This window comes from Mobula birostris, chromosome 7, assembly GCF_030028105.1.
Source record: "Mobula birostris isolate sMobBir1 chromosome 7, sMobBir1.hap1, whole genome shotgun sequence".
Classification (NCBI taxonomy): domain Eukaryota; kingdom Metazoa; phylum Chordata; class Chondrichthyes; order Myliobatiformes; family Myliobatidae; genus Mobula; species Mobula birostris.
In genome coordinates, this window is record NC_092376.1 from 120,645,397 (window position 1) to 120,717,485 (window position 72,089).

Here is a 72,089-nt window from a genome sequence, read left to right on the forward strand (position 1 = left end):
AAATGCATAATTGAAGAACTGGATCCATTTCAGTACTGTAAAAAAAATGATGCAATCACATGGGTTAAACACGGATTAAGTCCACAGATGATTTTTGCATGTGAGAACAATGGTATGGAGAGCAGAAGGGGCTGAGCCAGACAACTAAAATTTAGGGAAACAAAGTTATCATTGTTGCCATGAGAAAGTATACGTTATCTTATTCTCTGTGAACTGGTTGCAAGCTGAAAGGGCAACATTTTAATGAAAAAATACAATAAAACCACATATGGTTTCAGTATATTCCATCACAAAGAAAGATGTAAAGCAGCCTAAATAATACTGCTTGCTGTCCTTTCCCATTCTGCCCTACATTTGGTGTCTCTTTCCCATGGTGAATTAGAAACTGAAAGGTCATCAATAGAAGCTGATTAATACACGACTGGTCTAAGGAGTAAACACACACAAATGTATTTTTTCTCTCTCTCTCTCTCCTCTGAATACAATCACTCATTGAATGCTGTTAGATAGACACTTGCAATTGTTAGAAACTTTCTATAATGTACATACCTTTAAACATTATCTTTTGTCGTGTTTGCACTCTGATAGCAGAGTCGGGTGGTGTGTCTAATTTTTAAAAAATGTAACGGGTTTTACACACATTCAGGTTTTCACCAGGAACTTAGAAAATCAATTAATCAATTAATAAGGATCGTCCTTATTTCTAGTGGTGGTGAAACAGTCCACAGAGGAGAGGTTGACACCCTGACACAGTGGTGTCAGGATAACAACCTCTCTCTCAATGTTCAAGAAACAAAAGAGCTGATCATGGATTACAGGAGGAACAGAGACAAGCTCACCCCGATCAACGTCAATGGGACTGTAGTTGAGAGGGTGAGTGGTTTCAAGTTCCTCGGTGTAAACATCATCGAAGATATCGCCTGGACTGTTCACACCAGCTGTGCGGCAGAATAAGCACAACAGCGACTCTTCTACCATAGGCAACCAAAGAAGTTCAGCATGAGCCCCCAAATCCTCAAGGGCACCATTGAGAGCATGCTGACTGGCTGACTGGCTCCTGGTACAGGAGCTGCACCAACCTTGATTGCTGGGCACTGTAGAGAGTAGTACAGACAGCCCAGTGCATCTGTGGGCATGAACTTCCCTCCATTGAGGATATATACAGCAGCAGGTGCAGAAAGTAGGCCTGGAAGATCGTCAGGACACCAGTCACCTCAACCATAAACTGTTTCAGCTGCTTCTGTCTGGTAAGTGATACCACAGCATTAAAGCCAGAGCCAATAGTCTACTGGACAGCTTCTCTCTACAAGCCATTAGACTTATAAATCCACATGTCTGTACATTGCAATAAAGTCATAACGCAACGATTTTTACTCCCTCACGTTGTGGGATGGATGTAAGATTTAAATAAATTCCATTCAAGAAATTCAAATTCAATACATTGCCTTGAAACATGTTTTATGTTTGGATTTCTGATGTGGAATCTATTTGTTAAAAATCTTCAACTGATAAAACCCGTATAACCACAGCAAGTCATATATATATATATATCAATCAAGGGTGTCTAAGACTTTTGCACAGAACTGTAGTAACTTTATGTATTACACTGTACTGCTGCCACAAAAATAAAAACAAATTTCATCACATATGTGAGTGATGATGAATCTGATTTTGATACGGGTCTCTATTGTGGACTGAGAGTGGGAAGGAGTCAGGGAGAATGGAATCATGGTTTCTAAAAGGGAAAGGGAGAGGTGAGGGAGTGGGAAGCACCAGAAAGACATTCTGCAATGATCAATAAAGCAATTGTTTGGAATCAAATTACCTTGCCTGGTGTTTCAGGGCTAAGTGTGTCTGCACCTGCACCACTCTCGCCCGCCCCTGGTACAACTTCTCTGCCACTTGTCAAACACTCTCCTCCCACAGCACTCCCCACTCACCATTCTAAACATCCTTTGCTCCTGCCAGATCTACAAAATTGCTCTCCGCTCCACGTTAACGAACGCAGTACTGTGCAAAAGTCTTAGGTACCCTAACTATATACATGCACCTAATCCTTTTGCACAATACTGTATCTGTTGAACAGAGGTGATGCATAACGGCTACCTGCATCAAACGGCATGTTTGACCAAAAAATAAATTTTCTTTAAATCAAACTTCTTTGAGAATGTACAAATTACAGTTCATAAATTTTCACAAGAATGTCCAAGGCATGGTTAATAATGCTGCAGATGATTCTAAAATAGGTGCTGTTGTAGAATTACAGGTGGGTACAGCTGAGTGATTGGGCTGGAGAATGGCAAATGAGGTTTAATGCAGATCATTGTGAAGTGTAACAGTTTTGGAAGACAAATTAGGGTAGGGCTTTCACATTGAATGGTTGTTTAGTGTTGTAGAACAGGGAGGCTTAGGAGTACAAATAGATGGTTCTCTGTCAAATCACATTGACGAAAACGGTGGCTGATGGTGATCGAGGCTGAGGTGAGGAAGGCCTAACCAGTGGTGGGATTAGAGTCGAGTTGTGACTGGAAAATGGCAGACAGTGAGAACATCAAGGAAAGATCCAAGCTGTTGAAGGAAATTTTTGGCGAGAATGGAAGTGAACTAGGAAGGAGGTTGGCGGGAAGGAGGAACGGAATGGAAAGAGGAAGAAAAGAAAGCAGAGGTACGGGATATCAAACTCTGAGGAATCAGCGGATGATCAAAACAGGACAGCAAAACAATGGAAAGAAGATGAGATTAAAGCAATTATAAAACTAAGTGAAGACGGGGCACCTTTTGGTGATTGGAACCCGATTCATTTGATGAAGATGCTCAACAAAATTATAGGTGAGATTAAAGGAGCAAAGATTTTACAAAATGGATCGCTATTAGTGATTTAGGATAGTGTTCAGCAAGGTAAAGTGATAAGATTATGTAAGATTATGTAAAATAGACAGCAAAAAAGTACAATGCTCAATACCCAACAATAGAAAGTGGACTAGAGGAGTTATTTCGGGGATATCAACAAAAGTTACTATGGATGAGATTAAACAGAACATAAAAAGAGCAAAAATTATTGAGGCCAAACGTTTGAAAGTTACAAGAAACGGGAAAAAGTGTGACTAACTTTGATGAAGAGAGATTGCCGACTAACGTTTACTTAGGGTATACGTGTTATGCAGTTAGAATATATATACCACTGCCCTTAAGATGCTATAAATGTCAGAAATTCGGGCACATTGAGGCAGTCTGCAGAGGAAAACAAAGATGTGGATGATGTGCTGGAGAACATGAATATGGGAAATGTGAAGCGGGAGCTGGGTTGAAATGCTGCAATTGTGGCAAGGAACACAGCGCAGCTTATCGAGAGTGCATTTATAGCAAAAAGGCAGCAGAGATACAATATGTAAAAGTAACTAAAGGAATCAGCTATGCAGAGGCAGTGAAAGAATTTGATGAAAAAAAGGCTGTCAAACAAACAAATACAGGGAATAATAAACTGGTGAATTGTGAGAGTTGTAATATGAAAAATAAGGTTACACTATTAATGAGTAGAAAGGATTTCGTACTTTTTATAGTGGATGCAATTGTTCGGCGCAAACAAGCAAAAGAACTGAGAAAATTAAAATTATCATCAAGTCTGCAGAAAAGTATCTTGGTATTAAAGGGATTAGGTAGGAAGAAGTCAAAGAAATGCTGAATGGAGGATCCAACAGTTCACAGGCAGGGGAGATGGAATCTTAATGGCAGTATATTTATCGCAAATGGTCAAGAATTCAAGAAATGTTTCAGAACTTAAGGAAAATCCTCAGATTTTATGGTTGAAGCCCAGGGTAAATGTGCAGAACTCCAACAACAAATAGAAGTACCGGACAAGAACAACGGTGAGTTGGAAAGAGATTGGAAAATGGAGGAAATTTTTACAAGGATACAAAAGGAAAAGGAATTTGTTGCAAAGTGAATTATCTACATTCAGATTATAAAATGAAAACGTGGAAGCAAATGAAGAAGAACTCTGAGGTCTCAGTAAACAGCTGCAGGCTACGATCCAAGAAAAGGAAAACCTGAAAAAGCAGATAGACTTGGAAAAACAGCAATTTTAAAAGTATAACGTGTGATGATTACTATTCTTTAACCAGACGATTTTAGTCTTACAAATGATGTAGATAAAATCAATGTAATTGAGGTAATGCAACTATACGAAAACGTGACAAAATTAGGGAAGAATAGCAGTTTGCGGCATTATCTAATGAGCGCAATAAGCATTCACGGGGAATTGCAACTACAGAGTGATGCTAATAGAGAACTGCAGGCTGAACTAGATTGTCTAAAGTAGAGAACTCCAGGACATATTTAGTTGGAACACAAGAAGTCTAGCAGGTGGCGGTAATGCACTGAAAACTGGTCGTCAACCGCCATAAAACAAAAAAGGAGAAGAAAAAATCACATTAACAGGGTGACAAAGAAGACTTTTTACAAAATGGCCTTCATTTGTCAGCATTCTGAGTATAAATTTTGAAATGCTGCAGTTGTATAAGACATTGGTGAGACTGCATTTAGAACATTGTGTTCATTTTTGATCACCCTGCTGAAGGAAAGATGCTATTATACTGGAAGGAGTGCGGAAAAGATTTGTGCAGATGTTGCCAGGATTTGAGGCACAGAGGTATATACAGAAGGTGAACAGGCTAGAACTTTATTGATTGAAGAGTAGAAGAATGAGGAGTCATTTCTTAGAGATGTATACAGTTATGACGGGCATGGATAAGGTGAGTACACAAAGTAATTTTCCCAGAACTGGGCAATCAAAACTAAAAGGCAGAAGTTTAAAATAAGTTGAAAATGATTTAATAGGAAACTGCGGGGCCTCGTTTTTTCACCCAGAAGGTCACGGGTATATGGAATGAGCTGCCAGTGGAAATGGCTCAGGTAGGTGCATTAGCAGCATTTAAAAGGCACATGGACAGGTACGTGGATAGGAAAGGTTCAGGGGGAAATTCAGTAGGGCAAATGCAGGGAAATGGGAATAGGTTTGATGGGTATCTCGGTTGGTATGGTGCGGTTAGTCCGAAGGCCTTGTTTCTATGCTATATGATTACAGGTGTCCCTGCTTTTCGAATGTTCGCTTTATGAAACCTCACTGTTACAAAAGACCTACATTAGTACCCTGTTTTCGCTAACAGAAGGTGTTTTCACTGTTATGAAAAAAATCAGCGTGCGATAAAAGGCAGCACGTGCCCTGAGCAGCCGCTCTCCCCCAGATTCTTGCCGGCATTGCTTTAACATGTACCTGTGAGCAGCCGTTTGCAAGCTGAGTTCTGAGGTATTGGAAAAGCCTGAAAGAGCTCATAAGGGTGTTACACTTAGCGGAAAACTAGACATAATTAAACGTTTTGATCGTGGTGAACGAAGTAAGGACAAAGTGAGTTTGGCTTGTGGAAGCTGACGAAGATGAAGTTGAAGAGGTTTTGGCATCCCATGACCAAGAACTGATAGATGAAGAGCTGATGCAAGTGGAAGAGGAAAGGATAACAATCGAAACCGAGTGCAGTAGTGAAATGAACGTGAAGCAACTGCGTGAGATTTTCGTTGCAATGATAAAGTATGACTTTAATTTTGAAAGGGTACGTAGGTTTAGGAGATATTTGCAATGTGGTTTGAGTCCTTACAAAGAACTGTATGATAGAAAAATGTGTGAGGCTCAGCAGTCAAGCAAGCTTTCCACATCAGCCACAGCAGACGACGAACCTCGACCTTCGACATTGAGGCGGGCAGTCATAGGAGAAGATGAGCTGCCTGCTCTAATGGAAACAGACGACAAGATGACACCCCAGTGTCCCACCACCCCAATCCCTGGGCCGCGGACAGATACCGATTTGCGGAGAATGCAGCAGTAGCCGGGAGGCATACAGCATATGTTTAAGAAAAAAGCCGAAATAAACATGCTAATTAATTAGGTGCCGCCCCGCACCTAAATGTCGGCTCAGGTCAGAGGCGATGCAATCGGCATTGGGCACTGACCTGAGCCGACAATTACGTGTTGGGCGGCACCTAATTAATTAGCATGTTTATTTCGGATTTTTTCTTAAAGATGTGCTGTGTGCCTCCCGGCTACCGCTGGATTCCTGCATGCTTCGCGATTCGGTATTGGTCGGCGGTCTGGAGGGTGGGGGCCACTGCACCACCCCAACCTGCGACGACTCAGTCTAACAGACCATCATCAGTGTGCTCTGCGCTGTCTTCCCAATTCCAGTAAGTGATACTACACTGTACATACATTATTTCTACTTTATATAGGCTGTGTATTTTTACATGTTATTTGGTATGATTTGGCAGCTTCATAGCTTAAAGGTTACTGGAGAGCGCTTGTGCTGTGTTTTTGCCAACAGCGCTTGTGTGAGATTTTCGCTACGGAGAACAGTGTTGGCAATGATTGTGGCAAAGTATTGCTACTTTATATAGGCTGTGTATTTATCATATCATTACTGCTTTTACTATATGTTACTGTTATTTTAGGTTTTATGTGTTATTTGGCATGATTTGGTAGGTTATTTTTGCATTTGCGAACACTCACAAAATTTTCCCATATAAATAACTGGTAGTTGCTCCTTTGCTTTATAACATTTCGGCTTATGAACCGTTTCATAGGAACGCTCTACCTTCGGATGGCGGGGGAAACCTGTCTATAATTCTAAACGGTATCCCGGAGTTTGAAAGTGAAGGTAGTATCAGCAGAGAGCAAAATATGCAATGTATGACTATAATAAAGTAATATTCCTGTTGGGGGTTGGGACGGAAGCATATGGAATGCTATAAGTCTTTTATACAATGAAATATGTTTTTCTTAATAATGCTGTGCAACTGGAAGATGACTTTGATCCAAGCACTTAAACAGCTGAAGACCAAAATAGGGGCAAGGACCCAGAAGCACTGTGAGAGAACTAATGACTACATTGTTTCATTAAAATGCCTTGGAAATGGGATGCAAGAATGTGAGAGGACTTTGTCCACTGGTAAAGCTGCAATCCTCAGTCAGAGGGCAGGGGCAAAGTCCAAGATGGTGAAACTGAGTGAGAGGCATAATGATGAGACCAGTACAGTCAATTAATATGATTGCAATGGACATCAGTCACCTCAGTAATGGCGATTCCAAACTGACGCATTTTTCAGTTGTAAACAAAAAGCTCATATTTTAACAGCCTGCAGGTTCAAGGCTAAGATGAGAAACAAAATCAATTTCACTTCAGTTCAAAATCAATTGAAAATGATAACAGGCAGATGGACTTTGGCATTTCATTCAGGCAAGGAAAAATAATGATAGTACACTATCTATGCCAAATCCATAACCTTAGTGAAAGAGCAGATTCTTGTGTAAAGATGCTGATGAACAATCAATGTTTTTGCCTGTGAAACAAATAGTGCTAATTATTTGATAACGTTATCAAGATGCTTATTAAAAGTCCGCATTAATAGGTTACACCCTGAAAATAATGTATATGACAGGCCTGAAGCATTGTTGAAGATCGCTACCACCATCCCACAATCTCCTTGACCCACTACCATCAGGCAGGAGGTACAGGAACATCAGGACACAGACTGCCAGACTGGGTAACAGCTTCTTCGCTCAGGCTGTGAGACCCTGTCACCATCTAGGTCTCATCACCAGAACTACTGTTCACTTGACTATTTACTGTTTATAGTTTACCTGTGCTGCACACCACCTGAACTTTGAATTATATTTTATTAACTAATTTGTGAGAATATTTTGTTTTATGTGCTGTGTGTGATATATGTTTTGTGGGTGTACCATGGTCCAGAGGAACGTTATTGCATTTGGTTGTATATGTACAGTCAGAGATAACAATACGTTTGAACTGGAACTTGGTCTGAGATCTATTGTGAGTGACAAAAATTTAGCCACAGGGAATTTTGAACTGGGAAATATAGAAGTCTTTATTCACAAAGCATGCCTCAAAGGGAGAGTGATTTCAGGGGGAGTCAAGCAAATCTCACTCTCCAGACACAATGTTTTGACTTCTTCAACAAAAAGTTAACAATAAATGATTAACTACAGTTTCATTTGCTGTAAGTTTCCGATAGTTGGGGAATCTAAGACTAGAGGACACAGCCTCAGAATAGAAGGATGTCCCCTTAGAATGGAGATGAGGAGGAATTTCCTTAGCTAGCGGGTAGTGAATCTGTGGAATACTTTGCTACAGATGGCTGTGGAGGTCAGGGTCGTTGGGTATATTTAAAGCAGAGTTTGACAGGTTCTTTATTAGTAATGTTGTCAAAGTTTATGGGGTTGAGAGGTTAATAAATCATCCATGATTAAATGAATGGCAGAGTATACTCACTTGCCAAATGGCCTAACTCTGCTCTTGTGTCTCATGGTTTTATGGTCACATAAAAAACCTATTCCTATTCTATGGTCTATTTCTGTGGTTTTATAATCAACCTATGCAATTATGATATTGTGGCCATTACAGAAACTTGGATGACTCAGGGGCAGGAGTGGCTGCTGACTGTGCCGGGCTTTAGATGTTTCAAAAAGGACAGGGAGGGAGGCAAAAGAGGTGGGGGAGTGGCACTGTTGATCAGGGATAGCATCACAGCTGCAGAAAAGTCATGGAGGGATTGTCTACTGAGTCATTGTGGGTGGAAGTCAGAAACTGGAAGGGGTATTAAATCTACTGGGGGTTTTTATGGACTGCCCAATAGTAACAAAGACATCGAGGAGCAGATAGGGAGACAGATTCTGGAACGATGCAATAATAATAGGGTTGTTGTGATAGGTGATTTTGACTTTCCTAATATTGACTGGCATCTGCTTAGAGCAAGGGGTTTACATGGGATGGAGTTTGTTAGATGTGCTTAGGGAGGTTTCCTGATGCAATATGTAGACAAGCCAACTAGAGGAGAGGGTGTACTTGATCCGGCATTGGGAAATGAACCTGGTCAGGTGTCAGATCTGTTGGTGGGAGAGCATTTTGGAGGTAGTGATCACAACTCCATCTCCTTTACCATAGTGCTGGAGATGGATAGGAGCAGAATATTTGGGAAAACATTTAATTGGGGTGGGGGGAAATATCATGCTATTAGGCAGAAACTTGGGTACATAAATTGGGAGCAGGTGTTCTCAGGGAAATGCAAGGCAGAAATGCCGCAAATGTTCAGGGAACATGTGATGGCGTTCTTCATAGGTATGTTCCATTGAGGTAGGGAGGGGATGCTAGGGTAAAGGATCATGTTGTATGAAGGATGTAGAAAATCTAGTTCAGAAGAAAATAAAAGCTTACAAAAGGTTAAAGATATTAGGTACTGTTAGAGCTCTAGAAAATTACAAGGATGCCAGGAAGGAGCTCAAGATTGAAATTAGGAGAGCTAGAAGGGCTATGAAAAGACCTTGGTGAGCAGGATTTAAGGAAAACCCCAAGTCATTCTACAAGTATGTGAAGAGCAAGATGATGAGCTGTATGAAAATAGGACAAATCAGGAGTGAGAGTGAAAACATGTGCGTGGAACTGGAGGAAGTAGCGGAGGTACTTAATGAATATTTTGCTTCAATATTCACCAGTGAAAAGGACCTTGTCAATTCTGGGAATGACTTAAAGTGGAGTGAAATGTTTGAGTGTATAGATATTAAGAAAGAATTTTTGAAAGGTATTAAGTTAGATAAGTCACCAGGACCGGATGAGATATACCCCACGCAACTCTGGGAAGTGAGGGAAGAGATTTGCTGAGCCTCTGGGGTTGGTCTTTGAATCATCAATAGGAACGGGAGAAGTACCAAAGGATTGGAAGGTTGCAAACGTTGTTCTCTTGTTCAAGAAAGTGAGTAGAGAAAACCCAGGAAATTATAGACCAGTGAGTCTTATTTCAGTAGTAGGCAAGTTGTTGGAGAAGATCCTGAGAGGCAGGATTTATGAGCATTTGGAGAGACATAATCTGATTAGGGATAGTCAACATGGCTTTGTCAAGGGCAGATCATGCCTTATGAACTTAATAGAATTCTTTGAGGATGTAACAAAACACATGATGAAGGTAGAGCAGTGGATGTAGTGGATATGGATTTCAGTAAGGCATTTGATAAGGTTCCCCATGTGAGGCTCATTCAGAAAGTAATGAGGCATGGGATCCAAGGAGACCATGCTTTGTGGATCCAGAACTGGCTTGACCACAGAAGGCAAGGGTAGTTGTGGATTGTTGGTATTCTGAATGAAGGATGATGATCAGTGGTGTTCCGCAGGGATCTGTTCTGGGACCCCAACTCTTTGTGATTTTTATAAGTGACCTGGATGAGGAAGTAGAAGGGTGGGTTAGTAAGTTTGCTGATGATACAAAAAGTTGGGGGTGTTGCCGATAGTCTGGAGGGTTGTCAGAGGTTACGGCGGAACATTGATAGGATGCAGAACTGGGCTGAGAAGTGGCAGATGGCGCTCAACCCAGATAAGTGTGAAGTGGTTCATTTCAGTAGGTCAAAATATAACATTAATGGTAAGACTCTTGGCAGTGTGGAGGATCAGCAAGATCTTAGGGTCCATGTCCATAGGACACTCAAAGCTGCTGCGCAGGTTGACAGTGTTGTTAACAAGGCGTATGGTGTGTTGGCCTTCATCAACTGTGGAATTGAGTTCAAGAGCCGTGAGGTAATGTTACAGCTATATAAGACCTTATTTACTTAGACCCCCCTTGGAGTTTTTTTTTCAGTTCTGGTCACCTCATTTCAGGAAGGATGTGAATGCTACAGAGAGAGTGCAGAGGAGATTTACAAGGATGTTGCCTGGATTGGGGAGCAAGCCTTATGAGAATAGGTTGTGTGAACTTGGCCTTTTCTCCTTGCAGCGATGGAGGATGAGAGGTGACCTGATAGAGGTGTATAAGGTGATGAGCAGCATTGATCGTGTGGATAGTCAGAGGCTTTTTCCCAGGGCTGAAATGGCTAACATGAGGGGGCATCACTTTAAGCTGCTTGGAAATAGGTACAAAGGCGATGCCAGAGGTAAGTTTTTCACACAGAGAGTGGTGGGTGTGTGGAATGCACTGGCGACAGCAGTGGTGAAAGCAGATGCAACAGGGTCTTTGAAGAGACTGTTAGATAGGTACACGGAGCTTAGAAAAATAGAGGGCTACGCAGGAGGGAAGTTCTAGACAGCTTCATGGTCGGTACAACATCATGGGCCAAAGAGTCGGTAATGTGTTGTAGATTTTCTACGTTCTATATTCTATTTCCATTCCAAAATCAGAAACAACAGCCAGAAAGGCCTGTTGTTGAAAATAGACTCTGAATAGACATTGAAAGATGGACAAAATACGTAGAGTGAGCAGATGAAGAACAGAGACTGTTCCATAATCATTGAAGTGAGTTGTCATGTGAGCAAGTGTGCATCATCTGGGTCTTAGACTGATAATACCTACAATTTTGAGGAAGAGAGATATTGGCAGAACTTTATACACATGAACAATCATTTTTTGGCTTAATTTGGATAGTAATCTCAAATTATTCATAACTAAATTGGCGAAGTTGCAGGAACAAGCCACTAAAGCCGTCTTTGCAGTCTGCAGTCATGACCTACTCATACTTTTCAGAGTGTGCACAGAATTTGTGATAGAAGGAATGAAATTTTTTACTGAAACACCATCGAAAATGTCTTGACCAGCTGTATCAACATCTGACAAGGCATCTAACCACCAGACTCTACAAATGACTGTGAGGACTGCTGAGAGAATTATCACAGTCTATCTTCCACCCATCCAGGATATCTATCAGGAGCACTGCATATGCAGGGCCCTTAGTGTTGTCAATGACTCCTCCCATCCATTCATCCATCAATTTTTTGACTCCCTACCATCAGGCAGGAGGTATCACAGCATTAAGACATGGACTGTTAGAATAGGAAACAGCTTCCTCCCCCGGACTGTGAGGTGACAAAACTCCCTGCCACAACCCAGTTCTCATCATGTATGAAGTGCCAGTAGTGTTATACTGTTTACTTTTATACTTCTGTTGTAAATGCACATTACTAGTTTCCTGTAATATTACCTTATGTGTTGTGTGTGAGTTATATATATTGCGGAGCATTGTTTCACTTGGCAGTATACATGTATATAGTCAGATAACAATAAATTTCCACTTGAACTTGAACATTTCTTAGAACTAGTCAAACATTGCCTAAAATAGATTAAATAGGTCTAATGCCACTATTGACAAGTTGAAATCTGTGGTTTAGTTTACTTGAAATTTTTGATAATTGTGTTTGACAATTGTCCTCTGTTTAACTTGCCCTGTGACCCTTATGTAAAGGAATGACACTGAACATACTCTCCTTCATTCGTATCATCTGCTTTAAATGGAGAGGTCAGTCAGTCAGGAAGAAGAGGCACAAGAGACTGGGAATTCAGTCCTGATGCAATGAATTGACTTGACAATTCTTTCCCCTGCCCCCCCACACAGGATAGTTTAAAAAAAAGAGAAGCCTAAGAGTGAACATAAATGAGCTGAACAAGCTTTCATCTAATGAGGAAAATTGACATTCTGCTAGTCTTGAAGCTTGAGTGATCTCCCCCTTTCTCTCTAAATCCCATTCCGTGGATTACTGTTCTGCTGGCATTGCCTTTCAGCAGGTACGAGACAAATGTCAGGCCTCCTTTCCTTCCTCCTTCCTGCATTTTATCAGGAAGGACAGAGCAGCAGACCTATTACTGTACGCACAGGTGAATCGTAAACTATAACATCTGCACTCTTCTCCCATAGGGACGCACCAGCCCATGAGAGTTAATGGAATCCACCCAATGGTCAGTTCTTAACATGATCCACAGATGTCGAATTAGCTGTCAGTTTAGCAGTTATTAATGGTTTGCTGAAAACCGTAGAATTCAACCACCATGTTGCAACAGAAATTTATTTATTTATTGAGGTACAGTGTGGAATAGGCCCTTCAAGTCACGCCACCCAGCAATCCCATGATTTAATCCTAACCTAATCACAGGACAATTTACAATGACCAACTAAACTACCAACCGGTTCGTCTTTGGACTGTGGGAGGAAACCAGAGCACCCGGAGGAAACCCACGCTATCATGGGGAGAACATACAAACTCCTTATGAGCAGCGACGGTAATTGAACCTGGGTTGTCTGCACTGTAGCATGTTGTGCTAATCACTATGCTATTGAGCCACCTCAATTAATATTAATTAATTAGTGAAGGTAGGTTTTTGAATAGAATTAGATTATTTATGAAACAAAAGAAATTCATATCCCCTTTAATAAATAAATATGAAGAAACAAAGCAATACAACTCAATTCAAATATCTCTAGGGACTTAGAACCATTGAGGGTTAGCACTTCATTGCTCTAATCAGTTATTCCTCATTAGAGTCCACAGGGAAAACAAAACACAAAATGTACTCTGGATATTCACCCCTATTACCAGATGACCCACAGGAAACAACAGAGAGACTTTCAAGGAAAAACAAATAAAACTACTCCCACTGACTTACAAGTTCTCACAGGACTGTGCAGTTGAGGTCGATTTGAACCTCCCCTAGTTATTAATAGATGTTGCAATTTCAGTAGTTAAAATCTTCCTACGCTTTAATGAAACCTTGAGAAAAGCACAATTTACCTGAAGAGTCTTGATTATAAGGGATACATTTTTCAGGTGGGATTGATGTATTTCCATCAATATCATGCACAGTTTTCAGAAGTATTAATACTGGATCAACTACTTAGTACAAATAGACATTTAATTTAAGCAGCAGCCAATCAGCAATCAGAAGCACGAGGAGATGCAGCTCACTCAGGTTTTCCCATTGAGTACATAAGGCATCGATTCACAGCAGATTGGTGTCTGAGTAGAGGCCAATCAGTGATCGGGATTGATGGCAAAAACAAGTAAAAGTAAGGCAGGGGCAAGTGGATCAGCCATTGCTGGGGTGGACATTGTTAGAATAGCTATTTGAAGCTTTAGCTCTTTGAGGCTTCAGTGCAGAGAGGCTTGAGTGAGAGAAGGTAAAATAGCTGTAGGTAGAAATTTGTTTCACTTTACTTATTGTTTCCTTCTTTACATTTGCGCAGTTGGATCAGTAGAGGTGCCTGGCAGGATTATTGAACGCTCCTCTTGCAGGATTTGGGAAGGCAGGGAGACCTCCGGTGTCCCTGACAACCTCACCCGTGAGAGGTGATCCAGTAGCAGCTTCTAACACTCCATGTTAAGGAGTTGGAACTGGATGAGCTCCGGATCATTCGGGAAGCTGAGGGGGTCATCAATAGGACATATAGAAAGGTATTTACACTCCAGGTGCAGGAAGCAGGTCACTGGGTGACAGTCAGGAAGGGGAAAGGGGTTAAATAGTCTGTGTGGACTCCCTCTTTGGCCACTCCCCTCATCGTTAGGTGGATCACTTTGGATACTGTTAAGGTGAGGGATGACCCAGCAGGGAATAGCGGACAGGTCTCTGGCACGGAGAAGGTATGGGGAGGGTGGGGGTGGGGGAGAAGAGGTGTGCTGTGGTGATAGGGGTTTCATTAGCTAGGGAAAACAGAAGAGAGGTTCTGTGAATGAGAACGAGATTCCTGGTTGGTTTGTTGCTCCCGGGTGATAGGTCTGGCACATCTCGGATCGAGACCTGAGCATCCTTACATGGGAGGGTGAGCAGCCAGAGGTCATGTTTCACGTCAGTACCAATATCGTGGGTAGGACAGGTGACAAAGTCCTGAAAAGTGAGTTTGGGGAGTTAAGTGGTAAGTTATCGGACAGGACCTCCAGGGATGTGATCTCAGGATTGCTACGCGTGCCACGTGCTAGTGAGGCCAGAGCTAGGAAGATCATACAGTTTAACACGTGACTAAAGAGCTGGTGTAGGAGAGAGAGATTTTTGGATCACTGGGCTCTCTTCCAGAGAAGGCGGGACATGTACAGAAGCGATGGTTTGCAACAGAACTGGAAGGGATCAACACTTAGAATGATGATATTGTAGCCAGTAGTGAGACTTGGTTGCAGGAGGGACAGGACTGGCAGCTTGTCAAATGTATTCAAGCAAGTTTCCTTAATCAGTATGTAGATTTCCCAATGAGAGAGCGTGTGATACTTGATCTCTTATTAGGGAATGAGACAGGGCAGGTGACAGAAATTTGTGTACAGGAACTTTTCTTCTCGTGATCATAACCCATTAGTTTCAAAGTAATTATAGAAGAGGATAGGTCTGGTCTGCGGGTTGAAATTCTAAATTGGAGAAAGCCAAATTTTGATGGTATCAGAAAGGATCTGGCAACTGTGGATTGAGACAGACTATTTTCTGTCAAAGGTGTACTTAATAAGTGGGAGGCCTTCAAAAATGAAGTGTTGAGAGTACAATGCTTGTGCCTGTCAGAATAAAAGCTAAAGATAACACGTCGGAACCTTGGTTTTCAAGAGATATTGAGGTCCTGGTTAAGAGAAATAAAAAGAGCTGCATAGCAGGTATCAGCAGGTAGGAAGAAATGAGGTACTTATGGAGTATAAGAAATGCAAGAGAACATTTAAGAAAGAAATCAGGAGGACCAAGAGAAGCTATGAGGTTGCCCTGGCAGACAAGGTGAAGGAGAATCATAAGGGATTTACAGGTATGTTAAGAACAAAAGGATTGCAAGGAACAAAATTGGTCCTCTGGAAAATCAAAATGGTAATCTATGTGTGAAGTCAAAGGAGATGGGGGAGATCTTAAATGGATTTTTTTGCATGTGTATGTACACAGGATCAGACACAGAACCTTTAGAAGTGAGTCAAGGCTGCAGCGAGGTCATGGACCCTCAACAGATTACAGAGGAGGAGGTGATTGCTGCCTTGTGACAAATTAGGGTGGATACATCCCCATGACTTAACAAAGTATTCCCTCTGATCATGTGGGTGGCAAATGCAGAAGTTGCAGGGGCCCTAGCACAGCTATTCGAATCATCCTTAGTGAGATGGTATCGGAGGATTAGAGGATAGCTAATGCTATTCCGCTATCTAAGAAAGGCTCTAAAACTAAACCAGGAAATTATAGCCCAGTGAGCCTGATATCAGTGTTTGGACAGACAGGGACTGACTAGGGATAGTCAGCATGACTTTGTGTATGATAGGTCATGTGTAACCAATCTTATAGAGTTTTTTGATGATGTTATCAGGAAAATTGATAAAGGCAAGGCAGTGGGTGGTGTCTACATGGACTTTTGCAAGATACTTGACAAGGTCACTCATGGGAGGTTGGTCAGGAAGGATCAGTCGTTTGGCATTCAATATGAGGTAGTAAATTGGATTAGATATTGACTTTGTGGGAGAAGCCAGAGAGTGGTAGTAGATGCTTGCCTCTGTGACTGGAATCCTGTGACTTGTAGAGTGATAGATATATACAAAATTAAGGGGGATATAGATAGGGTATATGCAAGCAGGGGTTTTTCTCTCCTGAGCTTGGATGGGACTACAACTAGAAGTCATGTGTTAAGGGTGAAGGGCGATAGGTTTAAGGGGAATATGAAGGGGAACTTCTTCACTCAGAGGGTCATGAGGGTGTGGAACGAGCTGCCAGCACCAGTGGTGCATGCAAGCTCAATTTCAACATTAAAGAGAAGTTTGGAAAAGGTACATGAATGGGAGGGATATGGAGGGCTATGATCTTGGTGCAGGTCAAATGAAACTAGGCAGTTTAAATGGTTCACCACAGATGGGCTGAAGGGCCTGTTTCTGTGCGTACTTTTCCATGATTCTATGATTCTCTTAATTCATGGACCTGACAATCCTACTCTAGGTTTCCAATACTCAGATGCTTTGAATATTTTTAAAATGCACCCAGTAGAGTAGATGCATGGTGTATCTAAGAAGTTATGGAAAGTTTGCTGTGTTTCATCAACTGCATTTTCCATTATTTTCTTTGCTTTCAGTTTTCCCTTGACTTTCAAAGTCTTCATGGTAGCTGTTATCATGTTTTCCCCTTGACTTTCATTCAGTAAGTATCCATGTAAATTGTGTTTGGAGCACGATGAGGTTGCTGGACTGAGATGTTTTATACCCAGTTCTTACATATGCAGATAGGGAGATGACAGTACACTGTTGTATGAAACAGTAATTACATGCTTAGAAGCAATACAGAAAAAGCTGGAGGAACTCAACGGGTCAGGCAGCACCAATGAGAGAAATGGACAGATGATGGTTCGGAATGAGACACTTCATCAGGACCAGAAAGCAAGAGGGGGGAAGAGAGGGGTGGAACAAGTGCTGGCAAGTGATAGGTGGATCTGAGTGAGAGAGAGTCACACTAAGGATTCTTTTCACCAAAGAGGTTGGAACAGAAGTGTTAATACCCAGCACGATTCTACTATCCATACCTGCGGACTGTATTGAATTGAGTTGAATTGTTAAATTGTCTTTATTACTTACACGTTTGTACATCCTTCATAGACACGAGGAGTAAAAATCTTTACATTACGTCTCCATTCAAATGTGCAATGTGCACTTATAGAAATTTATAATAAATATTATGTACAACAGGATCATCAATATAATAGAGATACAGTTGCGTCAGCATGAATTTAGCAGTCTGATGGCCTGCAAGAAGAAGCAGACAGAGAGAGATGCATTTGACCTGCAGTCAGGAATGAAAGTGAGTGTGAACAAAATTGCAACATCTAAACAGAAACCAGCCTGGCCAAACAAATTGTGTTACTTCTGTGGTGGAGGCTCATGTACAGCAGAACAATGCAGAAGTGTGAAACTTGCAGAAAATGCAACAAAGTAGGACACATACAAACTGCATGTCCAGCAGATAAAATAAATGGATTGCACAGAGAAGAGAAAAAGATGAAAAGTCAAGTTGCAGTTTCAAAAAGAGCACTAATCTGCATGCTGTTGATGAAAAATCTGAAAATGATTTGTGTGATGAAAGCTGTGGTCTGACTACAACAATTTTTGTAGGCAACATGTCTGAGAAAACATCCACTGTGTTAATCAGGCAAATAACTGTGAAATGTGACTTGGTTTTAAGCTGGAAGATAGTTCAAGATGAGGTAGTAAATTGGATTAGGCATTGGCTTTATGGGAGAAACCAAAGGAGCAGTAGTAGAGGGTTGCCTCTCTGACTGGAGTCCTGTGACTAGTGGTGAGCCACAGGGATCGGTGCTGAGTCCTTTGTTGTTTGTCACCTATAACAATGATCCAGTTGATATGTGGTTAAAGATCATCAAATTTGTGAATGACACCAAAATTGGGGATGTTGCGGACAGTGAGGAAGGCTATCATGGCTTGCAGAAGGATCTGTATCAGCTGGAAAAATGGGCTGAAAAATGGCAGATGGAATTTAATGCAGTAAGATGTTGTACTTCTGTAGGACCAACCAGAGTAGGTCTTACACTGTGAATGGTAGGGCACTGAAGTGTAGTAGAACAAAGGGATCTGAGAACACAGGTCCATAATTTATTGAAAGTGACTTCACAGGTAGATAGGGTCATGAAACAAGCTTTTGGCACATTGGTATTCATAAATCTAAGTATTCAGTGCGGGAGATTGGATGTTATGTTGAAGTTGTATAAGATATTGGTGAAGCCTAATTTGGATTATTGTGTGCAGTTTTTGTCACCTACTTACAAGAAAGAGGCAAATAAGTTTGAAAAAGTGGAGAGAAAATTTACATAGATGTTGACAGGACTTGAGAAGCTGATTTATAGGGAAAGGTTAAACAAGTTAGGACTTTGTTCCCTATAATTTAGAAGATTGAAGGAGAATAAATAGAGGTATACAAAGTTATGAGGAGTATAGAGAGGTTAAAAACAAATAGGCTTTTTTCCCTCTAAGGTCGGGTGAGACTACAACTAGAGATCATGGGTTAAGGGTAAAAAGTGAAATACTTAAGGGAAACGTGTGGCGGAACTTCTTCACTTAGAGCGTGCTGAGTGTGTGGAAAGAGCTGCCAGCACAAGTGGAGGATGTAGGGTCAATTTCAACATTTAAGAGCAATTTGTTTATGTATATGGATGAAAGGGGGCATGGAAGGCTACAGTCTGGGTGCAGATCGATTACTGGTTCAGCACAGACTTGATGGGCTTGTTTGAATGCTGTAGTTTTCTTTGACTTTATGACTCTATTTTGTAAGCATTAATCAAAATGAGTCAATTACGAAAGTTCATCCATATTTGTCTGACTCCAATTTTGCTTCTATGCAAGGTGAATAGAAGTTCATCCAAGTCCCAAACTATCTCTGCAGAGCTCTATGAGAAGCATTTCCTGTTTTCCTTATTTTCTTCCTTTCCACTTTCTTCATACGTTTATGATTTGAGAAGCATAAAGCATGTACAACTGTACAAAGATATATGCAATGATCGATGAGAATGCCTCTCTGGTAGAGTAGAGCACTAACTTTACTGTTGAAAATGACCAAGGGAGCAACTATAGAAATTAAACTGTTTCCAGATGGTGCATCAGACTGTTCTCATTCATGCCCTGGTTGTAAGCAAAGCTTGTGGAGATCTATGAAATTTCCATCATTCTCTACGCCAAAAGTAGTGTATAATTAATAGGAGTGGGAATTGTGTGGAAAAATTAGTGATCATCAAAGGTCATAAAGTTATTTTCCTAAATGATCAAAGAAATTTCCCTTTTTCTACATCCAGCTGTATTTTTATATTAATACAAGATTTAGTTAACAAAACATGAAACACTGATTCATAAATCTTGACAACAAAATCAATGCTAAGAAAGAGATGACAAGCGACAGTGAAATGAGAGCTGAATGGATAATAAGAGCTTAAGCTGACAACTTGCATGAAGAAAATAATATATCACTGCCAAGGAATTCTTCCTTATTTAATAGAGCTTACACGGGAGTAATAAAGTTTACCTCTAAAATACCTCGCATTGAAATCAAGGGGCCTTTCTGTGTGATAAATAGCTGGGCCATCAAAACTGTGGATTACAAAAATTTAGCTAAAAGTATACTTCTTCCTTCTTAACTGAAAATTACAAAGATGATGAATGTCAATTAACAAAGCTCCCCTCCTCAAACAACTAATATTTTCTCTCCAAATAGTTGTTATCAGAAGGTATTTCTACTATTTTGAAGTACCTGTGAATGTTCTACCATAGTAAAGATGTCCTGCAAATTCACTGCTCACTGAATAAAAAGGAGACATTTGTATATCAATTTCGATAAGGATATGTTCAAAGCTAATGAAGTTAGCTTGATTCTTAAAGAGATATTTGCAAGCAGGCAATCAATCCAAGTATCAATGTGCCATTTCAGGACACCACAAAATTGAATTTAGTGCATACTGTATATGGTAAACTAAATGGGGGCTGTGTGTATATTAAGGCCAACTTGAATATCAGGAATTAAAATCACAAAACTGTGATATCTTTGCTTTAAGAAGCCAACAGAGTGTCTTTAAGAGTTTTAAAATCTGACTTTTAATATTTGGCTCTGAAATAGGCAGTTTCCAGGTGCATCAGTGCTTTCAAAGAGAGGTGGAATATTGTTACTTTGGTGTTCTGGTACCTGGCCTATTCACAGCAAATGATTGCTGTGGTCTCAAGTCTCTGTTATAAGTGGCAGCCATTGAGTTACATATTAAGAGGCCAAGGAGTCTGTGAAACATATTTTCTAGCTCTCAGAAACCTTGATCCACATAAATCTCTGAGGACATGGATTTTTAAAAAAAATCAAAACTTCCATGGACGGAATTCTTGAACATCAAAAAAAAATTACACGAGGAGCACATCAGGAACCAGAGGTCAATGATCCAGTCCTCATTGGAGGATCAGAGGTAGAGAGGGTCAGCAACTTTAAATTCTTCAGTGATATTATTATAGAGGACCTGTCCCGGGCACATCAGGTAAGTACAATTATGAAGAAAGCACGGCAGCATCTCTTATTCCTAAGGAATTTGCAAAGATTTGGCATGATATCTAAAACTTTGACTAACTTTGATAGATATGTAGTGGAGCATATATTGACTAACTATATTACAGCCCTGGTTTGGAAACACTGATATCCTTGAAAGGAAAGTCTTGTAAACATGGTAGATATGGCCCAGTCCATCATAGGTAAAACCTTCCCAACCATTGAGCACATCTACTCAAAGTGTTGTTGCAGAAAAGCAGCTTCCATCATCGGGACCCCCACCACCTAGAATATACTTTCTTCCCACTGCTGCCATCACGAAAAAGGTACAGAAGCCTCAAGACTCATGCCACCAGTTTGAGGAATAGTTATCACCCTTCAACCATCAGGTTCTTGAACCAAAGGAGATAACTTCACTCAATTTCACTTGCCCCATCATTGAAATGTTCCCATACCTATGGACTCACTTTCAAGGGCTCTTCATCTCATGTTCTTGATATTTATTGCTTATTTATTTATTATTATTATTTTCTTTTTGTATTTGCACAGTTTGCTGTCTTTGCACACTGATTGAATGCCTAAGTCAGTGCAGTCTTTCATTGATTCTAATACGGTTATTGTTCTATTATGGATTTATTGAGTATGCCTGCAAGAATAAACCTCAGGGTTGCATATGATGATGTACATGTAGTTTCATAAAAAATGTATTTTAATCTCTGAACATCAAATCGCATATTGTTCACCCTTTCAGTGGGATGCAGTCAAATGCTGTGGATTCTGGTTAATTGGACCATTGGTTAATAGGGGCAGCTGCTCATTTGAGACAGTTCATAAACCAAAAACCTAATTGAAAAAGTAGCCAGGATTCCCTTTATTTATTTGGGACACTATGCTGCTTAATTGGGATGGGAGACTGTTGCCAAATAGTTTCTAACTATTATCAGTTGGGTGCATTTGTTGGACACAAACTTTTGTTACTGACATTTGATGAGAATTAAGCAGTAAGACAACTCAGAACTGTTTTTGCTCACTGTGGTTTCAAGCATTGAGGCTTGGCGGTTCCAGAAATAGCCAAGAGTGAAAAAGAAACCATTTCACAACTTCAACAAGTTAGAACTACCAAGATTTTGAAGATATTGACAATCATCTTGAACGCTACCATGAAAATGAAGACTTGGAGGATCCAATCATTGAAAGCATTGTATGAAGGCAGTGCATTTTCTGCACTAGGTATTGTGGTGATATCACGTATCACGTGTAAGAATGTGATTGGACAGAGTTCAAAGCAAAGCAGAAATGACATAATGATCTAGAAAGCATGGCTGTAAGAACCATGGTTGCTGTTTGCTGTTGTAAATAAAAGTTCTAGTTCTTATTCCTCCAGAATATGGTTTGTTCTTAGTAACCCACAGGATGTATAAAGAACACAACATGGTGTCAGAGTCAGTCTGGAAGAATAATATGTTTCACTAACACAGGAGAAGCAAAGATAATTGAAAAAAAAGAGCGAGAATTGTTTTGGTGTGCTAACAGTTTTAAAAATGGAAGTTTTGCAACTACCATCGACGCTTTAGCTGACTGGAAACGTAGCTGAAAACTGGAAAAAATTTAAACAGTGTTTTGAAATTTATTTATCGGCGATCAGAGCAGATAAAAAATCGGAAAAAAAGCTAAAGCTGCAATTCTACTCCACGTTATATGCAATTCTACTCCACATTATAGGTGATGATGCAATTGAGGTATATAACCATTTCACTTTTGAAAATGGAGATAATTTGAATCTAAGAGCGATAATGGACAAATTTGACGCATTTTGTATACCGAAATGTAATGTGATGTATGAACGGTACAAATTTTTCAAATGTCGCCAGAGACCTGGTCAAACGATTGATCAATTTGTTATGGAGTTGAGATACCACAGTAAAACTTATGAGTTTGCAGAGCTCACAGACTCTCTCATTAAAGAGGGAATTGGTTGTAGCATTCTGGATAATGATCTGAGAGAAAGACTGTTAAGAGAACAAGACATGACCTGGAAAAAGCTTTGAGACTCTGCAAAGCTTTGGAAACTGTGATGTCACAGGCAAAAGAGCTTTTCTTTGAGAGCTACGTAGACACTGTAAAGCGCGAACATATTAGAAAAAATAATGAAGCGACAATGAAACCGACAGAGAGCAAGACATCATCTGAAAGAAAAAAACTTTGTGATCGCTGTGGGCAGCAGCACCGACCAAAAAAGTGTCCAGCATATGGAAAAATGTGCAGTCACTGTGGTAAAAGTAATCATTGTTCATGCTGTTGCAAAAGTATAAAGGAAATAAAATGAGTAAATACAGTGCTTGAAAATGAACGTGAGTAGTTTTATATAGATGTGCTTTGTGAAAACAAACAAAGTAAGAATGACTGGACTATTCCCTTGCAAGTGAATCAAAACAATATTCTGTTTAAACTGGATACTGGAGCACAAGTAAATGTTCTTGCAGAATCTGAATTTAATGCATTAAAGTCAAGACCAAAGTTACATCAGACAAATATAAAAGTGACTGGGTATTCAGGTGCAGACATTCCATTTAAAGGAACATGTGTGGGAAAAACATCACACAAAAATATTGTGCACACGCTTTCATTTGTGGTGGTGCCAAAAAATGTACAGTCAATACTGGCTTTATCTGCCTGTGAGAGACTGAATTTGGTAAAAAGGTTATTAGTCCTGGACAGTGATACAGAGTCAGAATACAGTGGACAGAGGCCAAACTTGCCGATACAGCACCATACGGATCTGAAGCCAAAGAGTGACAAGAATCAGGATCCAATTGAAGAAGTGAAAGCACAAGTGAAGGAATAGAGAAGTTTTATTGAAATGATGAAGTCTCAGCAAAAATAAGAGATTACACAGTTAATGAATGAATTGTGATTTCTTCTCAAAGACCTCTGGAAAGAGCCAACTTCGGAGTTTCAGTTAACTGATGCAGACCAGACAAAACATGAAAATAACAATGAAACACAAGAACTGTGTGAACCACTTAGAAGGTCTACTCGTGTTTGTAAACCCCGAGAGAGACTGATAGAGACATGTTAAATTATGTATTTATTCTGATCACCGTTGCTAATTGTTTTTCTTTTTAAGGAAAGGAAGATGTGGTGATATTATGTGACACATGTAAGAATGTGTTTGGACAGAGTTTTGAGCATGCGCAGAAGTGACATAATGATTTAGAAAGCATGGCTGTAAGAAACATAATTGCTGTTTGCTGTTGTAAATAAAAGTTCTAGTTCTTATTCTTCCAAAATATGGTTTGTTCTTAGTAACCCACAATACGTATAAAGAACACAACAGGTATCGGCACTGATTTTGTTTATTTACAGTCAATCAAAAGAACACAGCAATGTACGCTGGATGAATTCCATTGTTGATAACCATTAGGAACTAACACAGAGTTTTATAGTATTGTAGTAGTATTGGTAGTGTTCTAAATTGTTCTGTACTTAATTTAAATATATAAGTTTTGACTCAGTTAAATGGTCTTTTTGATGCCTTTTAAACTATTTCCATGAAACTGCTTAATGGGAGCAAAATGTATTGGTTCCAATGGTCCCAATTAACTGGAATCCACAGCTTTATCAATTAATATAGTCCAATTCTATTGTTAAGTTATTAAAATGGAGTACCAATTTGAAGACGACATCACACGTGAAATCTAACAGGCAACTGGCATCTGCAATTGGATGAGTGATTCCCATGGTCACATCCAATTTCCCAATAAACTGGGCTTCCACTGGAAATGGGCACTGATGCATCAAAACATGCTTATTGTGATTTTTTAGTGTAATTTATATGTTAAAAAGCAAACACAAATGAACCCTATGTGTTGGCAGATGAATGTAGCTGAGTGTTTCAAGCTGAATTATGGTTCTACAGATGGAGCTTTAACAGGGTAGATTATTCCTGGCTAAGTCCAACATGTTCACTTGTTATTGGAGCAGGCTCCATGCTGGATTTGCTTGAATAACCCCAGTATAAATGCAGTACCACTGAGATTCCAAGATTTATGGTTGAATATTTTCTTGTGATATACTTGTTACTGAAAGCTAAACTGCATTATAACTGGCTTATTGTGAAATAGACAATTTAACCAGGGTGTTAGAGACGAGGCTGTTTGACTCATCAAACTTATGATTTCTACTGCTTGGGGAGTCACTTACTCAAATCCAGTTTCTATATATGATATTTTATATATTTTTATGCTAAAATACTTGCATTAAATTATGCTCTACTACCTTCTACATGACCAAAAAAGTAAGAAGCATCATACTCTGGAAAGTCTCCAAGAGCTTCCAATATCCATTTCACTTGTCACAATATAACTATAAAATAGTGGTACGATTGCCTACTCATTATCTATTCAAGCTATATTAAATTCTACCTTCTTTTCAGTTAATATTTCAAGTCACTTCCAAATTATATTAATACTTCCAACAGTAATTGCTTGCTGTTATTACTGGGGGAAACTAACTGCATTATCCAGCATCCTCATAAATGCAGTGATGGAAAAATAGTTATCTTGCTCATCTATAGGTTACAATGGCTGATAGTTTCACTGTTGAAATCAAACTGAAACAAGTGATGTACTTACAGGTGTAAGTCCTGACGAAGGGTCTTGGCCTGAAACATCGACTGTACCTCTTCCTACAGATGCTGCCTGGCCTGCTGCATTCACCAGCAACTTTGATGTGTGTTGCTTGATGTACTTACAGTACATCTTAACAGCACACACACTATTCTCACAATAAGAAAGGATAAAAGGGAACCTTTATTCCACAAGGAGCAACCAAAATTTGTTTTAATGATTTACTAATTAATAATTATGCTTGAATAACATATTTAGTCCTCAGAAACAAAACAGAGGTGATGAATCTCATTTCTTCAAAAGAACATCTTTAGCTGCAGATTTTTTAAAAAAAGTTGAATTTTTCTCTCCTTACATCAAATGTATGTCCCAAACTTTACAGTGCTTTTTGCTCAATCATATAAGTAGATGTTATTTTAGCCAACATTTTTCTATCTCCTTTGTTACCTTCTTCCAATTAGAGTCTGACTTCTGCCAACCATGTAAATAGCAGTGGACAAAAACCATCACTGAGCATGTCTGCAAGCACACGAGAGATGATTCTCTCTTGCCAAATAGTGCTTAGTTCACTGTCAGGTGCAAATGTGTAACAAGTATGGTCTTGTCAGTTATGCTTATCTATCTGAGATTATAATGTACCCAATTACAGCCTAAATTTGTGATTTTGATTCAAAAATTTCTACTGAATTAAATCCAATTTGCTGTTCAGTACACATGAGGCAGAAGAAACAAAACTTACTTCACTATTATCAACTTATCAGATTTTGTTTAATTGAAATATTCAGACTAATTTAGCACAACCAAATTTAAAGCTAAACTCTAACTTGTGAAAATGACTTTATTCTTTCTGGATTCATTTAAATTCATTGGTTAAATTAAAAGATACTCAATATTTGTTATACTCCTAACATAATACATAAATCTAGCTTGATCCAGAGAAGAGTGAGAGATCTAGGGAAGGTACATTGGGCACTGTTGGGTGGCGTTCTCCAGGGTATAATTGTCACTGTCAAGGGCTGCATTTATTGCTTATCCTTGAAGGTTTTTGGGAAAGTGGTGATGAGTTTCCTTCTTGTACCACCCCAATCCTTCTGATGGAAGTGTTTCCTCAGTGCTATTGAGCGGAGATTTCCAGGGCTCTAAGCAGACAGTAAAGAAGAATTGACAATATATGGCAGTATACACTCAGAAGCCACTTCATTAGGTACCTCCTGGAGCAAATTAGTGGCCACTGAGTGTATGTTCGTGGTCTTCTGCTCCTGAATCCCATCTACTTCAATTTTTGATGTATTGTGCATCCAGAGTTGCACACCACTATTGTAATGAATGGTTATTTCAGTTACCGTCGCCTCCTGTCTGCTTAAACCATTCTCCTCTCACGTCTCTAACTAACAAGGCATTTTCACCCATAGAAATGACACTCACTGGATGTTTTTACTTTGATTTGTTTTTGGTATCATTCTCTGTAAACTCTAGAGATTGTTGTGCATGGAAATGCCAGGAAATCAACAGTTTCTGAGATACTCAGGACACACCATCTGGCACCAACAATAATTCCATGGTCAAAGTCATTTAGATCACATTTCTTCCCTATTGTAATGCTTGGTCTGAACAACAAGTGAACCGCTCGATCATGTCTATGTGTTACTAGGCATTGAATTGTGCCACTTGATTTGCTGATTAGATATTTGCAGTAATGACCAGGTGTACAGGTATACTTGATCAAGTGGGCACTGTGTACATTCGCCCATTAGTGTAGTACGTGACTTGAGGAGGAACCTTTTTGTAGTGATGTCATGTAATCTATAACCAATACATTTGATACATTAGCTCCACACAATTTAGCAAATCTCACTATTTTAGTTTAAACTTTTATTTTAATTCATTTCGTGCTCAAGTTGAGGGATGACAATGTTAAGATACAAAATCCTTTTCTTCACTTTCTTTCGCAATTCCAGCACAAAGCACTGCAGGACTGAGTATAGTAGGAGGTGGGTGCAATAGTAGGGCCCTGTAAACTGTCTCATCAATGTGTTTCTACAATCTCCAGCCCTATCAACATTTCTTGATCTCCCGCACCAGGCATCTCTGGGTTCCTCTGAAGCTGGCATTCAGTGGTAGATTGTAGGTAGTTTTACACTATGGGTTCACTTCCTAAAAGATCAATACTGTGGGTGCTTAAGTTACATACCCAGCAGAGAGAGGAGATTCCATTTAATATATTTTTAATTTGAAAGAAGATCAATGCATTTAAGACCAGTGTCTACACATTGAACTTCAAGTCCCACAATTAATATTAGCTGGGAGAAAAGTAGGAGTCAGTATAATTGGTCTCAGCCCAATCCCTTAGATAATTCACCCATTTCTGCTCCACCCTTCATTTTCCTATCAGGAATTCTAACAGTTATTTAAATACTGTAGGGGCATTCGGGTGGCACAGAATTTGCTGCTGCTGCACCGCAGCTCCAAATGTCTGGGTGCCCTCCGTGTGGAGTCTGCATGTCCTCTTTATCAGCAAGTGAGTTTTCTCCAAAGGTGCTGGTGTCCATCCACATTCCAGAGATGTGCTCATAAGTTACTTGGCCACTGAAGATAATCACTTTGCCAAAAGCCGGAGTCAAAGTAAACTTATTATCAAAGTACATACGTGTCTCTATATACAACCCTGAGATTCATTTTCTTACAGTCATACTCAGCAAATCTATAGAATAGTAACAATAACAACATCAATGACAGATCAACCAGAGTGTAGAAGGCAGCACACTGTGCAAATGCAAATACAAATATATAGCAATAAATAATGAGAACATGAGATAATGAGATTAAGAGTCCTTGAAGTGAGATAATTTGTTTTAGGAACATTTCAATGAAAGGGCAAGTGAGTGTAGTTATCCTCTTTTGTTCAAAGAGCGGCAAAGAGGAGTTGAAGGATATGTGTGAGAATAACTTGCACATTGACAGGGATGTAAGGAGAGAGGAAATAGGACATAGGATTAGTTTCCTGGGAACTTTCATTGACATGATGGTTCCAATGGCCTGATTCTTTGTGGTTATAAGTACATGTGGCAAACAATGTGCAGCAGCAGCCTTCTCTCAGTATAATAGGTCCACGTTTGAATAGTCTGAGGACTGATGGAATTGTGCAGTACCTTTGCCTTGTTGCATGATCCTACTGGACTTTTTTGCAACTCTATGGGATCCAAAATGTAAATAATCCAGAATAAATCACATTTGCAATTGTTTGCAGGTGGAATTGCCCACTCTGACCTTCTACTTATCATTACTTCACCCTGAGTCCACTCTTCTTACCCTTTCTCCTGTGATCCACTCTCCTCTTCTATCAGGTTCTTTCGTCTCCAGCCCTTGATCTTTCCCTCCCACCTGGCTTCATTTGTCACCTTCCAGCTAGCCTCCTTTCCCTCCCCTCACCTTTTTATCCTGGCGTCTTCTCCCTTCCTTCTCAGTCCTGAGGGAGGGTCTCAGCCTGAAATGTCGACTGTTTGTTTATTTTTCCATACATGTTGCCTGACCTGCTGAGTTCCTTCAGCAATCTGTGCATGTTACTTTCTCGTGTTTATGAATTGCCAAGTAGTGCTGTTCATTTCCAGTCAGAATCCATGCTACCTCATTCAAAGTGTTTCCAACATCTGCTGAACGTTTATGACCTTCAGTAATCGCAATGCAACACAGTTCCACCGACCTAAATTCAATCCTGAATTCGGGGCTTTTAATGGAGTTTGCACATTCTCCCTGAGACTGCATGGGTTCCTCTAGATGTAGGCTGCAATGTTACTTGGCCACTAATTTGATTCCAGTGCGTGGATAAGTGGTTGAATCTAGGGGGAACTCATAATCAGAATCAGTATCAGAATTAATATCAGGATTATTATTACCGAGCAGCACACATAAAATGCTGGAGGAGCTCAGCGGGTCAGGCAGTGTCTATGGAAATGAATAACTAGTCAAGGTTTTGTACCGAGAACTTTCTTCAAGACTAGAAGGGAAGGGGTAGGACACCAGAATAAAAAGGGTGGGGGGAGGAGAAGGAGGACTAGCTAGAAAGTGATAAGAGAAGCCAAGTGGGTAGGGAAGATAAATGCCTTGAGAAGAAGGAATCTGATCGGGCAAGAGCGGGAACCAGGGGAGAAAGGGAAGAAGAAGAGGCATTGGGGGAGGTGATAGGCAGGTGAGAAGAGGTAGGAGTGAGGAAGAGGAGAAGAGGGAAAGGGGAGGGGAAATATTACCAGAAGGAGAAATCGATGTTTATGCCATCATGTTGGAGGCTACCTAGATGGAATATAAGGAATTGCTCCGTCACCCTCATGATGGCAAAAGAGGAGGCCATGGACCAACATGTCAGAATAGAATGGGGATAGGAATTAAAATGGATGGCCAGTGGGAAATTCCACTTTTAGTGGATGGAGCCAAAGTGCTAGTCAAAAGCGGTCTCCCAAATTTACCTCGGGCCTCACCAATGTAGAGGAGGCCACAATGGGAGCACCAGATACAATAGACGATCCCAATAGATTTGCAGGTGAAGTATTGCCTCGCCTGGAAGGACTGTTTGGGGCACTAATGGAGGAGGTGAATGGAAACGTGTAGCAAATCTGTCACTTGCAGGGATACGTGTTAGGAGGGAGGCAGATTAGTGGGAAAGAACGAATGGACAAGAGGATCAAGGAGTGAATGAACCCTGCAGAAATAGGAGAGTGAGACAGAGTCAGATCCTGTAGAAGAGAGCTGAAGTTGTGGAGAATGATGTGTTGGATGCAGAGGCTTATGGGGTGGAGGGTGAGGACAAGAGGAACTCTATCCTAGTTAAGATGGCCTGAAGATGGGGTGAGTGTGGATGTCCGGGAAATGGAGGAGATGCGAGTGGAGGAAGAGAAACCCCATTCTTTGAAGAAGGAAAGGAAACCCCATTCTCTGATGTCTTGGAAAGGAAAACCTCATCCTGGGAACAGATGTGGCAGAGATGAAGGAATGGGGAAAAGGGAATAACATTTTTACAGGAGACAGGGTGGAGAAGGTATAGGCAAGATATGTTAGGGAATCATTAGGTTTATAAATGATGTTGGTAGACAGTTTGTCTCCAGAAAAAGAGAGATTGAGAAAGGGGAGAGAAGTGTCAGAAATGGACTAAGTGAATTTAATGGCAGGCTGCAAGTTGGAGGTAAAGTTGATGAAGTTGACAAGCTTAGCATGGGTGCATGAAGCAGCACTAAAGCAGTCATCAACGTTGCATAGGAAGAGTTGTGGAGCATTACCAGGGAAGTCTTAGAACATGGACTGTTCTACATAGCCAACAAAATGGGAGACATAGCTGGGGTTCCCATATGAATTCCCATGGCTTATCACTGATGTATGTTATGAAATTTGTTGTTTTGCAGCAGCAGTACAATGTAAAAACTTAAAATTACCATAAATTTCAAAATAAATAAATAGTGCAAAAATAATGAAATAGGGTTCATAGATTTTTGGACTGCTCAAATATTTGATGCTGGAGGGAATTAAGCTGTTTCAGAATCATTAAATGTGGACATTCAGGATCCTTTACTTCCTTCCCAGTAGTAATAAGGAGAAGAGGGCATGTCTCAGATGGTGGGGTGTTCTTAATGATAGATGCTACTTTCTTGTGTAATTGCCCTTTGAAGGTGTCCTTGACACTGGGGAGTCTGGTAGGCATAACAGAGCTGGCTATGTCTACAACACTCCGCAGCTTCTTTGATCCTGTGCATTGGAGCTTCCATACCACAGTTTAATGCAACCAGTCAGAATACTCTCCACTGTACATCTATAGAAATTTGCAAGTGTCTTTGCTGACATACCAAATCTCTTCAAACTCCTTATGAAGTAGAGCTGCCTGTGTGCACTGTTCATGATTGCTTTAATTGTTGGGTCCAGAACAGAACTGTGAGATGACACCCAGGAACTTGAAGCTGCTCACATCTCCTTGAGGACTCGTCTGTGTTCTCCTGACTTCCTCTCTCTGAAGTCCTCAATCATTTCCTTGGTCTTGCTGATGCTGAGTGCAAGGTTATTGCTGCAACACGACTCAACCGCTCAACCACCCGGCTGATGGCAATGTAGGGAGAGGAAAGTGGGCTAGGGTCGAACTTGAGTGAAAACTTGCACTTGATAGTTAACAGGGACTCAGCGATCAAAAGGGCTTGTTTCTGTGTTGTATCTCTCAGACTCAGTGAATCACATTTGAAGCTTTCTGACAAGAACTGGAACTGCCAGCTCCAGAGAACAGCTGTCATTTGACATCCACAATAAAACAAGGAGTCCAACATCGAGATGCCATGTCAAGAAGAACTTGGCTCATGATGCAATATTTTACAAGGCTGTTCCAAAACTCACTGGACTCTGTTCACACGCTTCCCAAAGTGCTGGAATTGGCAAAACACACTTTCCTGCTGTTCCTACAGAGGAACTTGTTTCATGCAGTCCCTCAAGCCTTGAGAAAGAAGTTCCTTACTCCTCCAGCTTAGTGAACAATTGTGCCTGAAAGTCCATGTGTGTGTGTGTGTGTGTGTGTGTGTGTGTGTGTGTTTGTGTTTATTAATTTCTTGTGCCATGGATATTCCTGGCTAAGCCAGTATTTATTGTTCATCCAGAAGTGCTCTTGAGGAGGTGATACTGAACCACCTACTTGAAGCACTCCAGCCTTCTGGTGAAAGCACTCTGACAATACGGTTCCTGAAACTAGGCCCAGCTGCAATAATGGAATGACAATATATCTTCAGATCTACATGACATGCAAATTGGAATGGAGGCTGCTGTTGATGATGCTCCCATGCTCTTGTCCTTCTTGGTGACAGATATGGGAAATACTTTGTGAGTAACTTTGGGGAGTAGGTCTTTAAGGGCTTGCTCCCTTCATCCATCTGTGACAAAGTGGTAACAACTGCAGTAAATCGGGACTGCACCTTCAGGGACCCTCAGAGCTCATGAGTTAAGGATCCCTTTGTGTAAAAATCACACCAATGTTATTGCACATATTTTTGCAGCCAGTTTCATGATATGTTTGGATGGATCCAATATGATGCTATCAATGCAAAAAAAGTAATAGTGAAATTCAATTTCTAGGAAAGAGCATTAGAAGAGATCAGAAAATCTCCACTCTTAGAAAAATAAAGAAAGAATGGGCCAGATTCCTTTTGATGCCTAAATGTCTTGAGACGTTTGAAGTACTGTCAGTACTATTGCTATGGTCCTTTTGTGAGTCCCAATGGACCGTGAGAGGCAATGTGACCTCAGACAGCTGTCAAAGGCCCTTTCCATTGTTTAAAAATAACATAATGGACAAGAAGTTAAAGACGAATTGTTATTTAACAACATGAGAACCTGGTGTTAGGCGATTGTGAATATAGTGGGACAGTAGTAAGGCTGCTGGCTCATGGGCCCTATAACCTGGCTATGATTGGGTGCCACCTCTGAGATTGGCATTGTCTCCCTGTGACCACATGGGTTTGCTCTGTGTCTTCTGGTTTTTCCCATGTCCCAAAGGCATGCAGGTTGGTAGCCAATCGGCCATTGTGCATTCCCCCAGTCTTGGGGGCAAGTGGATGAATGTGGATGGGTGCGGGGTATAATTCTTGGGAACATGTAAAGAATAAAATTAAATGGGATTAATGTAGGCTTAGTTCAAGTACAAGCTGGATATCTGTGGGGACTTGATGGGATGAGGAACCTGTACTGTGCTATATGAATCTATCTACAATTGAAATAAAGAAAAAGAAATAAAAATCTTACTGGAACTGGTCTTTTTCATGCAAGTTTGAAGTCTCATTCAATTGAATAGTTCTCTACACTGGTTTGACTGTGTTAATGTTGACAGCCCATGCACCAGGTTTCCTGGCTCAGTAAGTTACCGTTAACGTGGTGAGTGCAGGGACAGAGTGAGAGGTCAGACACCTGTGTACCTTATCTCCACTGTTTCCCTGGCTTCTTCACTGCATTCTGTAACCAGGTGGTATTTTTCTATCAAATCATTGACTAGCTATCAAGCCCAATGTTACAATGGAGTTTTGGTCTCAGATTCAAATCATGAATTAACTTTAACATTATTGCAGTTATCTCTTAATTAGAAGGTGCAAAGCAACACGTCATATAATCAGCTTCATTTATGTAGACTAAAATTCTTTGTCTAACAAGCTACGTAACTAATCTGAGACCATGGAGACTCTCCAGACCATTTGAAGTTATCTCCACTGAAGAGTGAAAGCACATGGTATCTAAAGATGTAATGAAATATTAACACAAGGAAGTGCCAACATTTTTCCAGTATTACATGATAATATTACCAGCATCATTCAATTCTGTTTCATCAATAGTGAAATGTCTGGAGAGTTAAATCCTCACCTGGATCTATGCAGAGTATGGTATTTACACAAACATTCTATGGAGATGTTGGAAGTTAATTTCGCACAACGTATTCCATATAAACTAAGAAACTATGTGCATTTTATTTAAATGATGCAACAAGCTTCCAAAAAATAGAATTGTTATCAAATCCTTTTATTTATTGACAGAGTCAAAAGGAGCTATCATGATGAAAGTTTGACCTTTTCTATACAACTGAGTTTTTCTTTCAGCTCCTTGTACTGTTCCTCAATGAAAGGAAAACGCTCCATTGTTAGTCATGTTTCCATTTCAGCCTCCTGACCAATGTCAGATAGTCCTGGCCTTAATGTTTCCACATGTAAAATACTGGCACTCAGATATAAAGGTGTAATTGTATTAGTAAGAGCCGCATTTCTTCATTTCATTATGTGAACCACAGCTACTTTGCAAGCTAATTAGTTTGGACAGTGAGTTTAGAACTAAATACAAGAGTCACAAGTTTCAAATAAGATCTGTGGAGCAGGAAAAGAAAGAAAAATGGATTATTTCTGTTTCAACTAATATATTTAAAAGGAGTCAATATCTGTCACAAAAAAAGAATTCCTAAAACATAGCGAGACTCACAGTGAAGTAAGGAAGAGACTGTAAAGATTTTAAAAATGATTGTTGGAGGAAAATAGATGCATACTAGCAGATCTTTTCAACATTTCTCCTGTTGTGTTGTCATTAGCTTTTCTGCTTAAACAGAATATCCAGTAAATTCCTGGAATTTCTGAAGACTAAGGGGGTTCACCACTACCACAGAGACTGAAGTGGCCACATATGGAAAACGGGACCAACCAGTTAGTAAGGGGAATGGGATATTCTCATTCCAAGTTTGTTATTTATGACCTGCGATATCAAATGACAAATAATGCAAAGTGAAAAGAACAACCAAATAAAACTTAATCCAAAACTCATTTGGTGGCCAGCACCATATTTGGCACTTTATGATTGCTGTAAGTGCAAAGAAAAAGACAGATCTTTAAAATTATTTCTAAACCAGGGTTTCTGTTCTCAATAAATGTAGAAAAGTTAAATAAAGCCGGCATGTTTTTCTGGGGTTCCTCTTATTTGTTTACGTTTTATATAAACTAAATTCAAGGTCTTTAATACAAGCCCCAATGGAGTTAACTGGGAAACTTCCACTGGCAAAAGACCAGTAATATGGACTAGTTTGCCACAAATCTCTTCTCTAAAAATGCTGGTCTTGCCAACTGAAAGTAATAATTTTAACTTCTGTCTTGTATCTGACGAACCCTCCTCTTGCTCCACTCATACTAGCGGATTAAGCCTTTTCCTGCTTTGGTAATGGAAACCAATTCTCAGTTAACACCAGAACAGAAGTTATAGGGCATATGTTTAGGATAAGAGGGGAAATATTTAATAGGAACACAATAGGCATCTTTGTAACATGAAGGATAGTATGTGTATGAAACGAACTGTCAGAGGAAGTGGTTGAAACAGGTACAATAACAAAATCTAAAGGCAGGCACATTAATAGGAAAGACTTAGATGAACATGAGTCAAATGCAGGCAAATGGGACCAACTTAGCTGGGCAACTTGGTCAGTATGGACAAATTGTATGACTCTGTCACTCTATAATAATACAATCTTCTTTCTAGGTAGTCCATTAGGATCAAGAATAACTTGATTTCACTCCTGTTTTTGAGGTCATGAGGTGACTTGTGAAATCAATCTGGGAACTCCATACTCTTACACAGATGAGGAAGAGCATCTTTGATGATGAGGGAGAGTAGATAGCTTGTGAGGTGATGACTCCTTCTCTAGCTTATGCAGGCTTCTGTGTGCTCATGATGCATAGACCTCTTTACCAACCCCAATATTCCTTCTCCACTTTGTGCAATTTAGGTTAAAGATTTCAAGGAATCGGTGGAGTTGCTACATTTCTTCAAGCCTGCTATGAGCACTTCTGTCAATTATTCCCCCGTCCACTAAGTAATCCTTCACCATGACAGAACTTTAAATATAGCTTTTACTTCAGGAGTCTGGTGTTGGGCATGTGAATGATATGACCCACCTGACATAGCCATCTGAGTGTAACTGGAGCCTTGTTACTGGAAACAATGGTCTGGAACAGACTTCATCATTCTTTTAGTGAATCTGGAGGACTTTGCAGAGATGATAGCACATTTGATGGTATCTTTCCAGTGTCTTAGGGTTCTTGTTGTGGGTAGTTCAGGTCTCAGAAGCATATCAAAGAGCTGAACTAGGAGACTATGACCCTTTGTCCAGGTCTAAGATCTTGATTTTCAAATGGACTTTTTTGCAATTGACCGAAAGCTGTGTATTTGCATCATAATGAATTAAATCCATGAGTCTTTTTTTGAATCATTGATCAAAGTACACTAAATTTTGGAATAGCAGATTCATATGTGAAGAAGCTAAGAAGAAAAGCCAAGACAATTAGAAGAATGAGGGGCAATCCTATTGAAACATAAAACATTCTTACAGAGATTGCCAGAGTATGTAAAGCATGATGTCTCGTGACAAGGTGTACACGGCCATGGATCAGAGTCTCTGAATCAGGGGATACCCATTCAACAACGCATTGAGGTACAAAAAGTCTTCATCTTTGCAATTCTCTACCCAAAAGGGCTTTGAAGGCTCAGTTGCTGAGTCAAGACAGTAATCAATATTATTATAATATTATGAGAATCAACGAATATCGTGATAGAACATTGGCCGAGGTAAAAGTTCAGCTATGACCTTTTTAGGTGGCTAAATCCATGTTGTGTGCCAAATGGCTGACTCTAGTTTTCTTTCTTGTGTTCTTTTATGAATATAATCTATGATATCAGCTACAATAATAACCGGTGACAAAAAGAATGTATTAAAGATTCTATACTTCCAAAATTTTGTACACTTAGAATACTGAGATGGGAAAAAATGAATATTTATTGGATATAACTCGATATGGGAATGATACTTGTAAACACAAGGGATTCTGCAGATGCTGGAAATCCAGAGCAACACACACAAAATGCTGGAGGAAATCAGGAGGTCAGGCAGCATCTATGGAAATGAATAAACAGTCAATGTTTCAGACTAAAACCTCTCACTGGGACTGGAAAGGAAGGGGGAAAGATGCCAGAATAAAAAGTTGGGAGGAAGTAAAAGAAAACAGTCTTGCAGGTCTGAGTGAGCACATGGTCGAAGAGTCAGACAACAGTAGAGAACACAAAGGGGGACTAGTGAGAGAGGGTATCACTGCACTCTCGGCAAAGGGAAGTTCTGAACTTCTTCAGCTTAGGCATCCCTCAAAGAGACCACAGTGGAGCAGCAAATCATAAACACAAGTGATTCTACAGATGTTGGAAGTCCAGAGCAACACACACAAAATGCTGGAGGAACTCAACAGGTCAGGCGGCATCTATGGAGAGGAATAAACAGTTATATCTACTATCAATAAGTTAAAAAGATTTACGGCATTTATTTAAAGAAAATCAGACAGTATTTTGAATTAAGCAGTTGAATATTTGCACCTTTCAATGAATCAGTTAGCTTATATTAACGGATTGAATTCTGAAGAAACGGGATTGATTTCAATGGGCATGTTCGTCAGCATAGGTGTTTTGGCCAAACGGCCTGATTCCATGCTGCATGGCTCTAAGTGAAAAGCACCTGTACAGGTAAAACTACACCTGTGTGAATCTCGTTAGCAACTGCTGATCCTGTGATCTCTGTCATGGAAGATGATGATGAAGATGAACCCTTGCAAGGTGCCAGGAGCTGTTGGTGTACCTGGAAGGGTTCTGAAAACCTGTGCCAGCCAACTGGTGCAAGTGTCCAAGGACATTTTCGATCTCTCACAGCTGCCGCTGAAGTTTCCACTTGCTTCAAAAAGGCGACAATCATACCAGTGCTCAGGAAGAGCAGGGAGAGCTGCCTCAATGACTATCGCTGCAATAAAGTGCATTGAGAGGTTGGCCATAGTTAGAATCAACTCCTGGCTAAGCAAGGATCTGGACCCGCTGCAGTTTGCCCATAGACATCATAGGTCTACAGTGGATGCAATCCCATTGGCTCTCCACTCTGCCTTGGATCTCCTGGACAATAGTAATACCTAAGCCAGGCTGCTGTTTATGTGTTCAGCATTCAACACATTCATGCTCTTGGTTCTAATCAACTAGCTCCAAAACCTGGACCACTGTACCTCCCTCTGCAACTAGATCCTTGACATTCTTACTTGGAGAACAGTCTCTGAGGACCGGTAATAACATCTCCTCCACACTGACAATCAATACTGACACACCTCAAAGATGCGTGCTTAGTGCACTGCTCCATTCTCTCTACACCCGTGATTGTGTGGCTAGGCCCAACTCAGACACCGTCTATAAATTTGCCAACTATTGTTGGCAGAAGTTCAAGTGCTGACAAGGAGATGGGACAGATCATCTGGTTGAGAGATATCGCAACAACAAACTTGCACCCATCAGTAAGACCAAGGAATTGATTGTGGACTTCAGGAACGAGAAATTAAGAGAACACAAACCAATCCTCAATGAGGGATCAGAAATGGAAAGGGTAAACAGTTACAAGTTGCTGGGGGTCAAGATCTCTGAGGATCTATCCTGGGTCTAATATATTGGTGCAAATACAAAAAGGCTCGAAAGCAGCTATATTTTATTAGGAAAATTGGTATGTCACCAAAGACACCTGCAAATGTCTACAGAGTGTACCATGGAGAGCATTCTAACTGGTTGTATCAGTGTCTGGTATGGAGGGGCCACCACACGGGATCGGAAAAAACTGCAGAACGTTGTAAACTCAAGACAGCTCCATCATGGGAACTAGCCTCCTCAGCATATAGGACACATTTGAAAGGCGATGCCTCAAAAAGGCAGCATCCATCATTAAGGACTCATATCACCCAGGCCATGCCCCCCATCAAGAGAAGGTACTGGAACCTGACAACACATAGTCAATGGTTCAGTCACAGCCTGTTTTCCTCTGCCATCAGATTTCTGAATGGACATGAGCTCATGAGCACTACCTCAGTATCTTTCCTCATTTTTGCACTATTTCTTTAATTTTTTAAAAATACAGTATATACTTCTTATTGTAACACATAATTTTTATTATTATGTGTTGCAATGTACTGCTGCAAAACAACTAATTTCACGACCTAGAGTATGCCAATGATATTAACCTCATTCTGATTCTACAGTTGACAGAAATAGTACACTTAATCAATTTCAGATATAAAGCACAACGTGATATTGTAGGGCATTATTTTCTTAGTTTCGTTGTGTTTTATCCAAATCCATAAGGACTGTGTCCAAGCACCCTTGGACACACATAAAAGTGATAATGCAAGAGAATTCATTTTTTTCCTATTCCAGACCTTATGGGGCAATATTCTGGTACACATTGTTCAGAATGTGTCATGCTTATTAGAATTGGAAATCTTATACCCTATGTGTATCAAATGTGCAGGTTATTCAATATTGTGCAAACCTGCCCTCAGCTGGCTGGAAATGAGTGGTTTAGGGATGAGCATTATGTGTGCCTGTTGGAATATTGTGCCATCAGAATTGGAGGAATAAAGTAATATCTTCATTTATGGGCTGTCAGGGATTCATCTAACAGTAGATTTTGTTTAACTAAAACAGGCCATTTTTTGCACCCTGAAGGTAACTCTATTCCATACTCAAGCCTGATGTTGTTTGGGAATAGAAACACACATTTGAAATTGTAAAATTGATATTAACTGAGCAATGTAGACCTATTTATGTCACAGCCCATTTCTCGTTCCCAGCTGGAATTAGCATCAAGTTATTTTTTGTTTTTCCTTATTCCAACAACTGTCAGTAATTAGATGAGGGTGGAAAGTGGGCCGGGGGAAGTGCTTGTTTTCCATGTTACATATTGGCTGAGTTTTGCAGTGTATTTTATTCGCACAGTGATACATCATTACTGTTAACAATTTTGTAACTGTTTGAGTGGTCTTGAATCAGGCTGCTTGTAGATGTTGGTCATAGAGAGGTTAAGTACATACAGTAGGAATATCTCAGACTTCTGCTGCCTTGTTTAAATGTTGAGTTGAGATGGAGAAATGTCAAACCACATTCAAATAAATCTGCTGCAAACAAATTACAGTCACTTAATACTTGTCTTCTTTCATATGTACCATTGAGAGCATATTCACCAACTGCATCTCAGTGTGGTATGGCAATTGTCCCGTATCGGACCGCAAAGAACTCCAGCGTGTGGTGAACACTGCCCAGCGGATTATCGGCACCCAATTGCCCACCATTGAGAACAGCTACCATAAACGCTGCCTGGGCAGGATGAAAAGCATTATCAAGGTTGCATCTCACCCTAACCATGGACTTTTTACTCTCCTCCAATCCGGTAGGCATGACAGGAGCCTCTGCTCCCGCACCAGCAGGCTCAGGAAGAGCTTCTCCCCTGAGGCTGTGACTCTGCTGAACCTCACATCACAGTGCTACGCAGTCTTGCACCCATATTGGACTGTCTCATTACTTTTATATTTGTATGCTGTAGCACTTACTTTTTATTCGCAGTTATTTTGTAAATAATACTATTCTTTTGTACTTCTGGTCAGATGCTAATCGCATTTCATTGGCTTTGTATCTGTACTCGGCACAATGACAATAAAGTTGAATCTAATCTAATCTAATATGTCTATTCTTACCTAGAATGTAACTCTAGATGGAGACTCCAGATAGGTGACACCTGTCAGTTACAAACTAAGTTTGTTCCATCTTAGAGGCTGTCAAATAATTGTTGAATGAAAGAACTGCTTTGAGTCAACACCTACATTATAGAAAACAATTCTAGCAATTCTCTTTTAGCTGGGTTGTTTCCTGAGAAGCTTTGTCTGACCTCTGAAAAATAATGGGAAGATTTGCATTTGCACAGTGTTTTTTTATATTGTTTTTCAGGGAAAATAGTTATTTTTGATGTGCAATGTAGGACAAATGAGTTACTAACATACAACTAGTTCCTACAAAGGGGAAACAAAAACAGCAGCTTGAAACCTGAAATACATGCCCTCCCTGGGTTACAAGTGCCTGACTTATGGACATTCCACACATAGGAAAGTGCATTTGGGCAACCAACTGGATGAACAGAAATGGATTTTCTGGCTGCAGCGGGGCCGCAAGCATCTTCTGCTAGATAGGAATGGGCATTTCCACATGATTTCTTTCCACAACAACTCCAGAACCACAATAATCAGGGACTGGGTCAAATAGAAACATAGAAACATAGGTGCAGGAGTAGGCCATTCGGCCCTTCGAGCCTGCACCGCCATTTATTATGATCATGGCTGATCATCCAACTCAGAACCCCGCCCAAGCCTTCCCTCCATACCCCCTGATCCCCATAGCCACAAGGGCCATATCTAACTCCCTCTTAAATATAGCCAATGAACTGGCCTCAACTGTTTCCTGTGGCAGAGAATTCCACAGATTCACCACTCCCTGTGTGAAGAAGTTTTTCCCAATCTCAGTCCTAAAAGGCTTCCCCTTTATCCTCAAACTGTGACCACTTGTTCTGGACTTCCCCAACATCGGGAACAATCTTCCTGCATCTAGCCTGTCCAATCCCTTTAGGATTTTATACGTTTCAATCAGATCCCCCCTCAATCTTCTAAATTCCAACGAGTACAAGCCCAGTTCATCCAGTCTTTCTTCATATGAAAGTCCTGCCATCCCAGGAATCAATCTGGTGAACCTTCTTTGTACTTCCTCTATGGCAAGGATGTCTTTCCTCAGATTAGGGGACCAAAACTGCACACAATACTCCAGGTGTGGTCTCACCAAGGCCTTGTACAACTGCAGTAGTACCTCCCTGCTCCTGTACTCGAATCCTCTCGCTATAAATGCCAGCATACCATTCGCCTTTTTCACCGCCTGCTGTACCTGCGTGCCCACTTTCAATGACTGTTGTATAATGACACCCAGGTCTCGTTGCACCTCCCCTTTTCCTAATCGGCCACCATTCAGATAATAATCTGTTTTCCTATTTTTGCCACCAAAGTGGATAACTTCACATTTATCCTCATTAAATTGCATCTGCCATGAATTTGCCCACTCACCCAACCTATCCAAGTCACTCTGCATCCTCTTAGCATCCTCCTCACAGCTAACACTGCCACCCAGCTTCGTGTCATCCGCAAACTTGGAGATGCTGCATTTAATTCCCTCATCCAAATCATTAATATATATTGTAAACAACTGGGGTCCCAGCACTGAGCCTTGCGGTACCCCACTAGTCACCGCCTGCCATTCTGAAAAGGTCCCGTTTATTCCCACTCTTTGCTTCCTGTCTGCTAACCAATTCTCCATCCACATCAATATCTTACCCCCAATACCGTGTGCTTTAAGTTTGCACACTAATCTCCTGTGTGGGACCTTGTCAAAAGCCTTTTGAAAATCCAAATATACCACATCCACTGGTTCTCCCCTATCCACTCTACTAGTTACATCCTCAAAAAATTCTATGAGATTCGTCAGACATGATTTTCCTTTCACAAATCCATGCTGACTTTGTCCGATGATTTCACCGCTTTCCAAATGTGCTGTTATCACATCTTTGATAACTGACTCCAGCAGTTTCCCCACCACCGACGTTAGGCTAACTGGTCTATAATTTCCCGGTTTCTCTCTCCCTCCTTTTTTAAAAAGTGGGGTTACATTAGCCACCCTCCAATCCTCAGGAACTAGTCCAGAATCTAACGAGTTTTGAAAAATTATCACTAATGCATCCACTATTTCTTGGGCTACTTCCCTAAGCACTCTAGGATGCAGACCATCTGGCCCTGGGGATTTATCTGCCTTCAATCCCTTCAATTTACCTAACACCACTTCCCTACTAACATGTATTTTGCTCAGTTCCTCCATCTCACTGGACCCTCTGTCCCCTACTATTTCTGGAAGATTATTTATGTCCTCCTTAGTGAAGACAGAACCAAAGTAATTATTCAATTGGTCTGCCATGTCCTTGCTCCTCATAATCAATTCACCTGCTTCTGTCTGTAGGGGACCTACATTTGTCTTTACCAGTCTTTTCCTTTTTACATATCTATAAAAGCTTTTACAGTCAGTTTTTATGTTCCCTGCCAGTTTTCTCTCCTAATCTTTTTTCCCCTTCCTAATTAAGCCCTTTGTCCTCCTCTGCTGAACTCTGAATTTCTCCCAGTCCTCAGGTGAGCCACCTTCTCTGGCTAATTTGTATACTTTTTCTTTGGAATTGATACTATCCCTAATTTCTCTTGTCAGCCACGGGTGCACTACCTTCCTTGATTTATTCTTTTGCCAAACTGGGATGAACAATTGTTGTAGTTCATCCATGCAACCTTTAAATGCTTGCCATCGCATATCCACCGTCAATCCTTTAAGTGTCATTTGCCAGTCTATCTTAGCTAATTCAAGTCTCATACCTTCAAAGTTACCCCTCTTTAAGTTCAGAACCTTTGTTTCTGAATTAACTATGTCACTCTCCATCTTAATGAAGAATTCTACCATATTATGGTCACTCTTACCCAAGGGGCCTCTCATGACAAGATTGCTAATTAACCCTTCCTCATTGCTCAAAACCCAGTCCAGAATAGTCTGCTCTCTAGTTGGTTCCTCAACATGTTGGTTCAAAAAACCATCCCGCATACATTCCAAGAAATCCTCTTCCTCAGCACCCTTACCAATTTGGTTCACCCAATCTACATGTAGATTGAAGTCACCCATTATAACTGCTGTTCCTTTATTGCACACATTTCTAATTTCCTGTTTAATACCATCTCCGACCTCACTACTACTGTTAGGTGGCCTGTACACAACTCCCACCAGCGTCTTCTGCCCCTTAGTGTTACGCAGCTCTACCCATATCGATTCCACATCTTCCCGGCTTATGCCCTTCCTTTCTATTGCGTTAATCTCTTCTTTAACCAGCAACGCCACCCCACCTCCCCTTCCTTCATGTCTATCCCTCCTGAATATTGAATATCCCTGAACGTTGAGCTCCCATCCTTGGTCACCCTGGAGCCATGTCTCTGTGATCCCAACTATATCATAATCATTAATAACAATCTGCACTTTCAATTCATCCACCTTATTACGAATGCTCCTTGCATTGACACCCAAAGCCTTCAGGCGCTCTTTTACAACTCTCTTAGCCCTTATACAATTATGTTGAAAAGTGGCCCTTTTTAATGCATGCTCAAGCAGAGCTGGGAGCACTAAGCACACATTAACTCACTCACCCACTGAGTCAGTGCGGCTGGCTGACAACTGTTCTTCCATGCCTGCTCGATCTCATTTAAGAGCTGTTTCTATTGTTTTTTTTTCCCCATACATTGGTATTATTTCCAACTTAAGAAAAGTTTAGGTTGCAAATGCTTCTCGGAAACAGAATCTGTATGTTAATGAAAGCTCATTGACTTGGAATATTAAATCTGCTTCTCCCTCCACTCATGGAGCGTAATTGGCTGAGTACAGCATTTCCTATAGACTGTTACATAATGACCAAATAATGTAATTGTGTTTTTTTTCCTTTTCTGGTTTCTGTAATATATTACCTTGCTTTCCATTTTATACTTCCTCGAGAATATTCACTTGAATATTTTCAGCACCCATCGCAGTTAGTCCTGACGAAGAATCTCGGCCGGAAACGTCAACTGTACTTCTTCCTATAGATGCTGCCTGGACTGCTGCGTTCACCAGCATTTTTTGTGTGTGTTGCAGTCAAAACAGGGATTCTTTGCACAACCTTTTGGATGCAGTGCCAGGAATACAATAGTAAACCAGAGAAAGGTAATTGGTTAAGCAATTTCTTAATATTTCTTGTAGAATAAATTAGAAGTATTTGCTTTAGAAGTTTAAAAGTATCTCAGTAAGATATTTATGCAAAGGCCTTTAAGTGGGGTTCAGTTATCTGATCAAGGTCATATAAACATGTGTTTAGAATTTAAGGAGATTGTTTTGATAATTACAAAAGAAAGGCTATTTCATATAAGGAAGGTAAGTTAATAACAAAACAGCACACATGAACCCTGATATCTTAGAAAGAGATAGTATTTCTTTCTTTACTGCACCTTTACTGCATTTACACATGTTTAGGGTAATCTGATCTGAGATTAAAAAAAATCTTCATAAACTGCTTCCCAAGCTTAAAATTTATTGTGTGTTTTTTAATATGCGACCAGATGGGAAATGTCATTACGTGGTATTTGCATTAACATTTTCTGAGCTCCAGTTGCATCAAAAGAAGTTTACCTGGGAAATAAAACAGAAAATGCTTGAACCACTCATCAGATTAGGAGAACTGTGATGAGAAAAGCTTAGTGGGCATATCCAGAAAAGTTTCAACGTGAAGCATTGATCCTTTTTTATCTCCCCACAGATGCTGCCTGATCTGTAGAGAGTAGTACTAGAATATGTTTTCATATTAAATTATCTTGCTTTAGAAAAATCAATCGCCAGTGATCCTACAAATATTAAGCACAGTGTTTGAAGATTTTTACTTAATCTCAGATCAGATTGCCTTAAGTACGTGTAAATCCAGTACAGATGTGTAAAAAGACAAATACCATCTCTTTCTAAGATATCAGGGTTTATGTAGGCTGTTAGGATTTTATAGTAGATTGACAAAGCAGGAACACAGACATTTTCTTCCACTTAAGGCTTCTCGATCAATACCTAAACTAGCTGGTGAGAAAACTTAATAGGTAGTCTATTTTCTCACTTCATATCATCTGAGAATTTCCCAAGGAGCAGCTAGATATCAGCTGTAAAAGAGAATTTTAATGCCAAGTGACTGAATGTGAAAATATCTAATGCATTTCTCCCCATTTGAGAAAGCAAGCAGCAAATTGATTGCAATGCATGTTACAATGTTTGCCAGCTGAACTGTTCGTTGATCATTCATCAGACTGGACATGCATTTCAAGCAGCAAATCTTCTACTGTTATATAAATGTTGTGAAGTCTTAAATCCCTCTTACATTTTTAACAGACCATATCAGGTTAACAGCTTTCAATACCAAAATCAACAAGTATTAAAGTTATAAACTGCATGACACTATTCAAGCGTAATATCAGATCGCCTTGATACTGAATTTGCACTATAGCACATATTGTGATATTTAACTTCTACCATTCACTCTAATGCCCATTTGTTCTCTCTTGCCATTGATGAATATCACTAAGGGGTGAGCTTTGTTCTCTGAGGGATATCAACATGGAGTTCTACTTCATCAAGACATTAAGAAGACAGGGTTGCACAGATGTATGTACAAACACTAGCAAACACTCTCTTAGGTTTGGGTACCTTCGAGCTGTAAAATGATGTATGGCACATACATTAATTGAGTATATTTCCAGATGACCTCTTGCTGTTGCTCCTTTTTTCGTGGTGCACTGGGCGGTATTTTTTGCCATTTCCTTAGCATTTGTCTGTTTCTTACAAGGCCGAGTTGCTAACTTGACACTCAACCCAGCGTGGATGGAAAGTGTACAAGGGGCCAGCCGGATTCAACCCCAGGACTGTTTGCCTCGAAGTCCAGTGCTGATGCCAGCACACCACCAGCCAGCAAGACACCCTCTTGGTAAGAATGTTATTTTTTTGTTGGAATTTTGCAGAATAAATAGATCATGTAGTTGAGGATCACACAATGTTATTTTGAAGCTTAATGCATCATCAGAGCGGTCTTCCTTACTTCATGCAGCTGAACATGAATTCAGCAGTTAGAAAGAGCCCAATTTTCAGTGCTAATTAAAATCATCATCAGTTCATTACAGGATGATTGTTGAATGATTATATCAAGCTGTTGCTTGATTCCACAAATATTTCATAATCGTTCCAAATCATAAGTGTCCACAGGGAATTTAATGGAAGGGCTGATGGAAACTGTACTGATTTCATGCAGTAGAAATTTATCCTTGGTCTTTTAGTGAAACATGCCAGATGGCTATGTATCGTACAGCTTCTGAAATGCAGGGATTGGAGATAAATTTTGTGATGACATTCTGGATGACATTTTGCATGCCAAACTTCCCAAGGGGACGTTCAATTATGTAGAAGCAGAGTGAATTTAAAAGAAACAATCAGAGGCAGCTGGCACATTTAGCGCACCATAGTTCCCAAGGAGACATTGAATTGTGCATTATTAGGCACTTGGTGAGATCCAATAAAAGGAAGTTCGGTTTAAGTGGAGTAGCCATTGTGGGAGTGACCATTGAGTGAGTGGGCCAGTTTAAGAGTGGGGAGTCGAGGCTTTGGCTCATCAAGGCTTCGGAGAAACAGAGGCTGTAGGTAGATTTTTTTTTTGTTATTTACTCTTTTCTTTCTTATTGCACCGTTAGAGCAGTAGGAATGCCAGGCAGGATAGTGGAATTCCCTCTTGTGGGATGTGGGAAGCTTAGACGCCTCTACTGTTGATGATGACCATACCTTCAAGACCCATCCAGCTGAATTTTCTAACCAATCAAATTAAGGAGTTGGAGCTGGAGCTAGACAAACTCCAGATCATTCGGGAGGCTGATGAGGTTGATAGACAGGACATACAGGGAGGTAGTTACAGACATGGTGCAGGACACAAGTAACTGGGTGACTGGCAGGAGGGGGAAAGGCAGTTGGCAGCCAGTGCAGAGTACCCCTGTGGGAATTCCCCTCAAGAATAGGAATACTGCTTTGGATACTGTTGGGAGGATGACCTAGCACAGGAAAGCCACAGCAGTTAGGCCTCCGGCATGGAGTCTGGCTTGTGGCTCAGAAGAGAAGGAGGGAGAAGAAGTGAGTTGTAGTGATAGGGGAACTGAAAGGACGTTCTGTGGACAAGAATGATATTCCCAGATGGTACATTGCCTCCTGGGTGCAAGGGTCAGGGACATTTTGGATCGAGTCCCCAGCATTCCTAAGTCCACAGCAGCCAGAGGTCATGGTCCACGTAGGTAACAATGAGATGGGTAGGAGGGATGAAGAGGTCCTGCCAAATTAGTCCATGGAGTTAGGTGCTAAGTTAAAGGACAGGACCTCCAAGGTTGTGATCTCAGGATTGCTACCCATGCCACATGCTAGTGAGGCCAGAAATAGGAAGATCATATAGTTTAGCACATGGGTAAGGAGATGGTGCAGGAGGGAGAGTTTCAGATTATTGGATCTTCCAGGGAAGGTAAGATTTATACAGAAGGAACACACATCAAAGTTGCTGGTGAACGCAGCAGGCCAGGCAGCATCTCTAGGAAGAGATACAGTCGACGTTTCAGGCCGAGACCCTTCATCCTTCCTTCAGGACTAACTGAAGGAAGAGTGAGTAAGGGATTTGAAAGTTGGAGGGGAAGATCCAAAATGATAGGAGAAGACAGGAGGGGGAGGGATGGAGCCAAGAGCTGGACAGGTGATTGGCAAAAGGGGATACGAGAGGATCATGGGACAGGAGGTCCGGGAAGAAAGACAAGGGGGGGGGGACCCAGAGGATGGGCAAGGGGTATATTCAGAGGGACAGAGGGAGAAAAAGGAGAGTGACAGAAAGAATGTGTGCATAAAAATAAGTAACAGATGGGGTACGAGGGGGAGGTGGGGCCTAGCGGAAGTTAGAGAAGTCGATGTTCATGCCATCAGGTTGGAGGCTACCCAGACGGAATATAAGGTGATGTTCCTCCAACCTGAGTGTGGCTTCATCTTTACAGTAGAGGAGGCCGTGGATAGACATGTCAGAATGGGAATGGGATGTGGAATTAAAATGTGTGGCCACTGGGAGATCCTGCTTTCTCTGGCGGACAGAGCGTAGATGTTCAGCAAAGCGGTCTCCCAGTCTTCCCCTTTCTAGATCTTTCTGTCTCTGTCTCTGGAGACAGCTTATCCACTGATGTCTACTATAAACCTACTGACTCTCACAGCTATCTGGACTATTCCTCTTCTCACACTGTCTCTTGCAAAAACGCCATCCCCTTCTCCCAATTCCTCCGTCTCCGCCGCATCGGCTCTCAGGATGAGGCTTTTCATTCTAGGACGAGGGAGATGTCTTCATTCTTTAAAGAAAGGGGCTTCCCTTCCTCCACTATCAACTCTGCTCTTAAACGCATCTCCCCCATTTCACGTACATCTGCTCTCACTCCATCCTCCCGCCACCCCACTAGGAATAGGGTTCCCCTGGTCCTCACCTACCACCCCACCAGCCTCCGGGTCCAACATATTATTCTCCGTAACTTCCGCCACCTCCAACGGGATCCCACCACTAAGCACATCTTTCCCTCCCCCCCTCTCTCTGCATTCCGCAGGGATCGCTCCCTACACAACTCCCTTGGCCATTCGTCCCCCCCATCCTTCCTCACTGATCTCCCTCCTGGCACTTACCCGTGTAAGCGGAACAAGTGCTACACATGCCCTTACACTTCCTCCCTTACCACCATTCAGGGCCCCAAATAGTCCTTCCAGGTGAGGCAACACTTCACCTGTGAGTCGACTGGGGTGATATACTGCGTCCGGTGCTCCCGATGTGGCCTTTTATATATTGGCCAGACCCAACGCAGACTGGGAGACCGCTTTGCTGAACACCTATGCTCTGTCCGCCAGAGAAAGCAGGATCTCCCAGTGGCCACACATTTTAATTCCACATCCCATTCCCATTCTGACATGTCTATCCACGGCCTCCTCTACTGTAAAGATGAAGCCACACTCAGGTTGGAGGAACAACACCTTATATTCCGTCTGGGTAGCCTCCAACCTGATGGCATGAACACCGACTTCTCTAACTTCCGCGAGGCCCCACCTCCCCCTCGTACCCCATCTGTTACTTATTTTTATGCACACATTCTTTCTGTCACTCTCCTTTTTCTCCCTCTGTCCCTCTGAATATACCTCTTGCCCATCCTCTGGGTCCCCCCCGGCTTGTCTTTCTTCCCGGACCTCCTGTCCCATGATCCTCTCGTATCCCCTTTTGCCAATCACCTGTCCAGCTCTTGGCTCCATCCCTCCCCCTCCTGTCTTCTCCTATCATTTTGGATCTCCCCCTCCCCCTCCAACTTTCAAATCCCTTACTCATTCTTCCTTCAGTTAGTCCTGACGAAGGGTCTCGGCCTGAAATGTCGACTGCACCTCTCCCTACAAATGCTGCCTGGCCTGCTGCGTTCACCAGCAACTTTGATGTGTGTTGCTTGAATTTCCAGCATCTGCAGAATTCCTGTTGTTTATACAGAAGGGATGGTTTGCATCTGAACTGGAGGGGGACTGATATCCTAGTGGGAAGGTTTGCTGGTGCTGCAAACCTAGAGCTGGAGGCTGGTGGAAACCAGAGTGACAGAACAGATAATAGAGTAGTTGTGGAGACAGATGCTGTAAGTCTACCTGCAAAGTCAGGAGTCAAAAGTTTGCGAATGGTAGGACTAGTGTTCTAATTTGCGTATATTTCAATACAAGGAGTATTGTAGGAAAGGCAGAAGAGTTTAGTGCAGGTATCTGTACATCGAATTATGACATTATAGCCATTAGTGGGACTTGGCTGCAGGAGGGGCAGGACTGGCAGCTCAGTATTCCAAGGTTTCATTGTTTTAGACACAACAGAGCGGGAGGGATTAAAGAAGGGGGGTGGTGTTACTAGTCAGGGAAAATGTCATGGCACTGCTCAGTCAAGACAGACTGGAGAGCATGTCTAGTGAGGCTTTAAGAGTAGAACTGAGGAATAAGAAAGGTATGACCACGTTAATGGGGCTATATTATAGACCACTCAGATGTCCGAAGGATTTAGAGGAACAAATTTACAAAGAGTTTGCAGGCTGTTGCAAGAAACATAAGGTTGTGATGGTAAGTGATTTTAATTTTCAACATATTGACTGGGATTCCCATACTGTAAAAGGGCTGGATAGGAAAGAGTTTGTCAAATGCGTTCATGAAGGTTTCCTTAATGAATACATAAAATTCCAAGCTAAAGATACAAGATGTCCTATTAGGAAATGAGACAGGAAAGGTGACAGAAGTTTTTGTAGGGGTACCCCTTTGCATCAAGAGATTGTAATTCATTTGTTTTAAGTTATTTATGGAAAAGGATAGGTCCTGCCCTCAGGTTGAGATTCTGAATAGGAGAAAGGCCAATTTTGATAGCATCAGAAAGGACATGGTAATTGTGGATTGGGATATGTGTATTCTTGCAAAGGTGTACTTAGTAAGTGGGAGGCCTTCAAAAGTGAGATTTTGAGAATACAGAGTTTGTATGTTCCTGTCAGAATAAAGGGCAAGGATAATAGATCTAGGGAACCTTAGTTATTAAGAGATATTGAGGTCCTGGTTAAGAAAAAGGAGATGCATAGCAGGAATAGGCAGGTAGGAACAAATAGGGTACTTGAGGATTGTAAGAAATGCAAGATAATATTTAAGAAGGAAATCGGAGTGCTAAAAGAATCATAAGGTTGTTCTAGCAGACAAGGTGAAGAAGTATCCTAGGGCTTTAACAGATAAGTTAAGAGCATAAGGATAGCAATGAACAAAATGGGTCTGCTAGATGATCAGAGTGGTGACCTATGTGTGGAACTGAAAGCAATTGGGAGATGTTAAATGAAATTCTTGCATTGTTTTTATTTGGGAGGCAGACACAGAGTATATAGATGTGAGGAACTGCAGCAACCAGCTCATGAACCATATACAGATTAGAGAGAGGAGGAGTCACTTTCTGTCTTGAGGCAAATTAAGATGAATAAATGCCCAGTTGTTCTCTTGGACCCTGTGAGAAACTAGTGCAGAAATTTCAGGAGCCCTAACAGAGATATTTAAAACATCCTCGGCTATGGGTGAGGTGCCAGAAGGATGGAGAATAGCTAATGTTATTCCATTGTTTTAAGAAAGGCCCTAAGAATGAGTCAGGATACTATAGGCCAGTGAGCCTGTTACCAGTAGTGGGAGAGTTATTCAACACTGTTTTAAGTGACTGGTATATAAGTATTTGGATAGATAGGGACTGATTGGGGATAGTCAATGTTGCTTTGTGCATGGTAGGTCAACCAAACCTGCAGAGTTTTTTGAGATGTTTCCAGTAAAGTTGATGAAGGCAGGGCAGTGGATGTTGCCCACACGGACTTTAACAAGGACCCACATGGCAGGTTGGTCAAAGAGGTTCAGTCACTTGGCATTCAAGATGAGGTAGTAAATTGGATTAGATATTAGCTTTGTGGGTGAATCCAGAGAGTGGTAGTAGATGGTTGCCTCTCTGAATGGAGGCCTGTGACTGGTATGCTGCAGGGATTGATGCTGGGTCCATTGTTGTTTGTCATTTATATCAATGATCTGTATGACAATGTGGTTAACTAGATCAGCAAATTTGCAGGTGACAAGATTGGGGGTGTGGTGGACAGCAAAGAAGACTATCATTGTTTGCAGTGGGACATGGACCAGCTGGAAAAATGGGCAGAAAAATGGCCGATGGTATTAAATGCCAAAAAGTGTGAGTTGTTGCACTCTGTAGGACCATCCGGGGTAGGTCTTACACAGTGAACTGTAGGACACTGAAGAGTGCGGTAGAACAAAGGGATCTGAGAATACAAATTCATAATTCCTTGGAAGTAACTTCATAGGTAGATAGAGTCACAAATAGAGCTTTTCGCACATTGGCCTTTATAAATTAAAGTATTGAGTACAGGAGTTGAAATTGTATAAGGTGTTGCTGAGGCCTAATTTGGAGTACTGTGTGCAGTTTTGGTCACCCACAGGAAAGATGTAAATAAGATTGAAAGAGTGTGGAGAAAATTTACAAGGATGTTGCCAGAATTTGAGGACCTGAATTATAAGGAAAAGTTGAATAGGTAGGGACTTAATTCCGTAGAACGTAGAAGATTGAGAGGAGATTTGATAGAGGTATACAAAATTATGTGGAATATAGATAAGGTAAATACAAGCAAGCTTTTTCCACAGAGGCTGTGTGAGACTACAACTGGATGTCGTGGGTTAAGGGTGAAAGGTGGACTGTTTAAGGGGAGAATGAGGAGAATTTTTGTCACTCAGAGGGTGGTGAGATTGTGGAATGAGCTGCCAGTGCAAGTGGTGGATGCAGGGTTGATATCAACATTTAAGAGAAATTTGGATAGGTACATGGACAGGAGGGGTATGGTCCAGGAGCAGGTCAATGGGACTAGGCAGATTAATGGTTCGGCATAGACTAGATGGTGAAGGACCTGATTCTGTGCTGTAGTGTTCCATGACTATGACTCTTTAAGAAATGGTGATTAGCTTGCTATATTCTGAAGTGCTAATTCCCTCAGTATCAAATCCCTTTGTTAAGGTTACCCCACACCTCTTCATCTGATGCATAGTCAGCTTCAGCTACCCATGTCTTCTGTGGTAATTTTTGTAATTTGAGTAAAGTGGGTAGAGTTAAGAAAATGCAAGGGTGTAAAGACCCTGATAGGAGTTAAATACAGGCCTTTGAAGAGTAGCCAGGATGTGTGGTACAAATTACAACAGGAGATAGGAAAGGCACATAAAAAGTCCATAGTCATGGATTATTTGGAATTGCTGGTAGACTGGGAAAATCAGATTGGTTCTAGATCCCAAGAGAAGGTATTTGTAGAATACCTACAAGATGACTTTCCAGAGCAACTTGTGGTCAAGCCCACTAAGGAAAGGGCAATTTTAGATTGGGTGTTGTATAATGAACCAGATTTGAATAGGAGTTTATGGTAAAGGAAGCCTTAGGAGGCAATGATCATAATATGATATAATTCACCCTGCAGATTGAGAGGGAGAAGCTAAAATTGGGAGTATCATTATTTTAGTTGAGTAAAGGTAACTACAGTGGCATGAGAGAGGGTCCAGCCAAAGCCAATTGGAACGTAGCTCGAGTAGGGATGATAGTAGAGCAGCAATAACTGGAGTTCCAAGGAGCAACTTGGGAGATGCAGGATTGGTTTATCCTAATGAAGAAGAAGCATTTTACAGGGAGGATGATTAAACTGTGACTGACAAGAACCTGCACCATCCAGGCCAAGTTATCTTTTCACCACTTCCATCGGACAGAAGGTATGGAAGCCTTAGGTTAAGAAATCAGGTTAAGAAACAGTTATTATCCTACAACCATCAGGCTCTTGAATCGGCAGGGACCTGTATGCTCACCACAACTCTGGCCTGATTTTACAACCTATAGCCTTACCTTCAAGGACTCTTTGATAGTAGTAGTCATAGTCATACTTTATTGATCCCGGGGGAAATTGGATTAGAAACATAGAAACATAGAAAACAGGTGCAGCAGTAGGCCATTTGGCCCTTCGAGCCTGCACCGCCATTCAGTACGATCATGGCTGATCGTCCATGTTTGATACTCATGTTCTCACTATTTCGTTGCAATTTATTTGCACAATTTGTCTTTTGCATATTATTTATTTGTCAGTCTTTGTTTATGCATAGTTTTTCATAAATTCTATTGTAAACCTTTACTTTCCTGCAGATGCATACAAAAATACGAATCTCAATATTGTATATTCTATCATATACGTACATCATTCGATAAATAAATTTTAGTTTATCTGGGCATTGTCTTTGCTATGAGAAGACAAAGAGAGCATAAAATCAAAAAAGAGGGGACTATAGTATAGCAAAAACTAATGGGAAGCTAGAGGATTGGGAAGCTTCTGAAAACCAACAGAAGGCAACTAAAAAAACTGTAACGGGAACAAAGATGAAATATGAAAGTAAGCTAGCTGATAAAATAAAGCAGGATACCAAAAAATTTTCACATGCATGAAGAGTAAATGTGAAGCAAGGGTGGATATCAGATCACTGGAAAATGATGGTAGAAAGGTAGTAATGGGCCAAGGAAATGGTGGATGAACTGAATAAGTATTCTGTGCCATTCTTCACTGTGGAAAAAAATCAACAGTATGCTGGAAAGTTGAAGTTGTCAGGGGGCATAAGTGGGTGTAGTTGCTGTTTCTAAAGAGAAAGTGCTTGGGAAGCTGAAAGACCTGGTGATGGATAGGTTTTCTGAAAAAGGTAGCTGAAGAGATAGTGGAGGCAAACAAAAGAAAATCTGCAGATGCTAGAAATCCAAGCAAAACACACAAAATGTTGGAGGAACTCAGTAGGCCAGGCAGCATCCATGGAATAAAGTAATTGATGTTTTGGGACAAACCCCTTTGTCAGGATTGCGGAGGCATTTGTAATGACCTTTCAAGAATCACTAGATTCTCGAATGGTTCCATGGGACTGGAAAATCACAAACGTCACTCCATTCTTAAGAATGGAGAGATGCAAATGCGAGGAAATTATTGGCTTATTAGCTTGACTTCAGTGGTTGGCAAGATGTTAGAATCTATGATTAACAGTGTTGTTTCAGGGTACTTAGAAGCACATGATCAAATATGCTAAAGTCAGCATGGTTTCCTTAAGGGGAAATTTTGCCTAACAAATATTTTGGAGTTTTTGAGGGAATAACAGGATGAACAGTCAAAGGAGAGTCAGTGGATGCTGCTTACTTGGATTTTGAGAAGGCCTTGAACATAGTGCTGCTAAACAAGATAAGAAGCCATGGTATTTAGGAAAGATACTAGCGTGGACAAATTGGCTCACTGGCAGAAGGCAAATAGTGTGAATAAAGGGTTCTTTTCTGGTTGGCTAATGGTTTCCTCAGGGTTCGGTGTTAGGTCTGCTACTTTTCATATTATATGTTAATGATCTAGATGACACAATTGATGGCTTTATGGTTGAGTTTTCAGATGATGCAAAAATATGTGGAAGGGCAGGTAGTATACAATAAGCAAGCAGGGAGTTTGCTGAAGGATTTAGATAGATTCAGTGAATAGGCAAAGAAAGGGCAGATGGAATACAGTGTAGGGAAGTGTCAAACACATTGACAGAAGGAATAAAGGCAAAGACTATTTTCTAAATGGTGGGGTAATTCAGAAATCAGAAGTGTAAAGGGACTTGGGAGTCTTAGTGCAGGAATCTCTCAAGATTCACTTGCAAGTTGAGTTGGTAGTAAGGAAGGTAAATGTAAGCATTCATTTCAAGAGCGACTGGAATATGGAAGAAAGGATGTTAGGGTGGAGCTTTATAAGGCATTGATCTTGGAGTACTGTGAGCATTTTTGGGCTCCTTACCTTATCTTAAAAAGATGTACTGGCATTGGAGATGGTCAGGAGGAGTTTCTTGATAATGAAAGGGTTAATGTACGAGGAGTGTTTGGTGGCTCTGGGCCTCACTGGAGTTCAGAAGAATGAGGGAGAACTCATTGAAACCTATTAAATATTGAAAGGTGTAGATAGAGTGGAGTTGGAGAGGATGTTTCCAACATTGGAGAATTTTAGGACCAGAGGACATCAGATAGAGGGAAGTCTGTTTAGAACAAAGTGGAGGAGGAATTTTTTCAACCAGTGGTCAGTGAATCTGGGGAATTCATTGCTACCGACACCCTGAAGGACAAGTCATTGAGTAAATTTAAAGCAGAAGTTGACAGGTGTTTAAATTGTTAGAGCATCTAAGGTTACTGGGAGAAGGGAAGAGAATGACGTTCAGAGGGAAAGTAAAGCACCATAATTGAACAGATTTTATAGTCTGAATGATTAATCCTGCTCCTATATCTTGTGGTCTTATGGTCTAATTTCTCCATTGATAATAGTAATCCATTTATTAATCTTAACACTTAAGGGGAGGCAACACACAGCATGCTGGTGGAATGCAGCAGGCCAGGCAGCATCTATAGGAAGACGTACAGTCAACGTTTCGGGTCAAGACCCTGCATCAAGACTAATGGAAAAAAGGGATAGTAAGAGATTTGAAGGTGGGAGGTGGAGGGGGAGACCCAAAATGATAGGAGAAGACAGGAGGGGGAGAGATGAAGCTAAGAGCTGGAACACTCACAATGCACTGGAGGAACTCAGCAGGTCAGTCAGCATCAGTTGAAAAGATTAGTCGACGTTTCGGGCCGAAACCCTTCGTCAGGACTGAAGGAAGAACTTTGGGGAGGGTTTGAAGAATGCTGGTAGTTGAAAAAAACAGTAATTTGGAAGACAAAGGGATGGGGGAGGGGAAGCAGGGAGGTGATTGGCAGGAGAACAATGCGCAGTAGTAGAAGGAGGCGGAAATATGAGGGAGGTGATGTGAAATAGGGATAGAGGAAGGGAGGGGGAGGGAATTGCCGGAAGTTGGAGAATTCTATGTCCATACCAAGGGGCTGGAGACTACCTAGACGGTATATGAGGTGTTGCTCCTCCAACCTGAGTTTATCCTCATCATGGCAGTAGAGGAGGCCATGTATGGACATATCTGAATAGGAGTGGGAAGCAGAGTTGAAGTGGGTGGCTACCGGGAGATCCTGTCTGTTTTGGCGGATGGAGCAGAGGTGCTCGACGAAGCGGTCCCCCAATCTGCGTCGGGTTTCACCGATGTAGAGGAGGCCACACTGGGAGCACCGGATGCAATAGATGACCCCAACAGACTCACAAGTGAAGTGTTGCCTCACATGGAAGTACTGTTTGGGGCCCTGAATGGTGGCAAGAGAGGAGGTGTAGGGACAGGTGTAGCACTTACGCTTACAGGGATAAGTGCCGGGTGAGAGATCCGTGGGGATGGACGTGCAGATAAGGGAGTCGTGGAGGGACCGATCCCTTCGGAAAACGGAGAGGGGTGGAGAGGGAAAGATGTGCTTAGTGGTGGGGTCCTGTTGAAGGTGACGGAAGTTGCGGAGGATAATGCGCTGGATCTGGAGTCTGGTGGGGTGGTAGGTGAGGACAAGGGGAACTCTGTCCCTGTTGTGGTGGCGGGAAGATGGGTGAGGGCCGAAGTGTGGGAAATGGAGGAGATGCAGGTGAGCGCATCATTGATTCCCGTAGAAGGGAAACCACGATCCTTAAAGAAAGAGGACTTTTGAGATGTCCTGAAATGGAAAGCCTCATCCTGGGAGCAGATGCGGCGGAGAAGGAGGAACTGGGAATAGGGAATGGCATTTTTGCATGTGGCGGGGTGGGAAGAGGTATAGTAGAGGTAGTTATGAGAGTCAGTGGGCTTGTAGAAGATGTCAGTGGACAGTCTGTCTCCAGAGATGGAGACCAAGAGATCGAGAAAGGGGAGAGAAGTGTCAGAGATAGACCAAGCGAATTTGGGGGCTGGGTGGAAGTTTGAAGTAAAGCCGATGAAATTGACGAGCTCAGCATGGGTGCAGGAAGCAGCACCAATGTAGTCGTCAATGTATCGAAGGAAAAGTTGGGGAGCAGTACCAGAATAGGTTTGGAGCACAGACTGTTCCACATAACCAACAAAGAGGCAGGCGTAGCTGGGTCCCATGCGAGTTCCCATAGCTACACCCTTAGTCTGAAGAAAGTGGGAAGAGCCAAAAGAGAAGTTATTAAGTGTGAGAACCAGTTCTGCCAACCGGAGGAGGGTAGTGGTTGTGGGAAACCGGTGAGGTCTATTATCCAGGAAGTAGTGGAGGGCTTTGAGGCCTTTTTGATGGGGAATGGAGGTGTATAAGGATTGGACATCCATAGTTAAAATGAAACGGTTAGGACCGGGGAACTGGAAGTTATTGAAGAGGTGGAGGGCATGGGATGTATCGCGGATGTAGGTGGGGAGGGACTGAACTATGGGTGACAAAATGGTGTTCAGGTAGGCAGATACAAGTTCGGTTGGACAGGAGCAGACAGAAACTATGGGTCTACCGGGACAGTCAGGCTTGTGTATCTTTGGGAGCAGGTAAAACCGAGCGGTACGGGGTGTGGGAATAATGAGTTTAGCGACTGAGGATGGAAGGTCTCCGGAGTTGATAAGGGCGGTGATTGTGTGGGAGACAATGGTTTGATGTTTTTTTGGTGGGGTCCTGTTCCAGGGGTAAGTAAGAAGAGGTATCAGAGAGCTGCCGTTTGGCCTCAGTGAGGTAGAGGTCTAGGTAGTCTCCAGCCCCTTGGTATGAACATAGAATTCTCCAACTTCCGGTAATTACCTCCCCCTCCCTTCCTCTATCCCTATTTCACATCACCTCCCTCATAGTTCCGCCTCCTTCTACTGCTGCGCGTTGTTCTCCTGCCAATCACCTCCCTGCTTCCCCTCCCCCACCCCTTTGTCTTTCAAATTACTGTTTTTTTCAACTACCAGCATTCTTCAAACCCTCCCCAAAGTTCTTCCTTCAGTCCTGACGAAGGGTTTCGGCCCGAAATGTCGACTAATCTTTTCAACTGATGCTGACTGACCTGCTGAGTTCCTCCAGCGCATTGTGAGTGTCCCTTTGACAACAGCATCTACAGATTATTTTGTGTTTAAGCTAAGAGCTGGGAGGTTTATTGGCAAAATGGATAGAAGACTGGAGAAGAGGGGGTATCAAAGGACAGAAGGCCTTGGAAGAAAGAAAGGGGGAGGGGAGCGCCAGAGGAAGATGGAGAACAGGCAAGGAGTTATTGTGAGAGAGAAAGAGAGAAAAAAAATCAGGGATGGGGTACGAAGGGGAGGTGGGGCACTAACGGAAGTTAGAGAAATCAATGTTCATGCCAACAGGTTGGAGGCTACCCAGACGGAATATAAGGTGTTGTTCCTCCAACCTGAGAGTGGCTTCATCTCGACAGTAGGGGAGGCCATGGATTGACATATCAGAATGGGAATGGGAAGTAGAATTAAAACGTGGTGCATTTTTAAGCTGTGACTCTTTTGAGAAATACAGTGAGCTCATTAACAGAAGAAAATATACTTAGATTAATGTACCAAATAACTCAACACCAGTAAATGATTGCAGTCTTCTTATATAATTCATCTTAATGAAGGATCAACTTGCCAAATATGGGATGTGGATTTTTAATGTTGTGTCCATGTAGTTACTAGCAGTTTCTGATGCTGAGCTGGTCCTGTTATAACAGTGAGTAGCAGGAATAAGACTATTTAAATCTGCTTAACACTTCATTTGATTTTTTTTCTCCCAAGGGTGATTTTGCTGATTCTTTTCTCAGTGTGCTAACTTGCATCAAATGAAAATAAACACAATTTTAATATATATAAAATCTCACACTGTTGGTATTGGAAGTTGAATTAATGATCACTCAGGTAATTTGAAGTCAATTGAAATCCCGTAAGTGTTATGTTTTGTAACTCTAAAACATAAAAGTAATTGAAGGAAAACACCGACATCCACAGCATAGTAAATTTTAAATTGTCCCATTCAGACCTAAAGATGTAATCACTGTGCAGGGTTTCTTACTCTTGTGGGATAAAGTCTTTCCTGACAAGAGGTGTGGGGTGAGGGTCACTCTGTTTGGCAGGTGAAACTTGAGACTTGTGGCTCCGGACTTCCTTTGTTTTGGTTATAGGAGTTGTCTCTGGGCCTGCCGGAAGTGGTTCTGACATTACAGGACAGTTTTCTTCAACAATTGACTTTGCAATCCTCGGCAGCTTTGTGTGTTGTCTCCAGAAGACATCAGACACAATCTCCATTGTGTAGGACAGTGGGCCAGTTCTGTCCTTAATCTTTCCAAGCGCCCACTTTTGATCACCTCCGTAGTCCCTCACCAGGACGGTTTGTCCAGTAAAACTTCGAACCTTCTTGTTTGAGGAGTCCTCGATTTGCCTTGGGTTTGTCCTGCATTCTCCTTCTGAGACTGGGTTTGAGAAGATCCAAGTGTGAGTACAAGGGACGACCCAGGAACAGCATAGCTGGTGAGTGGTTGGTTGTGGAGTGTGCTGCATTGTCATATGCAAGCAGGAAATTGGTGAGCTTCTGATTCAATGTCAGTGTACAGCATTCTGCTGACATTGCTCGCAGTGTGTTCTTTAGACTCTGAACAGCCATTTGTATCTGGGTGGTAAGGTACAGATGTAATATGTCTTAGTCTATTCACTTTCAGAAATGACTGAAACTGTTCCACAACAAACTGTGGTCCCTTGTCACTGACTAAGTGTTCTGGAACACCGGTCCCTGAGAAAAGGCATTTCAACACATCAACAGTGCGTGAGGCTGTAGTGGAGGCCATTGGGAACACTTCCAGCCACCTTGTGGCTGCATTCACCATTACCAAGAGGTCTGTGCCCATGAATGGTCCAGCAAAAGCCACATGAATCCTCTGCCAGGGCAATGCAGGCTATTTCCAAGGACGGAGAGGCACTGCTGTCGGCATCTTCCAGATGTGTTGGCGTCCTGAATGCAGCTCGATTGGCTGATCTATCCCAGGCCACCGGACAAAGCTTCAAGCCAATGCCTTCATTTTGAGCACACCTAGGTGACCGGCATGTACCTCCTCCAACACCTTTGCTCTCAGCTTGGATGGTACAACCACTCTCAATCCCCACGTACAACAACCCCTGTTCATCCTGGTGCCGGTAAAAATGGAGGAAATGTGACTTCTGCTGCACATTCCAACCATTTTGGGTTGCTATGTAGACCTGAGTCAGTGTGGCTTCTTTTCTGGTTTCCCATTGGATCATCTCTGCCGTAATAGGGATTCTTTCAATTTGCATTTGGGAGAGTATGTCAAGAGGAATGTCCTCTTTGGTAAATTTTGCAGATGTTTCCTTTAAGGGTGAACAGGGCAATCTATCAGCGTTTCTATGATTAGTTGCACACTTGAATTCGATCTTGTAACTGTGTCCTCCAGGAACCAGAGCCCATCTCTGCATTTGTGCTGTGCTATTAGTGAAATATTCTTCTGTGGAATGAAAATTCACAGAGATGGCTGATGATCAGTAATGAGGATAAATTTGCTCTCGTATAAGTACTGGTTGAAAGGTTTTACACCCCAAACCAGACACAAGGCCTCTCTGTTAATTTGTGTGTAATTTTTCTCTGCAGCAGTAAGGGAATGTGATGCAAAGGCTATGAGGCATTCACTTCCATCACTCATAACACGTGACATGACTGCACCTATACCATAAGGCAAGCTTTTCTGGATGATTTGGGTCATATTGTGACCCAAACCACAGTAGCTAATTTTGACAGGAACTTGTTATAATAATTGACAAATCCCAAAGAGGACCACAACTGTGACACGGCCTTTGGTCTGTGGCATTCACCACTGCTTAAATTTTTTCATCCTTACTGGTAATAATGCTGTCATCCAGGTAACACTGAGTGCCAGGGCAGCCTTGCAGCACCTGGTTATTAGCTTTTCGCCGGAATGCAGGTGCAGATGCCACTTGAAAAATAAGTCTATTAGAGCAATAAAGTCCTTTGTGAGTGTTTATGGTGAGGAGTACTTTAGACACTTCTTCAATTTCCATTTGTAGGTAGGCCACAGCAAAGTCCACTTTGCTAAAGTGTTTTTCTCTAGATCAGTCTGCAAAGATATCCTCTATATTGAGGATCTAATTTCAGTACTGAGTTGATGAAGACCTTAAAATCACCACAGATCCTGACAGACACGTTCTCCTTGGTTATTGGACAATTGGCATTGCCCATGGGCTCTACTCAGCCTTGGAAAGAATTCCTTCAGCCTCCATGCTACCTAGGTCACTGGATGGTATAAGGAACCAGATAGACTTTGTAAAATCTGGTTGTGGCATTTTCAATTAACGCTATTTTACCATTGATATGTTTGAGTTTTCCAGTGTCATCCTTGAGCAGTGCTGTGGCATCATCCAGTACCTATCATAACTTACTTTCAGTTGACTCTTTTGCAGGCGATGTGGCTTAAAAATAGTAGATGGATTTCAAAATAAGTTGTAATTGCCTCAGGCTCTCATGCCCCTCAATGCTGGTCCTTCTGTTTTAACACATACAAGCCCAAAGTGGCTTTTTTGTTGTTAATTCACTGTTACGAATGTCATTCCCACTTGAGTTACCTTTCTTCGGTATAAGTTCTTAGCCGGATATCTACAGGCTTCAGTTCAATAATTTTGAAGACCATAGACCATAAGACAAAGGAGCAGAAGTCGGCCATTCAACCCATCGAGTCTGCTCTGTCATTCTATCATGAGCTGATCCATTCTCCCATTTAGACTCACTCCCCCACCTTCTCAGCATAACCTTTGATGCTCTGGCTACTCAGATACCTATCAATCTCTGCCTTAAATACACCCAATGATTTGACCTCCACTGCCACCCATGGCAACAAATTCCAAAGATTCACCACCCTCTGGCTGAAAAAAATTTCTTTACATCTCAGTTCTGAATGGGCGCCCTTCAATCCTTAAGTCATGCCCTCTCATACTAGACTCCATCATCATGGGAAACAACTTTGCCACATCCACTCTGTCCATGCTTTTCAACATTCAAAATGTTTCTATGAGGTTGCCCCTCATTCTTCTAAACTCCAAGGAGTACAGTCCAAGAGCGGACAAACGTTCCTCATATGTTAACCCTCTCATTCCCGGAATCATTTTAGTGAATCTTCTCTGTACCCTCTCCAACGTCGGCACATCCTTTCTTAAATAAGGAGACCAAAACTACCCACAGTACTCCAAGTGAGGTCTTACCAGTGCCTTATAGAGCCTCAACATTACATCCCTGCTCCTATACTCTATTCCTCTAGAAATGAATGCCAACATTGCATTCGCCTTCTTCACTACCGACTCAACCTGGAGGTTAACCTTAAGGGTATCCTGTACGAGGACTCCCAAGTCCTGTTGCATCTCAGAACTTTGAATTTTCTCCCCATTTAAATAATAGTCTGCCCGTTTATTTCTTCCACCAAAGTGCATAATTACACACTTTCCAACATTGTATTTCATTTGCCACTTCTTTGCCCATTCTCCCAATCTATCCAAGTCTCTCTGCAGACTCTCTGTTTCCTCAGCACTACTGGCCCCTCTACCTATTTTCGTATCATCAGCAAACTTAGCCACAAAGCCATCTATTCCATAATCCAAATCGTTGATGTACGATGTAAAAAGAAGTAGCCCCAACACAGACCCCTGTGGAATGCCTCTGGTAACTGGCAGCCAACCAGAATGGGATCCCTTTATTCCCACTCTCTTTTTCCTGCGAATCAGCCAATGCTCTATCCACGTATGTAACTTTCCCATAATACCATGGGCTCATCTTGTTTAGCAGCAAGGTTGCAACCTTTTGCAAGGTTGTATGGAAGACCAGCTGTTGCCCATGCTGCAAGTCCACCCTCTCCACGCCACCGATGTTGTCCAAGGGAAGGGCACTAGGGCCGATACAGCTTGGCACCGGCGTCGTCGCAGAGCAATGTGTGGTTAAGTGCCTTGCTCAAGGACACAACACGCTGCCTCAGCTGAGGCTCGAACTAGCGACCTTCAGATCACTAGACTGCCACGTGCCAACACGGGTATATGTGAGCTCCTGCAACAATAGTGACACAATTTGTTCAGTTCAAACTTTGTTCAGTTTCTGTTTAGATGCTGCAATTTTGTTCATGCTCATTTTCATTATAGAACATAAAACATGGAAGAGTACAGCACAGGAGCAGGCCATTCAGCCCACAATTTTGTACCAACCCAGCTAAAATCAAAATACCCAAACTCTAATCCCTCCAACCTATACTACTTCAACATCCCTCTATCTTCCTTACATCAATCTGCCTATCCAAATATCTCCTAAAAGCCTCTAATGTATTTGCCTCTACCACCACACCAGGCAGCACATTCCAGACATCCATGAACCTCTGAGTAAAGAACTTACTCCTCACATCTCACTTGAACATAACCCCTCTCACCTTCAATGCAAGCCTTCTGGTATTAGGCAATTCAACCCTGGAAAACAGATCATCTCTGTCCACTGTATCTATGCCTCAAAATCTTGAAAACCTCTATCAGATATCCCCTCAGCCTCCAACGCTCCAGAAAAAGCAACCCAAGTTTACCCATCCTCTTGTGATAGCACATGCTTTCTAAAACAGTCGGAGTTTTAGTAAACCTCTTCTGCACCCTCTCCAAAACCTCAACTTCCTTCCTGTAGAGGGGCAACCAGTGCTATATGCAATCCTCTCTATGTGGCCTAACCAGACTTTTATAACTTTGCAACACTAACCTCCTGACTTTTGAACTCAATGCCTTGACTAATAAAAGCAAACATTCCATAAGCCTCCTTAACCACCTTATTGACCTGTGTAGCCACTTTCAAGGAGCTATGAACTTGTATCCCAAATCTCTCTGCTCAGCAACACTGTTAAGGATTTTGCCCTTAACAGTGTACTATCTCCTTGCATTTGCCCTATCAAGATGCAACACCTCACAGCTATCCGGGTTAAAATTTATGTGCCATTTCTCAGCCCATATCTGCAACTAAGACTTCTGTTTGCTGTTTCCATTGATACAGCTATTTCAAATGCTCTTTTAAATGTGAGTTGTGCTTCAATTAGGAGCTGTTTTTGAATGCTTTCTTGTAAGACTCCACAAAGTAAAAGATCTCTCTGTGCATTATTAAGCCCATTATTGAAATGGCAATGCTCAATTTTTTTTCAATTCAGCCAACTAAGCTGAAATAGACTCCCTTTCCTTTTAAAACCGCTTATGAAACCTAACAAAATTTTGCAATTAACAATGATTTTGGTTCTAAATGTTCCTGTATTACTTTCATAATATCAGCAAAGCTCATTTTGGCTGGTTTGGTTGGAGTAGTCAGACTTCTAAGCAAACTGTATGCTCCTCCACCCAATGCACTCAGGAAAACCGGCACTTATTTCACATTGGCTATTTCATTTGCTTCAAAATACTGCTCAATTTGTTTCATATACAGCAGCCAGTTGTCTTTTGTGCAATCAAATGTGTCTATCTTTCTGATGTAGTCAGCCATTTTTGCTTTTTTTAAATGTATTATGTCTATAATCCGGTTCTCACTGTTTATGAACCTGTGAACTTTGTCAGTTTTTGGCATTTTTAGAAACATAGAAACATAGAAATCTACAGCACATTACAAACCCCTTGGCCCACAATGTTGTGCCGACCATGTAACCTACTCTAGAAATTGCCTAGAATTTCCCTACCGCATAGCCCTCTATTTTTCTAAGCTCCATGTACCTATCTAAGAGTCTCTTAAAAGACCCTACCACATTCACTGGCAGTGCATTCCACGCATCCACCACTCTTAGTGTGGAAAAACATACCTCCAACATTCCTCTTGTACCTACTTCCAAGAACCTTCAAAATATTCCCCCTTGTGTTAGCCATTTCAGTCCTGGGAAAAGCCTCTGGCTATCCACACAATCAATGCCTCTCATTTTCTTATACACCTCTTTCAGGTCACCTCTCATCCTCTGTCACTCCAAGAAGAAAAGATCTAGTTCACTCAACCTATTCTTATAAGGCATACTCTCCAATCCAGGCAACGTCCTTGTAAATTTCCTTTGCACTCCTTCTATGGTATCCACATACTTCCTGTAATGAGGTGACCAGAACTGAACACAGTACTCCAAGTGGGGTCTAACTAAAGTCTTATATACTTAACTCAACCATTTCTCTCCCTTCACAAAGAAGTACATACTGCACTTTTTTTTTCCTCGAACATTTCACTGTGCATTTTTTTTAAAAACTCTTAACATCTTGCTGCAGTTCAACGGGTAGGTAGTCATCTTGGGTTCATTTAAAACTTTCTCACCGCTACTGTTCTGTTTTGTAACTCCAAAATGTAAACTAATTGAAAGGAAAACAAGGAGCCAAGAGATAATGCTTGTCTACTTGGTATCATTTCTACTTTAGCAAGACATACCCATATGATATGGTGGCATGTTGATGTACGCCATTTGCGTACTTTTACCTATAACCTGTAATGAATCATTTAAATGAACAAAGAATGCTTAATCAAACAATATATTTACAATATTACTCAAATATTACTAGAATATTAATTATACCACAATAGGCACTTTGTGAACATTCTGAAAATCAAAACCAAAATCTGCAGATATTGGAAATATGAAATGCTCAGCATCTGTGGAGAGAACACACGAATTAACATTTCAGAACCTGCCTTTTACCAGTATTTTATTTTTCTACTTATAGATATTCACCATCCCCTGCCATTCACTCCACTTCTCCCTGTTCAATGTCATGAATTATCTTCCTTCCTTTTCTTTATGTTAACAATGAATTTGCCAATATAGTTGACTGCAAAGCTAAGTTCACCCTGTTCAAAGCCAGCGACTACTCTTTGCAGTTGAGGTCACAAGGGTTTCATCCTCTGAGATATGACGTAGGCCATCATAGTTTCATTGTTTTGCTGTATACCTTTGACCAACTCTACATAAATGAAATCAGATGTGACGTATTCTGGCCCCTATGTTAGACTCATTATTTTCCTGATCTTTCAGACCAGTAAGCAACCTTAATATGCGAATGCGAGAAACTGAAGATGCTACAATGTGGTGCAACACTCAAAATGCTGGGGGAAGTCAGTGGGTCAGGAAGCATCTGGATCGTGATGAGGTATCTCAACCTGAAATGATGACTATCTATTTCCCACCATAGATGCTGAATGGCTCTTAACATTTGCGCTAAAAACCATCACTTGTCTGTCTGTCTGTATCTTGTTTTACGGCGGTTGGCATCCAGCTAACCATAACTTGTGATTTCAATGGAATGAGTCATTTTAAAAACATCAACATTTAAGTTGAAACAAATAATTTAAAAGCAATTCATTAATTGTATGTTAGCAATCACATAGTACCCTTTGTAAATAAAGAAATCATGACAAAATATTTATTGTAATTTTGGACCAGTGTTCAGTGTGGAAATAGTTTTACTTATGTAAACTAGTAAAAATATATGACCAATCCAGAACTACTGTATGCTTCTTTTCATCCTGAGGTTGTAATCATATTAGATGGCTCACCTGGTACATAACTGACCATTGTAAGAAATGGAAGATTACAGTACAGTCACTTTCGTTCCTTTTTATTTCAATTTAATGTAGAACTCACTGCTACCAAGTGTCTTGTTAATCCATACATTTGATACATAACAATTGAATTTTCCTATGTTAAAGTGGTAGCACATAGACATAAGAAGAACATTGGGCAAAAACGTACTGACTCAGTGTCCTGCTGAGAATTGTTGCCTATGGTTCACCTCAACCCAACCCCTCCCCCTTTTCATAGAGTCATAAAGTCATAGTTATAGAGAAGTACAGTAGAGAACAGGCTTTTCATCCCATCTAGTCCATGCTGAAACCACTTAAACTGCCTAGTTCATTCGACCTACGCCCAGACCAAAGCCCTCAATACTCCTACTATTCATGTATCTGTCCAAACTTCTCTTAAATGTTGAAATTGAGCTCGCATGCACAACTTGTGCTGGCTGCTTATTCCACACTCTTACGAACCTCTGAGTGAAGAAGTTTCCTCTTGTGTTCCCCTTAAACTTCTCATCTTTCACCCTTAACCCATGACTTCCGGTTGTAGTCCCATCCAACTTCAGAAGAAAAAGCCTGTTTGTATTTACCTTATCTATGCTCCTCATTATTTTGTACACCTCTATCAAATCTCCCCTCAATCTTCTACATGCTGAAGAATACAGTCCTAACCTATTCAATTTTTCCCTATAACTCAGGTTCTTCTGACCCAGTTACATTCTTGTAAATTTTCTCTGTACTCTTTCAATCTTGTTTACATCTTTTCCGTAGGTAGGTGACCAAAACTGCACACAATACTCCAAATTAGGTCTTATGCAACTTCAGCATAACATCCCATCTTTTGTACTCAATACATTGATTTTTGAAGGCCAATGTGCCAAAAGCTTTCTTTTCACCTTACCTACCTGGGATGCCTCTTTCAACAAACTATGTACCTGTATTCCCAGATCCTTTTGTTCTTCCACACTCCTCAGTGCCCCTCTGTTCACTGTGTAAGACCTACCCTGGTTGGTCCTACCGAAGAGCAACACCTTGCACTTGTCTGCATTAAATTCTTCTGGCGTTTATCCACAAACCAGTACCTGCACTTACCTGGGCCAGATGTAAAAGATCAAATATATTGCCCCTTCACACACTGCATAGTAATGGAGTGGGAAGGAGACAGAGCTGTGCTGTGTTGAAGCCCTACCTCCAAAGCCTTTCTGGAAACTGAAAAAGCTAAGAATGGATTTTATCGGCTGTGAAATATGTCATTGATTTAAAAGTTTCTAAGTGTCTTGAAAATTGTCTCTGAATACTTAAAGTTGAAATAAGTAATTAAAAAAATGATAAATTACCACACATAAAAACACCTACCAAGTATCAAATATATTAGAAGGGTCAGAGCCGTCTCTATTTCCTGAGGGGACTGAGGTCCTTTAACATCTGCTGGACGATGCTGAGGATGTTCTACGAGTCTGTGGTGGCCAGTGCTATCATGTTTGCTGCTGTGTGCTGGGGCAGCAGGCTGAGGGTAGCAGACACCAACAGAATCAACAAACTCATTCGTAAGGCCAGTGATGTTGTGGGGATGGAACTGGACTCTCTGACGGTGGTGATTGAAAAGAGGATGCTGTCTAAGTTGTATGCCATCTTGGACAATGTATCCCATCCACTACATAATGTACTGGTTGGGCACAGGAGTACATTCAGCCAGAGACTCATTCCACTGAGATGCAACACAGAGCATCATAGGAAGTCATTCCTGCCTGTGACCATCAAATTTTACAACTCCTCCCTTGGAGGGTCAGACACCCTGAGCCAATAGGCTGGTCCTGGACTTATTTCATTATTTACTGGCATAATTTACATATTACTATTTAACTATTTATGGTTTTATTACTATTTATTATTTATGGTGCAACTGTAACAAAAAAAATGTCCCCCGGGATCAATAAAGTATGACTATGACTATGACTAAAATAAGATAAAACAACATGCAAAAAGTGAAGTATCCATGTTTGCCTCCTAATCCTTTGCCTAACAAATTCTATTGAAATCCGTGGGACCCCAGATCCCCTACCATGTCTGCCCTGGTGGATGATATGAAAGGTGATTCACTAGTGTACTGCTGTGGACTCCCAGCAAAACTGAATTATCCCACTGGAGCTAATAAACTTCCCAATCCATTGGTATTACCTGGAACTTCTGTGTTTCCTTGTGAACATGCAAAGGTCTGCCACTTAGTTCAGTTTCAATAGCTAAATGCTCTCCATTCCAGTCAGACTCATCAGAAAAAAAAAGTTAGTGTAATCTTTAACCCTACAGCAAATTATCAATCTTATACTGAGGACAACATTGCAAACTTGTTACAGATTGTCTTTGCTTGAAAGAGAGGCAAAATGATGTGAACGAAATGGAAGAAATATCAAATATGCCTTGACATTTGCCTCGATATTAATAGTATTCTGTTGATTCTTGGATGAGAATGATTTGATCTAATCTCAGAAATGTGAGTACAGGAGACTTTGAGCAGCAGTACAAAACTTCCATCAAGAGTTGCCATTTCATCCAAAAAGTGGATTCTTGATCCAATTATATCCCTAGGCCAAACACATTAACCTTTTTTTAATCAGCAGTAGGAAACATTTTAAAAGAGGTTCCCTCAATTCTTAGGTCTATATATATATATATATAAAAAGGTTTTTCCATTAGTTTTATATATATAAAACTAATGGAAAAACCTTTGTCCTGACTATCTCATATACTGTACAGAATTTAATTCTGAATGATTAAAACTGGAAAAAGTTCTAGATATTTCATTTCCTTGAGAATTTTCTTGCATTTATATGTCCCCTTCCATGCAATAAAACATCCCAAAATGATTATTATGAGCATTTTGAAACAAAATTTGTGACCATGGCATTTAAGATGATATTAGGACATGTGAACAAAAGCTTCCTCAAAGAGATAGATTTTAGGAACAACATAAGTATGAAGATATAGAGTTAGGTATACTTAAGGAGAGAGTTACAAAGCCTAAACACAGCTTAAAATGACTGAAGAAGAAGAATTTGGCTGAAATGGTTGTATATTTATGTTATTTTCTCAACTCAAGATCCTTGATAGTAGTCTCAAGTTTGCACTAATTCCTTTGATGCTAAAACATTCCATGACCACTTGCTGCTACAAGAATGCTCATTTCTGGCTAACATCAGTTTTGAAAACAGTGGGGATTGAATTGGATTGCTCTATATAAATTGGCAAGTCTGTTTTTTTAAAGCCTAACCACATTGTAATGTCAGCCAACTTGTGTACTTTTGGTGATGCATATTGTAATGATATTAGTAATTCTTATACGGAATGCACCAGTGGAAACTTATCACAGTTGACTTTGCTTGATAAAGATGCGAAATATAACGAATGAAATGGAAGAACTATCTAATGGGTAGTGCAGTAGTGCAGCAGTTAGTGTAATGCATTACAGCTATTACTGATGGGGGTTCAATTCCCACTGCTGTCCGTAAGGAGTTTATACTTTTTCCCTGTGACCGCATGGTTTTCCCCCAAGTACTCCAGTTTCCTCCCACTGGCATTCCAGAGACACATGGGTTAGTAAGTTGTGGGCATGTTATGTCTGAGCCGGAAGCATGACAAAAGTTGTGGGCTACCCCCAGCACATCCTTGGACTATGTTGGTTGTTGATTCAAATGATGTACTTCACTGTATGTTTCAAAGTTTTGATGTCCATGTGACAAATAGAGCTAATCCTTCTGAACTTTCTTTCTATCCATTAATTCTTTGTGCTCAAATTACTAGTGTCAGCCTCACTTAAACTTTGCCCTTTAGAATCATTGCTTGAACATATTATTGATATTTTTTATTCGACATTTTGTGTCATCTTGGTTCACACATTGTCTATATGTTTGCAGTTTGCAGGTCAGTTGTAACTCATGTTCTTCATTCTTCGTGCCTCGTAGTCTTTGGTTTCCTGTAGTGCCTAAAACACGATTGACCTTGCAGAATGGAACAGAATATAACATAGTATCAAAATAGTGTCGGCATGCCAGGCATTGAGCTGCACCATGCCATGTATTCCACACAGTAACTTCTCATTCACAAAGTGAATCTCTTTAAATCATATTAAGTACCAGAGTTCAAATGCTGATTAGCTGAATTTCTCTGTAAAGATTCATTCTGCCCTGTACACTGGTAAACGAGCAAGCTTGTTCTGCCTCCTTTGTCTTTGCAGGGATCAATGAAATGATGTTTTCACTTTCAACAGCAAAGCTCCATGCACTGCAAACCGCAGTTGTTAATTTTTCTAATACAATCCTAGTCAGGGCTAGAATAACGTACAGTCATATCCACAATCACCTTGAAAGTCATTGGTACTTCTATGCAAAATGAAATGTACTGAGTTAGAAATTTGGTTTGGAATGTTTACTGTGTGTGGGCTTTTATTTCTCCATGGTCATAAAACTTTTCCAGATAAGGAAGACAGCATTGTTTCTGGTTTAGTGACCTCGTTCTCTTACAATCATATTATCTACATTTACAATACCCAGACAAGCTACACA